General features: G+C 43.8%; 4 protein-coding genes across 5 annotated transcripts; 3 read left to right on the top strand and 1 right to left on the bottom strand.

Annotated features, from left to right (window-relative positions):
* Positions 1-27,382: 27,382 nt before the first annotated feature.
* Positions 27,383-29,090, bottom strand: LOC147984197 (tyrosine N-monooxygenase-like). The gene is made up of 2 exons (XM_087539703.1): positions 28,110-29,090; positions 27,383-28,024 (listed from the first exon to the last, which is right to left on the bottom strand). The coding sequence occupies exons 1-2, from the start codon at positions 29,088-29,090 to the stop codon at positions 27,383-27,385; spliced, it is 1,623 nt and encodes a 540-aa protein (XP_087395829.1).
* Positions 29,091-39,693: 10,603 nt separating this feature from the next.
* Positions 39,694-43,575, top strand: LOC125541210 (uncharacterized). Its single transcript, XM_048704673.2, has 3 exons — positions 39,694-40,114; positions 41,424-41,498; positions 43,158-43,575. The coding sequence occupies exons 1-3, from the start codon at positions 39,748-39,750 to the stop codon at positions 43,220-43,222; spliced, it is 507 nt and encodes a 168-aa protein (XP_048560630.2). The 5' UTR covers positions 39,694-39,747; the 3' UTR covers positions 43,223-43,575.
* Positions 43,576-47,159: 3,584 nt separating this feature from the next.
* LOC125541211 (uncharacterized) lies at positions 47,160-50,943 on the top strand. Of its 2 annotated transcripts, XM_048704675.2 has the most exons (3): positions 47,160-47,630; positions 48,904-48,978; positions 50,625-50,943. In XM_048704675.2, the coding sequence occupies exons 1-3, from the start codon at positions 47,264-47,266 to the stop codon at positions 50,720-50,722; spliced, it is 540 nt and encodes a 179-aa protein (XP_048560632.2). In that variant the 5' UTR covers positions 47,160-47,263; the 3' UTR covers positions 50,723-50,943. The 2 variants fall into 2 exon arrangements, 1 of the variants encoding a protein (XP_048560632.2); XR_015615871.1 differs by lacking the exon at positions 48,904-48,978 and having other exon boundaries at positions 47,492-47,630.
* A 14,661-nt stretch (positions 50,944-65,604) lies between these two features.
* Positions 65,605-67,411, top strand: LOC125536157 (FAD/NAD(P)-binding oxidoreductase family protein). The gene has a single exon (XM_048699306.2). It carries the CDS (start codon positions 65,858-65,860, stop codon positions 67,280-67,282), a length of 1,425 nt encoding a protein of 474 aa, XP_048555263.2. The 5' UTR covers positions 65,605-65,857; the 3' UTR covers positions 67,283-67,411.
* The last annotated feature ends 4,678 nt before the right edge of the window (positions 67,412-72,089 follow it).

Here is a 72,089-nt window from a genome sequence, read left to right on the forward strand (position 1 = left end):
CAAAATGACTTTGTTGATTGTTAATGTGTGCGCCTTCACAAATCGGACTGCAAATTTACCACAGCATGTTGGTGCCATGTCATGGCACCAAGCCAATTTTCATTATTTTCATGTGTGTTTTGGATTTACAGGAATTAAAAAACTAAGTTTCTCAATGTTTCCAACCCAGCTATGACGCCCAGAATTTTGAATTTGATTCCCATTTCTTGCATGGAACCTAGAAATTTACCCGAGGGCACACATGTGATTTTTCAACCAACTTTGGTGCACTAGAACATGTGCTTGTATTTCAAATTTGAATTATGCACACAAAGGTGACACGTTCCCTCCCAGAACCACGAGCCTTCTTGAGAGAAGCTCCGATTTGCAAGAAGCTTATACCAAAAGTTGTTCCTATTCGGCCAATTTTTTTACCACGGCATGGTACTACCATGACATGACACCATGCCAAGTTTCATGATTTTAAAACCAAGTTTCTCAATGTTATCGACCGAGCCACGATGCCCAGATGTTTGAATTTTATTCTCATTTTTTGCATGGGACCTACTCCCTCCTTCCATCTATATAGGGCTTAATGTGTTTTTCAAGACAGCCTTTGACTATTGACAAGATTAATAGCACATGAGATGTATACTATGAAAATTATATTATTGGAAGCTCATTTGACATACAAATTTGAAGGTATGCTTTGTGTAAGTTGCATGTCATATATTATTGCTCTAACGTTTGGTCAAAGTTAGCCACAAAAAATGCATTAGGACCTATATAGATGGAAGGAGGGAGTAGAAATTCACCCGAGGGCACAAATGTGATTTTTCAACCAACTTTGGTGCACGGGGGCATGTGCTTGTAGTTCAAATTTGAATTATGTACATTAAATGACCAAAAACTCAATTAATGTGTAAATAAGGCCAAACGAAGCTGGAATAATTCCAAAATTTAACAGGGCACTCATGTAGTTCTATGTTTCCTTTGTAAATAAACTCAAGGGGGACAATGTATATCGTTTCGCTCTCAAAGGTGGCACGTTCCCTCTCAGAACCACGAGCCTTCTTGAGAGAAGCTTCGGTTTGCAAGAAGCTTATACCAAAATCTGTTCCTATTCGGCCAATTTTTTTACCCCAACATGGTAGTACCATGACATGACATCCATGCCAAGTTTCATGATTTTCAGATGTGTTTTGGATTTACAAGAATTTTAAAACCCAGTTTCTCAATGTTCTCGGCCGAGCCACGATGCCCAGATATTTTAATTTTATTCTCATTTCTTGCATGGGACCTAGAAATTCACCCGAGGACACAAATGTGATTTTTCAACCAACTTTGGTGCACGAGATCATGTGCTTGTAGTTCAAATTTGACTTATGCACATTAAATGACCAGAAACTCAATTAATGTATAAAAAATGACAAACGAACCCAGAATAATTCCAAAATTTAACAGGGCACTAATGTAGTTCTATGTTGCCTTTGTTAAGAAACTCAGGGGGGCAGCATATATCGTTTCACACTCAAAGGTGGCACGCTCCCTCTTAGAACCACAAGCTTCCAAATCGGCCCAATTTTTTACCACAACATGTTAGTGCCATGACATGACACCATGCCAAGTTTCATGATTTCCAGGCGAGTTTTCGATTTACATGAATTTAAAATCAAAGTTTCTCGATGTTCTCGGCCGAGTCATGACGCCCAGATGTTTGAATTTCATTCTCATTTCTTCCATGGGACCTAGAAATTCAACCAAGGACACACATGTGATTTTTCAACCCACTTTGGTGCACCGGAGCATGTGCATGCAATTCATATTTAGATTATGCACATTAAAAGTCCAAAAACTCAATTAATGTATAAAAAGGCCAAATGAACCCAAAATAATTCCAAATTTTAACATGGCACTCGTATAGTTCTATGTTGCCTCTATAAATAAAATCAGGGGGGAGGTAGCGTATATCGTTTCGCACACAAAGGTGACACGTTCCCTCTCGGAACCACGAGGCTTGTTGAGAGAATCTCCGGTTTTGCAAGAGGCTTATACCAAAACTTGTCCCAATTCAGCCAAAAATTATACGTATGAAAATAGGGTTTAGATTATCCCAAACATCTCGCTACCTAGACCAATAATGTACTATGATTTGAATTCAACATAAAATGGATACAAATATTTGAATTGGAGAGCGCATGGTACATGTAGTTCATAGTGAAATATGATTACTGCTATATGTATGTTTTTTGTTATCAAGATAATATTTAAATTATTGTATAACTTGACAACAATCGTATTCAAATAAGGAAAATTGATTCAACTTTAGTCCATATGGTAGACAATAATATATATGTTCACATGGTGGAGTAAAATGTTCATATATGATGGAAGATCAAAATGTACGACTACATCAATTATAAACCGCAAGGTCACCTAACGATATATTTGAATTCAACATAACGTGGATTCAAAAATTGAAATTCAAGATCATGGCATCTGTAATCATATAAAAAGGGACACTACTCTTTCTTTGGTGGGAATTGATTTGTTTTTTGTTGTTGTTGAGGGAAGTGCGAATCGATTTGGTACTGTGCAGGGTAATCTTGTTCTCCCGATTTTTTTTACATTTTTCTTGTAGTTTTTTCAATGGCATCTATAGCAATATAGTAAAAGGGGACATGACTCTCTTGTGTCTTGTATGAATTGTTTTTTTACACGTTAAGTTTGTTCTGCCGAACAAGGAATCCGCACCTTGTTATCCCAAAATTTTCAAGCTCGAGTATCTTTTGACTCACCTGCTTTGAAACTCCCGCTTCTTCAACCTGCGCCGCACCTTGTTATCCCGAAATTTGGACGCGCGCGAGAACTCCCTCCTCATCTGAAATCGCTCCCGCAGCCCAGACACACGAAATCCCCCTTCTACCCCTCAGCCCGAAATGAAGCTCCATGTCACGGTGTCAAAACCGGTGGGGGTACGCTGGTAACTTACCCTACATTTCGGACAAGCGTGTCCCTAAGCTTGGCTCCCCCCTCCCCCTTCGCCCCCCCATTCGTACACCGAGGCCGCCAAAACCCGCGAAACCCCACGCTCCTCCGTCGGCCTCCTGACCGCCGCCCAGCCGGAGACTCTTCCCCGACTACGTCGTCCACCACAACAGCTCGCTGTCCCTCATCCACCGCACCGGATGAGGATCTGTTGTCGATCTCGTCGTCCCGCCGGATCAGCCGCCCCGTCCTCCACCTCCAAGGAGTTGCCCCGACGTTCGCCTCGTCTATCGCGCCACCTCAATCCCCACAGCGTCGTCTTGACCTGCCCCACCGGAACTGCAGCACCCTCACCAATTCCTCCGATGAAGCCGAGGCCAACTCGGCGCCACCAAGGAGGTTCTGCACTCACCGCTGCATTTTATCTTTTATTCAATCTCACGGGGCTGCCGGTGCTCGATACTGAGCAGACATGGCGTGTCTCCATCGATGGTGCCGTCGCCGGCCACATCATCTACGGCGTCTCTCCCCCATGTCGTTGCTTCCTCGGCGGCGACTTCCACAATGGCACTAGCTGTGGCTATGTTCTTGCTGTCGGTCGCGCTGCTGCACTGCTCCTGCTTTCGTTCGTGCTGCTGCTCTGCTCTTGCTCTCGCTTGCGCTGCTGCTGCTGCTGCACGACCTCCGGCAGCTACAGGAGTTGCTACTTTAGCACTCGCTCGTGGTGCTACTGCACGACTTGCTCTCTGCTAGTGCGTTCCCTGCTCGAGCGTTTGCTGATTTAGATCACTGCTTCTCTGCTACTAGTGCTCGAACGCCCTAAACATCTATTGCAATGCTCTGTTACTATTTCAATCAATTTCGACAGTAAAATTCAGTTTCAACTGTGATGTTCATTTTCTTCAGTTAAGTTCAGAGTGAACAGTACTTACAGCATCTGTCGGAGCGGCCGTGGCGCGGCTGATGCGTTTTACATCTAGCACTTTTTGGTGATGTATTTTACATCATCTATTACAGATGATATTAGGGTCCCACTTCAGATTAACGTTGTCTGTCTTGTCATGCTTCAGCCTCGTCGCCGTACACCTTAGCGGAGCTGCTCCAACGATGGAACCGTCCATCACAGCGGAGCAGTACCCTCGGCGCCGTTTCCAGAGGCCTCGGATCTTCTTCCCCGCCTCCGACAGTCACACCAGCATCATCACCATCATGCACGTCCAACCCAATGATGCTGAGGTCCACAAGCCTATGCCAAAGAGGTTGTACACTCGTCACATCACTTTGTTTCTCCATTCCTCTGTTCTTCCAATTCATGTGAGCCAAACACCCAGGTTGACTGAAATCCTATGTTTCCAAATGCTCTGTTTTGCACGTGCATTCCTATCCTATTCCTGTGTTTTTCCTATCCATGTGTTTATAGAATCCTCCAATTCTAAGGAGCCCTTAAAGATTTACTTCATTTTCAGATAGGCGTCAAAGAAAACTCTGTGTGTTATGTCCTGCTCCTGCCGTGCCGTCATCCACCCCACCTGAGGTGCACCATCGACAGAAGCGTTCACTGTAGCAGAGATCCCCCCTGCGGACTTCCTTTCACCGCCTCAGATCATCTTCCCCGTTGCCGGCAGCCACGCCAACTGCATTACCATCATCGACTGAGCAGATGAACCTGAGGACTACACAGTTCTGGAAGAGAGATAGCAGTCTTTCGTGTTTGCTTACGTTATACATCGGTTATTATTACGTGCTACTTTATCGTTCAATCTTGAGTTTTGAATTGCCCATGGGTCTCATATCGAGCCAGCAACGAATAGTATCTGTCTACTATCTGGTTCATCTGGGGTCTTCTATGTGGTTCATGTTGGGTGGGCAACAAATAATAGATGATCCATTGTCTATCTTTTTAAACTGAAGCCATAATCTACCTGCTATCATTAGTTTTGGATCCATCCACTCGTTTGCTACCATCAGTCTTGATTTTTGCATGCACCCCTTAGGCCTTACAAAATCTAACTATTTTTTTATTATGCATGTCAGATATTGTACACAATCGTACTGAACATGTAGAGAAAAATAGAATACCGTTGCGTGCGAATATAATGTCATGCAGACGCCGCTCCATGGTGGGCGAAGTGCCCCCCCCCCTCTTGCATTTCCAGATTGTATTCCAGAGGAAGATAACTGTTCAGATGGAGATTCGGAAGGAGCCGACCACGCATGTTTACCACCTGAGGTGTTTGCTCTAACCTGGCATGCTGATGTTGGTCATATCATGCATATGGCGCCTTGCATTGCTTACATTATACATCTTATATGTCATCAGCTTAGTTTAGATTTGCTTTGTGTGAATGCCACCTGTTTGGTTTCTATATCATACTCCCACCATTCCTAAATATTTGTCTTTTTAGAGATTTCAACAAGTGACTACATACGGAACAAAATGAGTGAATCTACACTCTAAAATATGTCTATATACATCCGTATGTGGTAGTCCATTTGAAATCTCTAAAAAGACAAATATTTAGGAATGGAGGGAGTATATGGGAATTATGCAATGCCATCTTCTTTAGCCAGGCATCATATACGTGAATCATGCAATGCCATCCTGTTTAGCCAGTCATCGTATATGTGAATTGTATCATGCCATATTTTTTCCATAATGTATTCCATTTGTCAACAATGTTTATACATTCATCTACTTTTCCTGTGCATCAGCCATTTGAGTCAGTCATGGGAAAATCTGGAGTGAACACAAGGTCTTCTGAGCAGTCAGTGCTACCTGTCGATGCAGATTTCTTGCTGGTTACAGATAGCTCCTCAGAGGAGGATTCAGAGAGAGATGACCAGTCGTATTCCCCCCCCCCCCCCCGAGGTGCATGCTCTAACTTGGCTAGGTTATATTGCTCATATCATGCATATGGTGTCTTGCATTGCCATGCCATCTGCTTAGATTAGACATGCTTTGTGTGAATGCCTCCTGTTTGCTTTCTATATCAGATATGTGAATTATGCAATGCCATGTTTTTCAGCCAGTTATCATATATGTGAATTATGCACCGCCATGGAGCCAGGCATCATATATGTGAATTGTCTCATGCCATCTTTTTTTCATTACGTATTCCATTTGTCGACAATCTGTGTATATTGAACTACTCTTCATGTGTATCAGCCATTTGAGCCGGTTATGGAAAAATCTGGAGTGAAAACAAGGTCTTCAGAGCAGGCAATGGTACCTGTTGAAGCATATATCTCGCTGGTTATAGGGAGCTCCTCAAAGGAGGATTCAGAGACAGATGACCAGTCCTATATCCCACCTGAGGTGTATGCTCTAAGTTGCAATGTTTATATTTCTCATATGATGCATATGGTGTCTTGCATTGCTTAGTTTAGACAGCATATGCACAATATTGAATTCTATCTGCTTAGTTTAGAGATGATACATGCGAGTGCCAGCTGCTTAGTATATGAATCAATTATGTCAATTATATCATGCCATCCTGTATACTTAGACAACATATATGTGAATTATTTCATCCCAACCTATTTTAGAAAGACATCATATAGTTTTGTCATGTCATCCTGTTTAGGTACTCATCATATGTTGAATTATGCCATTATATCCTGTTAAGTTATCCATCATATATCTGAAACTGTGTCATGCTATCCTGTTTAGTTAGGCATCATATATGTGAAATTGTGTCATGCTGTCCTGTTTGGTTAGACAACATATATGTGAATTACCACATCTGTCTATCATACAATGTCTGTATGTTCAAGTTCTTTTCTTGTTTATCAGCCATTTGAATTGGAGGGGGTGATGGCAGTATCTAAGGGAGCAAAAACCCGTTCTTCACAAAAGACAGTGCTACCCGTCGATGCAGATAGAACCATGGTTGTACTGGCCCACAAACTAGCCCCACCACACATAATCGAGACTCTTCCAGATTGCACACTTACATCGTTGGGCAGAGAACCAGCTACAACCCATCCAACCGCAACCCCAGCGGATAGTAACCCACTTATAGTTGACAAAGCACCATGTCCACCACAGAGTACCCCCACACGAGCAGTTTGTAAAGCTACTGCAGTGCCCAAAGCACGAAGACCACCACAGCTAACCCAAACTCCACGTTTAAAGCAGAAGAGCAACTGTTCTCAGGTCAGATTCCATAGCTATGGTCCATACTCCTTTGCTGTTGCATCACTATATTTACTCATACCAACTACTTTCAAATTTGAAGGATCCAATTGAAACTCCAATGGCGCAACAGGTATGTTTTAAACCTATTTCTTTAACTGGATTGTTGTTCTAACTTCTTGCTCTATGTTGATTTCAGTTTAAGTTGTATAAACAGTTATGTTCTCATGTGATGCACATTACAAGTGCTGCCAATGATGTGTAGTTTCTCACACTTATATTCTGTATATGCTGCTGTGTCTTAAAAATATATGAGTTGAACTGTGTCTCTATCTTGATTAGGGAACATAAACTAGAATGATATGGACAATACAGTGACCATAGTACATACATATATGTTTGTTTCATGCTGTTATCCTGTCCACCTTACTACTGAACCAGTTTACCAAAATGAGTTTCGTATACTACAAGCTAAACTTGTGATGTGTCAGCTTGTTTCTCTTGTAGTATGCAAACAGAATATTGGAGAAGAGCACCCCACTATGCAATGGTAGAGAAAGTAGTGCAGATAAGGTTCAAGATAGTGAGACAACCCTGTTGGTCTCCAAGAAAGGTGATAAAAATGATCTTGTGGACAGTGAGAAAACCCCACAATCCTGCGTTGATGTAGTGTTCGAGTTACTGGCCAGTACCGCTGGCACAAGCTCTTCGAACTCGCTGCCTGAATCACTTCGGCTTCTTCAGTCTCAGCTACAAGCTGAAAGGCATGAGTCAGCTGTGCTGCGGCAAGAAGCCGAAGGACTGAGGAAGTCCCTGCAGAATTCAGATGCGTACTTTCTTGTGCAACAGCAAGCGCTTGAGGATTTAAGCGCCAAACAAGAGAAAGTTAATAAGCTTGCTGAGCATCTTGCCAGCATTATGGGTACCCAGGATTTTGTTTCTTGAACTCTTCTGAAGTGGTTTCAGTTCTGGACTTGTTTTGCTGTGCCGTTTATATGCTGCTTTGTTCCCTATATTTGCACTGGTGGCGAATTTTGATGCCCAGTGGATGTAATATGTGTAATAGCCGTGATAGCCTAGCATAAGTTGCTTGCTTATTTATTTCCTTGTTGTCTTGTTTATTTGTTTGCTTGTAGTCAGTGCAGTTCTTTTTTCGCGGTTTGCTAGTGGCTGCAATAACCTATTTTTTAAACTAGGCCACAATAACCATGGGCTAATATTTACTGTAGTGACACTGGGCCTCCTACGGGCCGTAGAAACAGTCGGCCTTCTACGGGCCATAGAAACAGTAGGCCTTCTACGGGCCGTAGAAACAATGGGCCTTCTACGGGCCGTATCATCAATGGGCCTTATATGGGCCATATGATCGATTGGCCAAACATGGGCCAATAACAGGCCGCATTATGGCCGTAAACGGGCTAGAGTTGGAATCGTCCGTTCATGGGCCGACCATAACGGGCCATCATTAATAGGTCGTATTTGATGATGCTATGAAAACGGCCCAACGTATTAACGGACCACAAACGGGCCGACTGTAACCACGGGCTGAATTTGGCTCACAAGCAGAAAATGACAATAACGGGTCGTAAGTAAACGAATGTTGGAAATGAGCCCAAGAATAAATGGTCTCTAAGAAGGTCGAAAGATAACATGGGCTAGAAACAGCCCAACGGAATAACGGCCCGTTAATGGGTATAAAGTGATACACTGTTCATTACGGACCAGTTTCACCACGGGTCGTTAATGGGTGTAAAGTGATACACTGTTCATTACGGGCCAGTTTCACCACGGGCCATTAATAGGCCAAGAGTAACATAGGGCCTCATATGGGCCGAAAGACGTCATGGGCCATACATGGGCCAGAAGTGAAAACGGGCTGGAATCATATTGGATGGCCCAGATGACGCTACTGGGCCTAATTCGGATAGGGCGTAACGGGCCTTGGGTTAGCGGGCTGTAAATGGGCTATATGCGAACAGGTCGTTAACAGGCTTTCCATGGGCCGGCCCGCCACCTTTTGACCAAGTCAAACGGGTCGGCCTTTTCATAGGAATGGGCCTCTGTTGGGCCGTGCCACGTGTCGACGTATCATAAGCGCCTTCTGTCCAATGAGTGGATGACATCTGTCCCAATGATGAGTCGACACATGTTTCCTCCAGCCAATGATGATTTTACACATGGAAAATCCCCATTGGTTGGGGCTATTAATGGTTTATCCGATCCAAAACCCGACCCGATAGCTTAACGGCGTTCCGTTATGGTGGATGCCACGTGTCGGTCACCCTTGACGAAAGCACTTCTGTGACGCGCGATTTATCGTCATGGAAGTGCGCACTTCCGTGATGATAATTTTGGTAATGTCATGAAACACTTGTACGACGGCACAGGTATGACTATCTTGATTCTGTCATAAAATCATCATGGATGTACATGCATGACAAAAAATGCGACCTATTGTGACAAACACGTATCATCACGGAAGTGTATTTTTTTGTAGTGCCCCATCTTGTTATCCTCGATGGCAACAATACAATACATGCCTTGCTGCCCCTACTGTCACTGGGAAAGGACACCGCAAGATTGAACCCAAAGCTAAGCACTTCTCCCATTGCAAGAATGATCAATCTAGTAGGCCAAACCAAACTGATAATTCGAAGAGACTTGCAAAGATAACCAATCATACATTAAAGAATTCGGAGAAGATTCAAATATTATTCATAGATAGACTTGATCATAAACCCATAATTCATCGGTCTCAACAAACACACCGCAAAAATAAGATTACATCGAATAGTTTTCCACAAGAGAGGGGGAGAACATTGTATTGAGATCCAAAAAGAGATAAGAAGCCATCTAGCTACTAACTATGGACCCGTAGGTCTGAGGTAAACTACTCACACTTCATTGGAGAGGCTATGGTGTTGATGTAGAAGCCCTCCGTGATCGATGCCCCCTTCGGCGGAGCTCCGGAACAGGCCCCAAGATGGGATCTCGTGGATACAGAAAGTTGTGGCGGTGGAATTAGGTTTTTGGCTCCGTATCTGATCGTTTTGGGGTACGTAGGTATATATAGGAGGAAGGAGTGTGTCGGTGGAGCAAAAGGGGGCCCACGAGGGTGGAGGGCATGCCTGGTGGGGGTGGGCGCGCCCCCCTACCTCGTGGCCTCCTCTCTTCTTTCTTGACGTAGGGTCCAAGTCTCCTGGGTCTTGTTCGTTGAGAAAATCACGTTCCCGAAGGTTTCATTCCATTTGGACTCTGTTTGATATTCCCTTTCTTCGAAACCCTAAAACAGGCAAAAAAACAGAAATTCTGGGCTGGGCCTCCGGTTAATAGGTTAGTCCCAAAAATAATATAAAAGTGGATAATAAAGCCCAATAATGTCCAAAACAGTAGATAATATAGCATGGAGCAATCAAAAATTATAGATACGTTGGAGACGTATCAGAGGACATTGAGGATCCCCTCGTCCGTGCAGTTGCGGCAAAAGACCAATACCGCATCATCGTCGCAACAATCTTTAATCTTGTTTTTAACAAGCAGGAATCTAGCCCAAAAGTGATGGATTGTTTCCTGAGGTTGCTGTCGTATATACATTAAGTCATATATATCCAGGGGACTGGAATTTCCAGGAGAGTATTGATTGTGGTGGGCGGGTGGCTTTAAATCTAAACCCTGACCCACTGGGAATCCGGATTTTGCAAAATTTCTGAGGTGACTTGCCCAGGATGCAGAGCGTCCTGGGGGTTTTTAGGCTTGACGCCTGATTCTATGTTCGGGGGACAGATGGTCTCTTCTCGAAGATTGGTGTCCAGCTCGCAGGGCTCGGAAATCTGAACATAGCTTGTTTTCAGCATAGGAAGAACGATATACTCGACTTGCTCTTCCACGACGGTCACCAGGTGGGTGACAGGTGGGGATGTGATTTCCCTTTGATCGGGTTTAAGCCCAGTCAGATCATAATTTGTTGCGACCCCCATGGCGGCGATGCGATCTAGCAGTTCGTTTAAGGAAGAGATATCTGCCGGATTCATCTTATCGACGCTTTCAGGGTTGATGCGGAGATGATTTTTGATGATCTGGGGGACCTCTTTAGGCACGACGGCTGGACATGCGCCCATGGTGAAACTGCCGATCTGTAGGATCTGCCCAGGAACTAGGGCTCTTCCGGAGGTCATCTCGTTGCTGACGACAAGGCGAGCCATCGATCCTTCTATCGATAACACAGAGGAACTCTCAATGAAAGCACCAATGTCGGTGTCAAAACCGGCTGATCTCGGGTAGGGGTCCCAAACTATGTGTCTGAGGATCGAAGGTAACAGGAGGTGGGGGACACGATGTTTACCCAGGTTCGGGCCCTCCTAATGGAGGTAATACCCTACTTCCTGCTTGATTGACTATGATGAGTATAGGGGTTACAAGAGTTGATCTACCTCAAGATCGTAATGACTAAACCCTAGATGTCTAGCCTATATGAATTCTGATGATCTCCACGGACTAAACCCTCCAGTTTATATAGACACCGGAGGGGGCTAGGGTTGTACAAAGTCAATTTACAGAGAAAGGAAGTTTCATATTCGGACGCCAGGCTTGCCATCCACGCAAAGGAGAGTCCCATCCGGACATTGAGGAAGGCCTTCAATCTTGTATCTTCACAGCCCATTAGTCCGGCACATATCACATAGCCCGGATGCTCGGGGACCCCCTAATCCAGGACTCCCTCAGGGGGGGCTGGTTTCTTGCCCTCCAAGTCCATTGGGGCGTTGGCAAAGGTGGGAGGAAAGAAATACTATCATTTCCCTTCCCCACCGATTGTTATCCCCCCTTTTAGGATCTTGATCTTATCCCTTCGGGATATGATCTTATTCCTTCTAAGGGGGGATCTGAAGGAAATATGCCCTAGAGGCAATAATAAAGTTATTATTTATTTCCTTATATCATGATAAATGTTTATTATTCATGCTAGAATTGTATTAACCGGAAACATAATACATGTGTGAATACATAGACAAACAAAGTGTCACTAGTATGCCTCTACTTGACTAGCTCATTAATCAAAGATGGTTATGTTTCCTAACCATGAACAAGGAGTTGTTATTTGATTAATGGGATCACATCATTAGGTGAATGATCTGATTGACATGACCCATTCCATTAGCTTAGCACCCGATCATTTAGTATGTTGCTATTGCTTTCTTCATGACCTATACATGTTCCTATGACTATGAGATTATGCAACTCCCGTTTGCCAGAGGAACACTTTGTGTGCTACCAAACATCACAACGTAAATGGGTGATTATAAAGGTGCTCTACAGGTGTCTCCAAAGGTACATGTTGGGTTGGCGTATTTCGAGATTAGGATTTGTCACTCCGATTGTCGGAGAGGTATCTCTGGGCCCTCTCGGTAATGCACATCACATAAGCCTTGCAAGCATTGCAACTAATGAGTTGGTTGCGAGATGATGTATTACGGAACGAGTAAAGAGACTTGCCGGTAACGAGATTGAACTAGGTATTGAGATACCGACGATCGAATCTCGGGCAAGTAACATACCGATGACAAAGGGAACAACGTGTGTTGTTATGCGGTCTGACCGATAAAGATCTTCGTAGAATATGTAGGAGCCAATATGAGCATCCAGGTTCCGCTATTGGTTATTGACCGGAGACGTGTCTCGGTCATGTCTACATTGTTCTCGAACCCGTAGGGTCCGCACGCTTAAGGTTTCGATGACAGTTATATTATGAGTTTATGAGTTTTGATGTACCGAAGTTAGTTCGGAGTCCCGGATGTGATCACGGACATGACGAGGAGTCTAGAAATGGTCGAGACATAAAGATTGATATATTGGACGCCTATATTCGGACACCGGAAGTGTTCCGGGTGATTTCGGAGAAAACCGGAGAGCCGGAGGGTTACCGGAACCCCCCCGGAGAAGTAATGGGCCATATGGGCCTTAGTGGAGAGAGAGAGGGGCAGCCAAAGGTGGGCTGCATGCCTCCTCCCCCCTGGTCCGAATTGGACTAGGAGAGGGGGGCGGCGCCCCCCCTTTTCCCTCTCCCTCCCCACTTCTTTCCCCCTCCTAGTAGGAGTCCTACTCCTACTAGGAGGAGGACTCCTCCTTGGCGCGCCATAGTGGCCGGCCTGCCTCCTCCCCTTGATCCTTTATATACGGGGGCAGGGGGCACCCCTTGACACACAAGTTGATCCACGTGATCATATTCTTAGCCGTGTGCGGTGCCCCCTTCCACCATAGTCCTCGATAATATTGTAGCGGTGCTTAGGCGAAGCCCTGCGACGGTAGTGCATCAAGATCGTCACCACGCCGTCGTGCTGACGGAACTCTTCCCCGACACTTTGCTGGATCGGAGTCCGGGGATCGTCATCGAGCTGAACGTGTGCTAGAACTCGGAGGTGCCGTAGTTTCGGTGCTTGATCGGTCGGGCCGTGGAGACGTACGACTACATCAACCAAACGCTTCCGTTGTCGATCTACAAGGGTACGTAGATCACACTATCCCCTCTCGTTGCTATGCATCACCATGATCTTGCGTGTGCGTAGGAAATTTTTTGAAATTACTACGTTCCCCAACAGTGGCATCCGAGCCTAGGTTTTATATGTTGATGTTATATGCACGAGTAGAACACAAGTGAGTTGTGGGCGATATAAGTCATACTGCTTACCAGCATGTCATACTTTGGTTCGGCGGTATTGTTGGACGAAGCGGCCCGGACCGACATTATGCGTACGCTTACGCGAGACCGGTTCTCCCGACGTGCTTTGCACATAGGTGGCTTGCGGGTGACAGTTTCTCCAACTTTAGTTGAACCGAGTGTGGCTACGCCCGGTCCTTGCGAAGGTTAAAACAGCACCAACTTGACAAACTATCGTTGTGGTTTTGATGCGTAGGTAAGATTGGTTCTTGCTTAAGCTCGTAGCAGCCACATAAAACTTGCAACAACAAAGTAGAGGGCGTCTAACTTGTTTTTGTAGGGCATGTTGTGATGTGATATGGTCAAGACATGATGCTAAATTTTATTGTATGAGATGATCATGTTTTGTAACTGAGTTATCGGCAACTGGCAGGAGCCATATGGTTGTCGCTTTATTGTATGCAATGCAATCGCGCTGTAATGCTTTACTTTATCACTAAGCGGTAGCGATAGTCGTGGAAGCATAAGATTGGCGAGACGACAACGATGCTACGATGGAGATCAAGGTGTCGCGCCAGTGACGATGGTGATCACGACGGTGCTTCGAAGATGGAGATCACAAGCACAAGATGATGATGGCCATATCATATCACTTATATTGATTGCATGTGATGTTTATCTTTTATGCATCTTATCTTGCTTTGATTGACGGTAGCATTATAAGATGATCTCTCACTAATTATCAGAAGTGTTCTCCCTGAGTATGCACCGTTGCAAAAGTTCTTCGTGCTGAGACACCACGTGATGATCGGGTGTGATAGGCTCTACGTTCAAATACAACGGGTGCAAAACAGTTGCACACGCGGAATACTCAGGTTATACTTGACGAGCCAAGCATATACAGATATGGCCTCGGAACACGGAGACCGAAAGGTCGAGCGTGAATCATATAGTAGATATGATCAACATAGTGATGTTCACCAATGAAACTACTCCATCTCACGTGATGATCGGACATGGTTTAGTTGATTTGGATCACGTAATCACTTAGAGGATTAGAGGGATGACTATCTAAGTGGGATTTCTTTAAGTAAATTAATTGAACCTAAATTTATCATGAAACTTAGTACCTGATAGTATCTTGCTTGTTTATGCTTGATTGTAGATAGATGGCTCGTGCTGTTGTTCCATTGAATTTTAATGTGTTCCTTGAGAAAGCAAAGTTGAAAGATGATGGTAGCAATTACATGGACTGGGTCCGTAACTTGAGGATTATCCTCATTGCTGCACAGAAGAATTACGTCCTGGAAGCACCGCTGGGTGCCAGGCCTGCTGCTGGAGCAAAACCAGATGTTATGAACGTCTGGCAGAGCAAAGTTGATGACTACTCGATAGTTCAGTGTGCCATGCTTTACGGCTTAGAATCGGGACTTCAACGACGTTTTGAACGTCATGGAGCATATGAGATGTTCCAGGAGTTGAAGTTAATATTTCAAGCAAATGCCCGGATTGAGAGATATGAAGTCTCCAATAAGTTCTATAGCTGCAAGATGGAGGAGAACAGTTCTGTCAGTGAGCATATACTCAAAATGTCTGGGTATAATAATCACTTGATTCAATTGGGAGTTAATCTTCCAGATGATTGCGTCATTGACAGAATTCTCCAATCACTGCCACCAAGCTACAAGAGCTTCGTGATGAACTATAATATGCAAGGGATGAATAAGACTATTCCCGAGCTCTTCGCAATGCTGAAAGCTGTGGAGGTAGAAATCAAGAAGGAGCATCAAGTGTTGATGGTCAACAAGACCACTAGTTTCAAGAAAAAGGGCAAAGGGAAGAAGAAGGGGAACTTCAAAAAGAATGGCAAGCAAGTTGCTACTCAAGAGAAGAAACCCAAACCTGGACCTAAGCCTGAAACTGAGTGCTTCTACTGCAAGCAGACTGGTCACTGGAAGCGGAACTGCCCCAAGTATTTGGCGGATAAGAAGGATGGCAAGGTGAACAAAGGTATATGTGATATACATGTTATTGATGTGTACCTTACTAATGCTCGCAGTAGCACCTGGGTATTTGATACTAGTTCTGTTGCTAATATTTGCAACTCGAAACAGGGACTACGGATTAAGCGAAGATTGGCTAAGGACGAGGTGACGATGCGCGTGGGAAACGGTCCCAAAGTCGATGTGATCGCAGTCGGCACGCTACCTCTACATCTACCTTCGGGATTAATATTAGACCTAAATAATTGTTATTTGGTGCTAGCGTTAAGCATGAACATTATATCTGGATCTTGTTTGATGCGAGACGGTTATTCATTTAAATTTGAGAATAATGGTTGTTCTATTTATATGAGTAATATCTTTTATGGTCATGCACCCTTAAAGAGTGGTCTATTTTTGTTGAATCTCGATAGTAGTGACACACATATTCATAGTGTTGAAGCCAAAAGATGCAGAGTTGATAATGATAGTGCAACTTATTTGTGGCACTGCCGTTTAGGTCATATCGGTGTAAAGCGCATGAAGAAACTCCATACTTATGGACTTTTGGAACCACTTGATTATGAATCACTTGGTACTTGCGAACCGTGCCTCATGGGCAAGATGACTAAAACACCGTTCTCCGGTACTATGGAGAGAGCAACAGATTTGTTGGAAATCATACATACAGATGTATGTGGTCCAATGAATATTGAGGCTCGTGGCGGATATCGTTATTTTCTCACCTTCACAGATGACTTAAGCAGATATGGGTATATCTACTTAATGAAACATAAGTCTGAAACGTTTGAAAAGTTCAAAGAATTTCAGAGTGAAGTTGAAAATCATCGTAACAAGAAAATAAAGTTTCTGCGATCTGATCGTGGAGGAGAATATTTGAGTTACGAGTTTGGTGTACATTTGAAAAATTGTGGAATAGTTTCGCAACTCACGCCACCCGGAACACCACAGCGTAATGGTGTGTCCGAACGTCGTAATCGTACTTTACTAGATATGGTGCGATCTATGATGTCTCTTACTGATTTACTGCTATCGTTTTGGGGTTATGCTTTGGAGACGGCCGCATTCACGTTAAATAGGGCACCATCAAAATCCGTTGAGATGACGCCTTATGAACTATGGTTTAGCAAGAAACCAAAGTTGTCGTTTCTGAAAGTTTGGGGCTACGATGCTTATGTGAAAAAAGCTTCAACCTGATAAGCTCGAACCCAAATCGAAGAAATGTGTCTTCATAGGATATCCAAAGGAGACTATTGGATACACCTTCTATCACAGATCCGAAGGCAAGACTTTTGTTGCTAAGTTCGGAAACTTTCTGGAGAAGGAGTTTCTCTCGAAAGAAGTGAGTGGGAGGAAAGTAGAACTTGACGAGGTAACTGTACCTACTCCCTTATTGGAAAGTAGTACATCACAAAAACCTGTTTCTGTGACACCTACACCAGTTAGTGAGGAAGCTAATGATGATGATCATGAAACTTCAGAACAAGATACTACTGAACCTCATAGATCAACCAGAGTGAGATCCGCGCCAGAGTGGTACGGTAATCCTGTTCTGGAAGTCATGCTACTAGATCATGATGAACCTACGAACTATGAAGAAGCGATGGTGAGCCCAGATTTTGCAAAATGGCTTGAAGCCATGAAATCTGAGATGGGATCCATGTATGAGAACAAAGTATGGACTTTGGTTGACTTGCCCGATGATCGGCAAGCAATTGAGAATAAATGGATCTTCAAGAAGAAGACTGAAGTTGACGGTAATATTACTGTCTACAAAGCTCGACTTGTCGCAAAAGGTTTTCGGCAAGTTCAAGGGATTGACTACGATGAGACCTTCTCACCCGTAGCGATGCTTAAGTCTGTCCGAATCATGTTAGCAATTGCCGCATTTTATGATTATGAAATTTGGCAGATGGATGTCAAAACTGCATTCCTGAATGGATTTCTGGAAGAAGAGTTGTATATGATGCAACCAGAAGGTTTTGTCGATCCAAAGGGAGCTAAGAAAGTGTGCAAGCTCCAGCGATCCATTTATGGACTGGTGCAAGCCTCTCGGAGTTGGAATAAACTCTTTGATAGTGTGATCAAAGCATTTGGTTTTATACAGACTTTTGGAGAAGCCTGTATTTACAAGAAAGTGAGTGGGAGCTCTGTAGCATTTCTGATATTATATGTGGATGACATATTACTAATTGGAAATGATATAGAATTTCTGGATAGCATAAAGGGATACTTGAATAAGAGTTTTTCAATGAAAGACCTCGGTGAAGCTGCTTACATATTAGGCATTAAGATCTATAGAGATAGATCAAGACGCTTAATTGGACTTTCACAAAGCACATACCTTGACAAAGTTTTGAAGAAGTTCAAAATGGATCAAGCAAAGAAAGGGTTCTTTCCTGTGTTACAAGGTGTGAAATTGAGTAAGACTCAATGCCCGACCACTGCAGAAGATAGAGAGAAAATGGAAGATGTTCCCTATGCTTCAGCCATAGGCTCTATCATGTATGCAATGCTGTGTACCAGACCTGATGTGTGCCTTGCCATAAGTCTAGCAGGGAGGTACCAAAGTGATCCAGGAGTGGATCACTGGACAGCGGTCAAGAACATCCTGAAATACCTGAAAAGGACTAAGGATATGTTTCTCATATATGGAGGTGACAAAGAGCTCATCATAAAAGGTTACGTTGATGCAAGCTTTGACACTGATCCGGATGATTCTAAATCGCAAACCGGATACGTGTTTACATTAAATGGTGGAGCTGTCAGTTGGTGCAGTTCTAAACAAAGCGTTGTAGCGGGATCTACATGTGAAGCGGAGTACATAGCTGCTTCGGAAGCAGCAAATGAAGGAGTCTGGATGAAGGAGTTCATATCCGATCTAGGTGTCATACCTAGTGCATCGGGTCCAATGAAAATCTTCTATGACAATACTGGTGCAATTGCCTTGGCAAAGGAATCCAGATTTCACAAGAGAATCAAGCACATCAAGAGACGCTTCAATTCCATCTGGGATCTAGTCCAGGTGGGAGACATAGAGATTTGCAAGATACATACGGATCTGAATGTTGCAGACCCGTTGACTAAGCCTCTTCCACGAGCAAAACATGATCAGCACCAAGGCTCCATGGGTGTTAGAATCATTGCTGTGTAATCTAGATTATTGACTCTAGTGCAAGTGGGAGACTGAAGGAAATATGCCCTAGAGGCAATAATAAAGTTATTATTTATTTCCTTATATCATGATAAATGTTTATTATTCATGCTAGAATTGTATTAACCGGAAACATAATACATGTGTGAATACATAGACAAACAAAGTGTCACTAGTATGCCTCTACTTGACTAGCTCGTTAATCAAAGATGGTTATGTTTCCTAACCATGAACAAGGAGTTGTTATTTGATTAATGGGATCACATCATTAGGTGAATGATCTGATTGACATGACCCATTCCATTAGCTTAGCACCCGATCGTTTAGTATGTTGCTATTGCTTTCTTCATGACCTATACATGTTCCTATGACTATGAGATTATGCAACTCCCGTTTGCCGAAGGAACACTTTGTGTGCTACCAAACGTCACAACGTAAATGGGTGATTATAAAGGTGCTCTACAGGTGTCTCCAAAGGTACATGTTGGGTTGGCGTATTTCGAGATTAGGATCTGTCACTCCGATTGTCGGAGAGGTATCTCTGGGGCCTCTCGGTAATGCACATCACATAAGCCTTGCAAGCATTGCAACTAATGAGTTAGTTGCAAGATGATGTATTACGGAACGAGTAAAGAGACTTGCCGGTAACGAGATTGAACTAGGTATTGAGATACCGACGATCGAATCTCGGGCAAGTAACATACCGATGACAAAGGGAACAACGTATGTTGTTATGCGGTCTGACCGATAAATATCTTCGTAGAATATGTAGGAGCCAATATGAGCATCCAGGTTCCGCTATTGGTTATTGACCGGAGACGTGTCTCGGTCATGTCTACATTGTTCTCGAACCCGTAGGGTCCGCACGCTTAAGGTTTCGATGACAGTTATATTATGAGTTTATGAGTTTTGATGTACCGAAGTTAGTTCGGAGTCCCGGATGTGATCACGGACATGACGAGGAGTCTCGAAATGGTCGAGACATAAATATTGATATATTGGACGGCTATATTCGGACACCGAAAGTGTTCCGGGTGATTTCGGAGAAAACCGGAGAGCCGGAGGGTTACCGGAACCCCCCCGGAGAAGTAATGGGCCATATGGGCCTTAGTGGAGAGAGAGAGAGGGGCAGCCAAAGGTGGGCCGCGCGCCTCCTCCCCCCGGTCCGAATTGGACTAGGAGAGGGGGGCGGCGCCCCCCCTTTTCCCTCTCCCTCCCCACTTCTTTCCCCATCCTAGTAGGAGTCCTACTCCTACTAGGAGGAGGACTCCTCCTTGGCGCGCCATAGTGGCCGACCGGCCTCCTCCCCTTGATCCTTTATATACGGGGGCAGGGGGCACCCCTTGACACACAAGTTGATCCACGTGATCATATTCTTAGCCGTGTGCGGTGCCCCCTTCCACCATAGTCCTCGATAATATTGTAGCGGTGCTTAGGCAAAGCCCTGCAACGGTAGTGCATCAAGATCGTCACCACGCCGTCGTGCTGATGGAACTCTTCCCCGACACTTTGCTGGATCGGAGTCCAGGGATCGTCATCGAGCTGAACGTGTGCTAGAACTCGGAGGTGCCGTAGTTTCGGTGCTTGATCGGTCGGGCCGTGGAGACGTACGACTACATCAACCAAACGCTTCCGTTATCGATCTACAAGGGTACGTAGATCACACTCTCCCCTCTCGTTGGTATGCATTACCATGATCTTGCGTGTGTGTAGGAAATTTTTTGAAATTACTACGTTCCCCAACAGGATCTTGGTGCGCCTTTACCAAGGGTGTGGGGCCTTGCCCCCACTACCCATGTTCATGTGGGTCCCCCCATGCAGGTGGGCCCCACTCCGGAACCTTCTAAAACCTTCCCAATACAATACTGGAAAACCCCGAACATTTTCCGGTGGCCAAAATAGGACTTCCCATATATAAATCTTTACCTTCGGACCATTCTGGAACTCCTCGTAACGTCTGGGATCTCATTCGAGACTCCGAACAACTTTCGGTAACCACATACAATTTCCATTAGAATTCTAGCATCATCGAACCTTAAGTGTGTAGACCCATAGGGTTCGGGAACCACGCAGACATGACCGAGATGCCTCTCCGGCCAATAACCAATAGCGGGATCTGGATACCCATATTGGCTCTCACATGTTCCACGGTGATCTCTTCGGATGAACCACGATGTCGGGGATTCAATCAATCCCATATATAATTCCCTTTGTCCATCGGTATGTTACTTTCCCGAGATTCGATCGTCGGTATCCCCATACCTTGTTCAATCTCGTTACCGGCAAGTCTCTTTACTTGTTCCGTAACACATGATCCCGTGACTAACTCCTTAGTCACATTGAGCTTATTATGATGATGCATTACCGAGTGGGCCCAGAGATACCTCTCCGTCATACGGAGTGACAAATCCCAGTCTCGATTCGTGCCAACCCAACAGATACTTTCAGAGATACTTGTAGTGCACCTTTATAGTCACCCAGTTACGTTGTGACGTTTGATACACCCAAAGCATTCCTACGGTATCCGGGAGTTGCACAATCTCATGGTCTAAGGATATGATACTTGACATTAGAAAAGCTCTAGCAAACGAACTACACGATATTGTGCTATGCTTAGGATTGGGTCTTGTCCATCACATCATTCTCCTAATGACATCCAATGTCCATGGTCAGGAAACCATAACCATCTATTGATCAATGAGCTAGTCAAATAGAGGCTCACTAGGGACATGTTGTGGTATATGTATTCACACATGTATTACGGTTTCCGGTTAATACAATTATAGCAATGATAATAGACAATTATCATGAACAAGGAAATATAATAATAACCATTTTATTATTGCCTCTAGGGCATATTTCCAACAGTGGAGGCTCTAAACAGGGCGAAAATGGAAGCATCATAAGGTAGTTGGGGTCCGACCCATGGCCGCTCTGGGTCGTTTATTTGTAGCCATATCCAACGAAGTCTAAGGGCCCTCCCAAAGCATTCCAGGTTTGCGATAACGAGCCCACCAAGCACTTGGCGAGTCGGTCAAACGTTAGGATCCTATTGTGGAGGACCAAACATGAGAAAAGCTTTCACTTTGGCGCCGCATGCGCCTTCCAGACTTTGTTGCTTGAGAACCTCTAGTAAGAGCCGAGGAATTGCGCCCGATAGGCCGAGCTAGCCGAATATTCTCCCTTGGGGTTCCAGTTCCAAGAGATGGCGTCCGGAGTGAGAGGGTCGAGGGAGGTTGAGGTAATGGTAGAAGCCAACTCAATGAATTCTCGGAGCTGGTCCAGTGTATTCATCTTGGCCACAACACGGATCCAGGCCACATTTCGGAGCTCATCGTGCATAGATCTGCCTATGCAAGACCTATCTGTTCACTTTAGCAGTCTGCAACCTGGTTCTGACTTGGGTGGGAGAGCCGTTGGTGTTTGCTTAGACGGTCGTTTCCCCCTCAATCGACGCCTGGTGGGATGCCATGAACTCATCTCAATTTCATAATTATCTTTTCTTTAGCGCCACGGAGGGTGGCTAGGCCATGGTGGTTGCCCGTGAACAGGTAGGTGACACCGAGGGGAGGAGGCACGGCAATCGGCGGAGGCGAGGAGTGGGCAACGTCGTGGTAATATCTTCTCCAACCTCCCTTCTTGTATGCTACACCTAAATCTACCTGAATTCAGTTTTGTGGTCTCGTGAAAAATAGAGAACCGGTTCATCTATATATTTGTTTTTCCCAAAAAAAATTGTTTAATTGTTCTCTTTGGTAAATGCCAAACTATAATTAACCATGTTAGGATTATAATCAAGGTTTGTGGATGAAACACCAACAATCATTCAATATATCATGCGTGTGCTGTTTATTTAGGCCCAGCTTTCTGATGCATTATGCTTACCATACAACATACAGTGAAAAATAGACAAATAAAGAAAAATAAGTTGTTATTAAAAAGGTAAAATATGCAAAAGGAATCGTTAGCTCAACAAAATTATCATAATCCTCCTTGATGTGAAGCGAGCTCTAGTCAATATCGAGCACCAATGACTTATTTAATAAAATCTTTTATCTAATACATTGTTTTGTTTTCTAGAGAAAAGGCGATAATGCCTGACTTTAATAAATTAATAAAGCCACAAACATCCGAAAGATAAAAGATGCTGAACGAAACAGCTTAGAACAGGACGCACACTTCCTTTGATGATTTGAATTCAACTGGATCACATATCAACCGCTTATATTTAATGATATAATTTTCAAGTAATACAGAAAACTGCACGTGAACTTTATAGATAGGAGAAGAAAAGAACAGAAGCTATTACAAAGTTCAGAACGATTGCAACCGACCAACTCGGGACATGAAACAAATAAATCTGACTACAAAACAGAGGGCGAGGTTGGGGACGGCCATAAGGCGAACCCAGCGAACCCCGCCCATTATCATTTGTTCGCAGTAGCGTACTCAGATTCCCACCGTAAGCTATCTGACGGTCTCCAAGTTCTTGAGTTCAGGGGTCTGTTCAACATTCAATTAGCAAAACAAACATCGGACGGTTTACAAACATACTGGGAAACCATCAACGATGGCAGATATGCTTCTTGTTGTAAAGGTTCTTCTCCATGACAGCAGTGTGCCTACAAAAGTCAAATGTAGTGACCACTACCTACAGTCATAATCATCTCAGGCAACACTTTCAGTACCGAGAAGAGTAAGTACACCAGAGAAGCAATAATCATTGCATCATAGGAACCTCAAGCATACACAACCTCCAGCTAAAACAGGGCCATCACATTCTGTCATCTCATTTGTTTTAAAACTTTATTTTTGAAAAATCTGTTACCTCGATCTTGCAAGTATTATACTTCAAAAGACTCCTAGTATGCAGCACTAATGGGTCAACTTTGTACCTCTCTGGCTTAATATACCGCCTGGAATTTATCATATGATAATGAATTAATCCTGTCAAAAGTCATAATAGCTGCAGATAGGGAAAGTTGTGGCTGTGTGGTCAGGTTGCTACACCTCTTATGTGTAGACCATCTATTCTTGTATCAAAGTCCGTGCATACAAAATTCTCTTTCTTGTTTCTCCCAAATAAGAAAACATTTGAACCTGAAACTTTGAAGGTCTACATCGCACAAGTACTACCATGTGCATATTTTTTCCGATTTTTTTATGCACGACATAAACATATAAAATGATAAAATTCATTCAAAAATTTAGTTTGACAAAATTGTGTTGCATAAGAAAAAACGGAAACAATTTATTCACAGAGTGGTACATGTGTGGTGTTGGGTCAAATGGTCTCTTATTTGAAGAAACAAAAAAATTATATGTAAAGATAGCACGGATCTTGATGTAAAGTGGATAGCCTAGCAAGAAGGTATAGCTATCTCATAGGATAGAAATTCCACACTCAGATATCAAATGGTGATATTGATATCATATTATCAATATTTATAATATGTGGCCACCACATATTTTAGACATGCCTTTTCTTCCATTGATTTTCAAGCAATGTACTAAAAAAACTCTGTAAGAGAAAAGCCACAAAATTTTGTAAGAGTCATTTTATAAAGAGTTAAATACATCATGAGTGTCTAAACTTGTCCGTCGCGGTCGTTTAGTGCCTAAACTTGTAAAATACACAAAAATGGTGTTATAACTTGTCGCAAGGTGCATATACGGTGCCTCCATCCGTGTGCCACTGTATTTGCTCTCCGGGTGGCGTGACAACTGGCGGCTGGCCCACAGATCAGTGGATGAGCATTACCTGCACTGGGTGAAATGCATCCGATTTTTTTTTGCAGAAAATCTTGTGAGATTTAATTAAAGTCACAAATAAGCCATTGCTCTGTATGCTAACAACAGGAAGAAAATATACTGTGTCATTTAATTGGTTTCGACCCTGGGACCTCCAGGTTAAATAGCACGCACGCTAGACGCCAAGACTCTGCAATTTCCATTATAGTTTTTCAAGTTATTGTTTGGTTTTCACAATATATGTACAATTTCCAATATACAAATACAATAATTACAAATATGTGACTATTGTCTATTAAAATCTTTATTCTATTTTTATTATTTGTAGTTCGAAGAGGTAAACATAAACTGTTTGTAAAATTTATGTGGATTTCAAAAGTTCAACGTATATTATAAAATATTGCGTAATTTTTTTGTATCTTCATTCAGGACCACAAGTACGGAGAATTATTTCGTATCTTCATTGTATTTTTAGAATACATAATTATTAAAAAATCAACAAAGTTGTATTTTAAAAATTGTTCAATACGTTTTAAAAATGATTCTGTAAAAACAATAAATTCTATAAATGGGTTAAAACATATTAAACGTGTTTGTAGAAATGCAAGAATAATTTTACACAATAATTATTTTAATACATATTGAACATTTTATGAAATAGATGTTGTAATTTTTCTGAATGTGTGACGGGCATTTTTCAAATACACGTTTACAATTTCTTAATACAAGTGAGAAATGTTCCAAAAATATGTTGCTTTCGAGAAAAATGCACTAACACTTTTTAAGTTGATGGCAAGTAATATGTTGAGTTGTTCTCTTTTCTTCAAACGTGAGAATTTCTTAATAATTTTTTAAATTTTCTTTGAGTCAACCTTTTTCTTTTTTTCCTCTTTATTATTTCGTCCGATATCCCTAATAAATAGTAGTGTATCTGGGTATTGCACAGATAACTGTTCTTGGTGATATCAATGCAGTTTGGCATATTTAAATAAAATATCAGAAGTTTTTGTGAAAGATATTTAAAGTACAAGGAATATTCTGTAAAACAACCAGCATACTCCTCTCACACGAATTGACATGTGGGTCGACGCCATCTTGGCACAACATTTTTTTTAACATGTGGGCTGTGCATATGCCCAGATACGGACTGAGGCACCGTATTTGAATGTTCGAACAAGTTACTGCACCAATTTGTTGTATTCTACTCCCTCTGTAAACTAATATAAAAACATTTAGATTACTAAAATAGTGATCTAAACGTTATTATATTAGTTTACGGAGGGAGTACAAATTTAGGCATCAAAGTGATCACATCGAACAAGTTGAGTCACTCGTGATGTATTTAACTCTCTTATAAAATTCTTCGCAAAAGAAAACTCTTTTATAAAATTTAAGTTTGAAGTCAGTGTCTCATGCATCATGCCAATCAGTCGTAGCACAGAGTAAAGCCAAACTCGCTTGTCATCATGGCATCATCATCCAAAGTCATCGTGGCATCATTATCCACCATAAACTGACGGAACCGGCTCCTCTACCGCGCAGTGAGCCAGTGAGCACGGTAGGGATGCTACAGTACCCCTGCCTTTGGGCACCTGTCAGCTGTTAGATGCAGTATAAATGTTCAGATCTCTTTGCTACAGTGCGTAAACAGTTCACATGTTACAAGAACGGAAACAGTGCATCTTGCTACAGTGCACGAACAGTGGTTTTGGCTGCAGTGCGCCTGCCGTGCCTTCTGCGTTTACACTGCATCCCTGACGTGTCCACTGCACGGCAAAGGAGCCGGTTAGCTAACGTCTCCGATTCAAGCACAACTTGTGCTGCCGTATTTTTTACAGACTATTACTACACATTGCATAATTGGTAGATACGGACAGCTCTCTACCACCAAACGTAGACAGATGACTTTTGCGAATTTACGCATAACTCAAATAGATAGATTTCCTGTGAGAGAACCAGTTCATAAGTGACTCGCATTTTTCTAAATTTATTTTAATAATTCAAATGGTTCCTTCAGTAAGAGTTCTGTTGACCGCAAGATGCCCGCGGTGACTTCATCAATCTTAAAATGTTGTGACAGCTCAGTGTCCTCGGGGTGCTTATAGGATAGGGTGTGCGTGCATGCGTTCATATGAGTGAGTGTATATAAGCATCTGTAATTGTACTATGTCCAAAAAAATAGATATATGACTTGTAATTAGCCCCCTAATGTTATCGAACATCAATATATTTTGGCCTATGCAAAATAAAGTGGATGCTTGTTTAAATTTATATACTACCTCTGTCTCAAAATGTCTGATGTTTTTGACACTATCACAGTGTTAAGTGTAAAAAATAATACCTTGCATTTTAAGACAAAAGGTAGTAGATTAAAACTTGTTTCTTCTGAGAATAACATAATAGATCGAAACTTGTTACATGCAACTCTGGCCGACAAAAGATCAATTAGATAGCGGTGGCAATGCATCGTGACTTGATTACTTGTAGTTTTATAAACATAGTAATGCAATTTTGTTTTTGTAGGATATAATATAATGGATTGAAACTGTTACAAACAACTCTGGCCCACCAAAGATCAATTAGATGTTGATGGCAGTGCATTGTGCCTTATTTACCTCTTGTTTAATAACATTGTAAACCAAAATTTATTTTTTGCGAGGATTAATATAATACATTGAAACTTGTGACATGTAACCTAGACCGGCCGAAGGTCAGTTAGATTAGATGTCAGTGGCAGAGTAGAGATGCACCGGTAGGCGCGGCTCTGCGTGGAGCACCAACGGCTTGGTTAGGAATAAATCATGCTCCGACTCGCTGAGATCAATGGCTGCTACCCCCTGCGGCTTGCTCCAAGTAAACCCTTGGATTAGCCGCCCGAAGAGCATCATGCACATGTCCGTCCCTAGCGATGATGCGATGCACCCACGGCGGCCGGTGCTAAAGGAGATGAACCGCAATTCATTCTCAGTGAGCACCACATCGCCGCCTTCAGCCATATTAATGTGGCGCTCTGGTTTGAAGAAAAGTGGCTCCTCCCAGATGACCGGGTTCCGACCAAGCCCGATGCGGCTGAGGATGACGTGGCTGCCCTTGGGCACATGGTAGCCGGCAACAGTGGTGTCATTGAGCGCAATGTGCGGCAGATTGAAGGGGGCGACAGGGTGCAGCCGAAACGCCTCGCGGATGCACGCTTTGGCATAGTTGAGTTGCGGGATGTCCGATTCCTGCACCAGCCGTTCTCGACCCACCACCCGGTCCATCTCCTCCACCGCCTTTGCCATCACCTCCGGTGCATTCGCCATCTCCGCCAGCGCCCACTCCACCGCGTTCGACGGATTGTCGGTGGCCGCTAATATTATGTCCTACACCATCGTCCCAACACATCAATTTGGAAGCCTTTTTGTTTTGCATGTATGCCCTTGTATATATAAAGTGTGGATAACCAACCATCGAGTGCGCTTTGACCTCTTCGATGGTGAGCGCCGGCTTCCCCTGAGCGTCTTTGAGCGTGATGAGCACGTCGAGAAAGTCGTCGAGCTCCCTCCTCTCGCCGGACTTCCACTGCCTCCATCGCTCGTCGATGACTGTGTCATGGAGCCGGTTCACCGTCGCGTTCGCCTCCTTGACCACCTTCTCGTGGCCATCCAGGTCGAGGCCGCGCAGCCACGGGAGGTAGTCTGAGACGCAGAACGCGAAGAGGAGCCCGAGGGACGTAAACACGGCGTCCATGTGCTCCTCCTCCATCAGGCCCGGCCCACCGTCCGGCCGAGGCTCACCGAAATACCGCCGGCCGAAGGCTAGCCGGCGGATGACGTTGCCGCAGTAGTGCCTCGCCACGTGCCTCACGTCCACGCCAGACGCAGACCCGGTGGCGAGGGTGTGGACGTAGCGGCTGAGGTTGTCGGCCTCATCGGCGCGCCGGTCGTGGAGCCACCGGTGGCGGGACGGGCAGACGATCTCCGAGGTGAGCACGCGGCGCATCTTCTTCCACTGGTCGCCGAAGGGCGAGAGCACGGCGTCCTTGTACCCGCCGCTGATGGTGCCGGAGGCGAAGGTGAGCGGGCGGGAGGCGAAGTTGGCATCCTGCGTCCTGAGTACCTCGCGGGCGATGCTGGGGCAGGTGATGGCGATGACGTGCACGCTGCCGAGGCGGACGCAGGTGATGTCGGTGCCCATGTCCTCCATCATCCGATGGATCCACCGGAATGCCGGCTTGCTGAGTAACATCTCGGGAAGGTTCCCCACTACCGGCCACGGCACCGGCCCTGGCGGGAGAGCCGGCGCCGACGCACCAACAATTCCGCTACGAGAACATGCGATCTTGCTCTTGGGACGCAGCACCAGCCTCCGTGGATCATGAGGGAGATGAATGCTAACACGAGCAGTGGCGCTAGCGCCTTGGCAGCTGCTGAGGAGATGAATGCCCATCTTCCCCGAAAGCTTTGCTTTTGCCTGCTTCCTAATGTAGCACCTCTTGTTGCCAAACGAGTTGAGCTTGGTGTGCTGCTATAGTTATGCATGAGTCCCTATATACTCCCTCTGTCCGAACAAGTTTGTCTCAAACTTGTCTCTCAAGTGGATGTATCTAGCACCAAATTAGTGCTAGATACATTTATTTGAGAAACAAACTTTTTCGGATGAAGTCATCCGACTATAGATGGAAAGCATCCATCAGCCCACCTGTGCACCGTAGCATGAGAGGAAGCAGGACGTACAATTTGCCTCCTAGGACCTGCGTGAGAGGACATAACGAGCGCTAATTCTGGATGGTTCGCTTCCCGTTAATTACAGTTTTTTTTTGCATTAATCACGTCCAATTACTTTCCTTTTTTTAAACCTACGTCTAATTAGTTTCCTAACAACTTCTGATTTGCCCCCAGCAAACAAATATATTTCTATTTTTGCAGATGCATTTTTTTGCAAGGAAACAATTACGGTTTTTTTTTGCATTAATCACGTCTAATTAGTTTCCTTTTTCTTGAAGCTACGTCTAATTAGTTTCCTAACTTATGATTTGCTTCCAACAAATATATCTCTATTTTTGCATATGCATTTTTGTGCAAGGAAACATCTTCTCTTTTTAGATTGAGATGTGCTTTCAATAAACAAATACACAAAATAATTATTTCCGTGGGAAGTCTGGATAGAAGCATTACTTTTTGTCAATGAAAGCACACTTTCGCGTTGCAAACATATTATTCGATCATAGAAGCATTACTTTTACAGTCTTGCTAAGTCTCAGTCGATGCTATATCCATAAGATCTTACATTGAGATCCGTGCAAAAAAATCTAGTTTTTTTCTTTTTCTCTCTTGCATGTTATGTCACTTGATTGAGACTTGGTTAAATCTCAGTCGACTGAGACCTAGCGACACCCTTACTTTTATTGATGGAAGCACCATTTCACGTTGCGATGCAATTGTGCTTCTGTTGAGAAGACTATTTGCTTCCATCATATTACAATTGTGCTTCTGTTCAGAAGAATATTTGCTTCGAATATGTGTCTATCGAAAAGAATATTTGCTTCTATCGAAAATGAGATTCAATTCTCTCTAGTCAAAAATCGCATCCAATGTTCAGCTACATTTTTTTACAATCATGCAAATTTTTATTTCCATCCACTAGAATTCAATAGAACATAAAGTTGCATCGGGCAAACATAAAAATTCTGCTTCTATATTTGATTACTTATATTTCCAAGGAAATGAAAAATTACAATCACAATTTAGAGTGAGCCTGAACCAGTTCAAGCAACATCTTTCCGAGCTTCTTCTGGTTGAATTCACCCTCTCCCCTATTGTAGCTCCGATGATGTTCAGCAGGTGCCGCCGTGAACTGCACTTCAGCTGCCGCATACCACCAAACATAGCCTCCACTGGAAATACAGAAAGGGTACGATGTCTTCTCAAGATAGTTGTATGGAAGCAAGATAATAGAAATAAGAAAGTTTATTCGTTGAACAAGCTATTTGTTGAACACGGCACGAGAAATTGCAGGAAGCATTAAATTATGGGAACCCAACATAACATATCTTTGTATGAAGCAGAGATCATTGATAATATATAATAAACTGTTTGGCACAAACAAGAGGATGCGTCTCTTATGTCGCCAACATACAAATTGAACCTATTATCGGTTGATGAATGGAAGCATTTTTCTTGTGAGACGGAACCAAATGATTACAATGTAGAAGAACCCTGGTGAGAAGCATGCAAAAGTGCACTGGTTACATAGGTAGTGTTATTTGGAAGCATGAAATTTTAAAAATGGAGGCATATTTATGAAAGTAACACATGGTTTATTAAATAACAAGAAGCATGAAAACATGGGAACTCAACACAACTGGTCATGTTATGAAGCATAAAAATTTGATAATGAATAATCAAATAAATCTTGCTAGCAACATGAGAATGCATCTGTGTCGGCAACATTCTAAAAGAAAGGATTTTTCAGTTGATAAATGCAAGCATTTTTAATAATCAACAACTGCATTTGTCTGTGCTTCTTACCTTGGTGCTTCTACATTTTAAGCATTTTCTAAGCGATCAAAACAAAGTGCTTACAATGTAGAAGCACCAAGGTAAGCAGTACGAAAAAATGATGTTGGTTCATTATTATTGATAGGTTGAAGCATGAAAGTTTGAAAATGAAACAAAGAAAATTGGCACCAATTGTGGAGGCGTTTTTGTGGACGCTCCATATACAAGAAGCAATGGAAGGTTGTTTACTCAACAATTCTCATCTACGTTGGAAGCATTGAAAATTGAAACCGGGATTGACTACAACTGTCTGCCTACATTGGTATGGATGATTGGCGACCTAAATAATCCAACAACCAAATTGTTCGATGAAAAAATAACTAATACATGAACAAAACAATTTAGCAAACAAGGAACATACTCATCAAACAGTACATTACATATAAAATTGCAATTTGCCAATTACAAATCATAAAATTGAGGCCGGCCGATGAAGTGTGATACCTTCTATTCCGAGATTGGGCCCTTCGACAAGGGAGAAAATGCCGCTTGGGAGGGGGGCGCACCACAGCTGCAGCCGGTTCAAACCTACCAAAGCACCAACCACCGAAGAGATGGGGGGCTTGACTCCCTAATGTTAGGAAGGTGCACCTGCGATGTGACCTGAGGGCAGTCCGGTGGCCGCACCGGTGGAGAGCCACCCTGGGGTCGCACCGAGGAGCATGCAACGGATTTGGCGGTGGGGTAGCTGTGTGCTCGACGACGAGGTGACGAGGAATCAAGCGATGTGCGGCGATCGGAGAGTTCGAGGCGATGTGCTTCACGGCGAGCTCAGGGGTGACGAGGAAGCATGCGATGAGCGGCACAATTTGAGAGGTTGGGTCGATGCGCTTCACAGCGAGCTCAGGGGCGGCGCGTGCGAGACAAGATGGCGAGGGTATTTGGGCGAGTAATTAGGGGGGAGGGGGGGTACGGGCCATTAAGTTGTTTCTACACCGTGAGATCTGACGAGAATCCATGGTATCAGTCTGTCTGAAGATTTGCTTGGAGTCAGACTACTGATTGGAAGTGTTTCCCTATGTAGTATTTCTACGTGTGCTGCTTGCTTAGGCCATATACAATGCAAGATGCTTAAAAATGATAGTGCTAAAAAGATGATGTCAGATTTTTTTAAGGATGGCAAACGTTTTTGTGGCACATCCAGGTAGCGTGAGATGGCAAATTTAGTTTACGAGCATGGCAATTCCTGGCAAAAAAATGAAATGAGGAGGATTGGCCATGCTTGCCAACTGAACCTAATTACCATCCGCGACAAACACAAACTGTCATAAAAAATGTTTGATTTGTCATGGTAAAAAAATCTGACGTCAGATTTGAAGTGGCTTACTGAGGTACCTCTATTGTAGAAATAAGCATTGGTCACTCCGGGAAAAACATTGTAAAGGCCCATATATACTCGACACACCGTATGTCGAGTGTAACACTCGGTATCAAGCATTAGGCATACCCCTGACCAGCTCCCCCCGCATCATGACTCCGTCAACTGCATCCGCAAGGAACACGTGGTGAAACTTTTTCGAGTACCATTTGTTTGCCAAGTGTTTTTTCGGGTTTGTGCCAAGTACCACGGTTTTTCCGAGTGCATTACCCAAGGTGCAGGTTGTTGTATGCCGAGTATTTTCTAGATGCCGAGCGTTTTAGGGTGGTGCTTGGCATACTGGCCGCTCGTATGCCAAGTATCCCGTGAAAGAACACTAGACATTCAAGAGGTACGGAAAATATCTGGTGCACCGGTGCACCGAACTCAAGTCGCACATTTTAAATATTTGAAAAATTCTGGAAAAAAGGAAGCACATTGACACAACATTTATGTAGATTGTCACAAAATTTCAAGTCAAAATTCGAAACACAGCTCCTAAAACAAAAATGACAAATTCAACACTGATAGTACATAACATAAGTTGGGCTTTAGATTTGGCCCATTATCACACTGGTGTCAATTTTGTATTTCAAAAAATATTTTAAATTTTGATACAAAATTTTGTGGCGACATACATTAATGTTGTGTCAATGTGCTTAAATTTTTTCAGATTTTTTAAAATGTTGGTAGCGCCACAAGTGTTGGTGCACCGGATACGTTCCCCCAAGAGGTACTCGTCATAGACCGTTTTTCCTGTAGTGGGTGCTTAAGTAAAAAAGTCAGTTTATTTTTGCAAGCACTTCTATTATAGCTGGATAGTTCCGTGCATGCATGGACGACCAACATGCACCATGCAGGAGGTGGTGACGCTAGAAAACTGAAATTTATTTTGTCCATGTTTGAACAGGCGTCTGGTTTACAACCCGATTTTCACACAATCAAATTGTTTTGTTTTAGTAAAGCAAAAATACATGAGTAGTGATTGTACTTCTATTCACATGCGTACAAGGTAGCTTCCCTTTTAAGTATCTTGGGCAGTTGGTATCTTGGGATACCTCTGAATGTTGTTCTATTGCATAATAAGGATGGGAGAAGTACTAAAGAGAAGGCAGAGAACAAGAACGCGCATGCTTGGTAATGGAAACAGTACTCCTGTGGGGTAGATTTGTTTTACTAAAGGGCCAATTTCAGTTCTGCCCCTAACTCGAACCCACTACTCAGTTTTGCCCCTAATTTTCAGGTATGCTCAGTTTTGCCCCTCCGCCGTTAGTGTCACTTGTAGAAATGCCCTTTTGCGCCGTTACCGTCCGATCAAAGTACTTTGACCATCCAGAAAAAAATAGCAAAAAAAATCAAAAAAATATGAAATTTGGTGGGATCGAAGATAGTCATGTCCGCAAGGCGCGTGCACATTTTTGTGTTGGTTGGACACTCCGGGAGCTCGTGGCAAAGGAAAACAAAAATAATTTATGCCTATGAACAGTAAATTCGAAAAAAATAGCAAAAAAGTTCAAAAAACTTTGAATTTATTTGGCGTCAAAGAGGCTTGAGTGCACAAAGTGCTTGCAAGTTTTGATGATCAAATGACGTACGGGGCGCTCTAGAGAAAAAAAACAAAATAGTGCATTTTTTCAAAGTTTTTTTGAGCTAAAATTTGTTTTTTTTCTCCACGAGCTCCTACAATGTCCAAACACAACAAAAACGTGCACACATCTTGCGCACCTGAATATCTTGAGTCCCACGAAATTTCATATTTTTTTCATTTTTTTTCTAATTTTTTTTTGAATTTACTGCTCGCATGCGTACAAAATTTATGTTTTCCTTTGACACGAGCTCCCGGAGTGTCCGAACGGCATGAAAATGTGCAAGCGCCTTGCGGACATGACTATCTTCGATCCCGCCAAATTTCATATTTTTTTGATTTTTTTTGCTATTTTTTCAGGACGGTCAAAGACCTTTGACCGGACGGTAACGGCAGAGAAGGGCATTTCTATAAGTGAAACTAACGGCGGAGGGGCAAAACTGAGCATACCTAAAAATTAGGGGCAAAACTGAGTAGTGGGTTCGAGTTAAGGGCATAGATGTAAATGTCCCTTTACTAAAATCATGTTTGACAAATGTGCCTTTCAGTATGTTCCCTAGCTATGTTTAAGTGTCTATTTCAAGGAGAAGTTACTTTGGCAGGAAGATGATGTGGGTGAGAACACACCACTTGGTCAATTGGAAGATGGTATGTCAGCCTATAAAGACCAGTGTAGTTTCGGCGTGACTGATTTAGAAGAAATGCTATACAAAGAACAATACAGGGAAGTCTCCAACGACTCACATTGAAGTAATTAAGCAACGGTCATCGTTTATACTAGTAGATTAAACCGGCAAGCTTGATTGCAACAGCTTTTTTTATCTGCTTTGGCTAGCTAAGTCCATACCAAACTGTAAAAAAAAAAAATCTGCAATTAGACTCACCAGCAGAATGTCAGCGCGTTGCCACGTAATAACGAAGAAATTTACACCAAGTGCACTTACATTTGCTGCCTGAATTCCCGCGGGTTGCAACAACCTTTTATATTCGTCTTGACTAGCTAAGTTCACACTGGATTGTAAAAACAATTTCGCAATTAGATTTACTAGCAGAATGCCCATGTGTTTCCATAAAATCATGTACAACTAAGTAGGTGATCTGCACTAACATATTTATCTCATATGCAACTATGACAGCTCAACATGCAACCATGCAAGGAAAAATGTCCACCTCAACATTTAACAATGCATGTCAAAACAGGCTCAAATATTTTAATTATATTATGATGCATATATTCAATAAACATTTTATAATTTTACAATAATCATACTTATTTTTGGTTTTATGTCTACTTTTAGTTATAGTTCTTATTTTTTTAATCCAAATATTCATGTTCATATAACCAAATTTTATTGAAATATAGGCTGAATGGCCAGAATGTGCCCGAAACTGGAAGCTCTTCCTACCACTAAATGGCCGGCCCAGGTACTTACTCGGTGCGCATTAACGACAATTCACCGCAGCGAGCAGCAAATAGAAAACGCGAGAAAATTCCGACAAGAAAGCCAACCCTATAACAAAAAAATGCGGACACAAAGACCAACCCAAATACGAGGGAAATTAAAAACAAAAGGCAAGCCCAAGCACCAAGGAGAAGCCTTCGAGACAAGGATAACGTCCACAAATCCTATGCATCGCTCACTGCGAGAGTTAAGGTTCTGATCGCCCACTATGCTAGGACGATGGGCCGGCCCATTAGAACTGAACCGAAGCGGGTGTCACCACTGGTTTTAAGAACCTTCTGGAAGATTATTGACGGGTTTTGAGAAACTTCTAGAAGGTTTGTGAAACATTTTTATTTCCTGGTTTTTTTTGCAGTTTTCCTATTTTTTGTATTAAGTGTTTTTTTCTGTTTGTTTATTTTTCTTTATTTTTTTCAAAACTTACAAATTTAAAAAGATGTTCATTTTTTTAAATTTGTTGTCATATTCAAAAACTGTTCTTGTGTTCAAAATGTCCAGGGCACTGTAAGAAATGTTCACATTTTTCAAAAAACATTCAAAATTAAAAATGTTCCCTGTTTAAAAATTTGTTCACCTATTCCAAAAATATTCACGTTAAAAATATTCGGATTTCAATTTTATGGTTTTTCCTGTTATTTATTTTTGCTCAAATTCACAAATTTTAGAATTTCTTTCCATTTAAAAAAATTCACTTATTCAACAATATTTTATGTTTTTAAAAATTTGCTAGGAGTTTGAGAAAAATGTTCCCATTTTAAAAAACACATATTCAAAAATTATTCGCATTCTCAATAGTTGTCCCGAGGTTCAAAAATTGTTTTTGCTTTCAAAATTTGTTCACACATTCAAAAAATTCTCAGGGAATTTCAAATAATGTTCAAGTTTTTGGAAACTTGTTTAGAATTTCCAAAAATGTTCCCATTTTCAATTTTACTTGTAAATATGTCCGTGCGTTGCAACGGGAGAAATATCCCACAACACATATGTCAGTGAACCATGCTAGTCATGCTTAAAACTTAAACAACTAATCTCATCTAGAAGAAATTTCCTCTTTTATAATTATATCTACAAGCTACTCCGTACTGAGCAAACATATGATGGAATGGGTGAAGAATTTTTCTCCTTTTATAATTATATCTGCAAGCTACCCAGGCATTCACGTGAATAATTGCATTTGAAATAGGGACTAAAGCAGCTAAATATGAATGTTTTCATGAAATCATTTGAACCTAACTTTTACTTAAGTTCCTTTTCAAATTCCTTTCAAACCTTTTCTAAAATCCCACAACTTTTCTACTTCAATATAGACCTTCAAACCTTTCCCTTAATTATTTCTGCATTTATCAAAGCTCCACCAAAAAATATCAACATTTTTGGAAATTCAAATGAGTCTGAATTCAACTCTTCCAAAGTGGGTGTAACTTTTTTATTTGGGCTAAGTATAAATCTAGACTCCATGTAAAAAGGTTCAACATTTTCTAAAATCTCTCACTATTTGTTTTCTTCTCTTTTCCCTCTCTCTAATTTCCTTTTTTAAGTAAAATGGGAAATGGAAATAAAAGAGAAGAGAGAGAGGCCCAGGTCTGCCTCCTCCTATAGCGCCCCGATCCCCCCTTCTCTCAACCTCTCTCGCTCGCTCCCACGTTCGCCGACACCCAGAGATGCTCACACACGCAGCGCCCACCCCCACGTGATCCCCTCTCCCTCACCGTCTCCTTCGTTTTCCCTGGTGCTCGATCCCCTGCCGCCGTCAGCCATTTAATCCGATCGCACGGCTTGGCCGCCTCCTGCCCGAGCACCTCTCGCTCCTCTACCGTCGTGGCTCCGCTCTGGCACCGCTCCTCGCCCCCAACTCTTGTCCTCACCGCTAGATCGCCTGGATCCGACCGCCTGATGTCCGCCATAGTGTGCGGTGGCTCAGTTGCTCGCTAGATCTGGCAGCGATGATTGGAGATGTTGCTTCGCGTTTGTCGGTCGGTCGCGTGTGGGGCTCCTGGCGGCCAGCATGTGCATGCTGGGGTAGCCTATGAGGCGGGCCTATGGCGGAGTCGATCTGGCGCAATGGTGGCGTGCTCAAGTGCTCAGGGTCATCCTCGGCGGCTGCCTGGTGGGATATGGGGGCGGCACGAGCTTCCATCTCTGTACTTTGCATGCTACCAACGTTGTTGGTGTCAACAAGCAGTGTCTCAAGCTTTCTATTAGGCTGGGCACTCCATACTGCTTTTTTGTTGAATTCATGCACCTCTCCTCTTTGATTGTTTGTTGGCTTGTTGGTTCTTGCAATTTGGAATGTATATAAGTTGATAGGATTTGATGTACAGTGTCGGGGTGGGACTATTAATTCGAATCTGAAATTTGTGCACAATAAGTTGGTAAATTAGAAATTTGTGGAGACGGTCCAGGTGGGCCTAGCCAGGCCCATCTGGGCGACGGACGAACGAGAAAATTGAAGGTAGCGTACGAGCAGAAGCAAATCTAGAGTGCAGGTTGAATAACAAAATCCATATGGGCTTTTATGCAAAATTACGTGACAGTGAACTGCCGGAAGCACTGCGTGCTTTATTAATAGGTTTATTAATAATTTAATTTTATTCACTTATTCAGAAAATGACCTAGGTTCAAACCATGTTCGAAATTTTCAAAAACGGTATTTTAAAAAATGTTCTGCTTTCGAATTTTGTTCACAAATTATAAATTTGTTCATGATTTTTCAAAATTTATTCAGGTTCTTGGAAGCTTTTCGAATTTTTGAATATTTACAATTTATGATCATTTTAAAATTTCATGAACAATTTTTAATCCATGAACTTTTTTGAATTTATGACCTTTTTAAAATTCATGAGTTCTTTTTGAATTTATCAACTTTTTAAAATTAATAAGTAATTTTCAAATTAGTGAAAACGTAGAAGGAAAATCAAAACATTTTTTTGAGGAAAAAACAAGACGTGAATGACCAGGTGAGCAACAGCTAGCGAGCGAGGCGGCTCAATGGGCCGGCCCACCATGTTAGCGGTCAAGTGGGGGGTGTACGCGACACGAGCCATATTGCTTGCAGTGAGCAATACCCAGCAGCACCCGGATCGATCACATGCGGGCGAGCTCGTTGGGGCCTCACCGATGCGCCGACTCCATTCTCTAGGGAGGGGCAAAACTGAAGCGTCATTGTGGCTGTTCGGTGAAGCGGCTGAGTGAAGCTAATCCACCAGGGGGAAAAGTCAATCATCGGTTCATGGAAGCATTCATGGTTGCTAATGTGCGCCACTTTCCAGCGGCAATTAATGGAGGTATGTGTTTCAATTTCTAAAAACTGAGTTGCTTTTGTATATATACTCCGTCGTCACGAGCAGGCTAGCAGCACAGAAGGAGACAGAAAGAGAGATGCAACAATGAGCGTCGGGCCTCACCTCTATGGCGACAGAGTCAAACTAGGTGCACCTTCGCCGCTATTATCTTCAATCGTACCCCATCTGATCTCGTTCTCTGCCTCCAGCTCGCCTGGCAACGGAGAATTCGTTGACGTGTCTGTGTCTCGATTTGCCTCTGGAGATGCTTTTCCTCCCATCTGTAACACCCCCAGTGTCAAGCTACAATATTCCCCTACTAATGATGCCAAGTCATCACTGTTATTGTTGCTAATCTCACGTTGATTTAAAACCAATTCAAATTCAATTTTAAAATAAAGTCAAAAATTCAAATTTGCCAAACATGAAAACTAAAATGTTCAAAGTGTGGAAAATAATCACTGAGTAATTCTCATGTTGGAACCAACCTCTTCTGAATTCCCAAAATGCCCATGGGAATTAACTCAGTGCTCCAGCAGCATTTAATTTGGCCTTTTCAATTTCTAAAATTAGTTAGGCAACTCCTTTTGGCCGAAAACTTTTTGTGCCATCTAATATTGTTGTGCTTGATTTATGTGCAAAGTTTTACAAGTAACAAAGCTCATTTGGTAGCTAGAATAAATAGAAAACAGTAGCAGGAATATAAAACAATAAAAAAACAGAAAATGAATAAAGCCTATTATGCCACTGGGCCATAAGTGGCCTCAGCACACAAGGCCCAGCCCACCAAGAGCCATCCTCCTCCATGTTCACAGCAGGAGGTCGTGGCACACATCCGACCACCATGGCCGCGGCTGTGGATGCGTGTTGGACATCCTGCGGCTTACCCCGGCGCCTACTTGACGCCCCGAGCTCTCCTCTCTCTCCCTGGTAACCCTAGTCCCCCAAATCCCCTCTCGTCACTCATATCCGACGACCTGGAAGAGGCCAAACTCGCGGTCGTCGTCATCGTCGTCGATCCCGCGGCCACCGGCCTCCATTCGTCGCGCCAAGACGTCGAGGAGCTCCGCCATCGTCGTCTCCGTCGCCCTCGCCTTTCGGTTGGAGCTCGGACGGACTGCTGCCTCGCCATCGCACGGTCTTCTCCGCACGGCTGCCGCATCTCGTCGACGAGCGCGGCGCGTCCAGCCACCCCTGCACCTTCCAACCATGTCCATGAGCTCCACCGTGAGTTCCTCTCCCGACTCCCCCCCCCCCCCCCCCCCCCCCCTCTTTTCCCCTGCTCGATTCGCGCCGTAGCCGTCGTCCCCGAGCTCATCTTGGCCGTGGCCGTGGACCTGCTCCTGCGCGTGCCTGCCCGCGCCTAGCCCCGCGTCCCGCGGCGCCCCTGGCTGCGCGCTTGTGCGCCTCACCCACGCCCCGCGTCTATCCCGTACACGCGCGCCCGTGCGTTGTTGCTCGTGTTGCTTGCCCGCTGTTTGCCGCTCCACTGATGCTAGTTGCCGCTGCTGCTTTAGCTTCTTGCTGCTCTTGCCGTCGCCGCTGTTCTTGCACTGCTACTGCTCTTGCTTGCTGCACCGCTGCTACTTTGCTAGCGTTGCTTGCTAGCGCCGCTTGCTGCTGCTCTGTATTGCTACTACTCGCTGCTTCTCCATGGCCGTGTGTGTGCGTGCTCTGTGTGTGATGTGTGCTATGCTGCGTCCTGTGTGTGTGCCTATGGCCGGTTGGGTCTCTGGATGAGACGTGGCACTGTTTAGATTAGTAGCTAGCTTTTTTAATTTCACATCGAGTAACCCCCTGGACTGCCCTAAACAGTGGCTAAACAACTTCTAACAAGAGCAAAAATATTATTGGGAGGTAGTACACTTGACAAGGCTCAAATGTTTCAACTGGACCAAATCCTTTCGATACGTGGATTAATTCCTATGAAAATCACAAAGTTCTATGTTTTGTTAAAAAAAACCAAAAACTGCTTTATTTTCATACCTACTTTAGAGCTATTGATGATCAGGCAAATGACCTCTAATATGGATGGAAGTGATACTAACATGTAGATCGCAGAGAAGTGCTCACAATTGATATAAGGCACAAAATCATAGGATATATAGAACAATAGCTATAGTCTCGAGAAAACAGTTAAGTGATGTTTTAAACTTTTGAATTCTTAGACTTAGTAGAATTTCAGAGATTTTGAGGATATTGTTAAATTTTTGAAAAATCATAGAAAATTAACCGTAGCTCGGATCGAAAAACTTTATATATGAAAGTTGCTCAGAACGACGAGACGAACCCGGATACGCAGCCCGTTTGTCTTCCACGCATCCCTAGCATAGCAAACACGCAACTTTCCCCTTCCATTTTATCTGTCCGAAAGCGCGAAACACCGGGGATATTTTCCCGGATGTTCCCCCCTTCACCGGTACCACCTCTTAGCGCGTTAGGGCACCCACCTAGCACCTATACTTGTCATGTTATGCATCGCTATGCATCTGTTTGCTTAATATTTATTGTTTCTTCCCCCTCTTCTCTTTGATAGACTACGAGACCGACGCCGCTGCTACCCAGTACGACTACGGTGTTGACGGCCCCTCTCTCTTGCCAGAGCAACCAGGCAAGCAAACCCCCCTTGAGCATTTCGATATCGCCCATTTCTTTCCCTCTCATTCTTGCATTAGAACTGCTACTGCTTTATGTATGATCCTACTCTGATGCATAGCATGTTGTTGTTACCTGCTTTCATACCTTACCTTCTTATCCTAAACTGCTTAGTATAGACTGGTTAGTGATCCATCAGTGACCCCCACCTTGTCCCAGTTGCCCCGCTTTATGTTCGATGAATCGATCATCGTGATCGACGTCCAAGCCCCGACACCGCACATCACCCCCCCCCCCCTAGTTGGACAACTCTGCAGAGTTACCGTCGAGTGCCGAGGGTGGAACCTCTTACATCACTTCTGATGAGATCTCTGTAGTGTAGCTATATGGTAGAGGTCATCGAGGGTGATTTCCTCCTTAAACACTTCCGTTACCGCTCTGTCGTGCAACCCCTCAAGTGTGAACCTCGAGGGTGGTTCCTCTTACGTTCACCTTGATGATAACATCGAGTTGGATTCACTAGGGGTGATTCCTCGGGTTTTCCCCTTGGTGTTAGACACACAGTTACTATGGTTACTATGACTTTGCACTGAGCCATGTTACTAAAGACGGGTCGACCCTGAGGGGTACACGCGCGAGCTTAATTGCGAGTGATGTGGAGACGGGTTGACCTGGAGGGTGCCCGCGAGATAATTACGAGGCGTGGCCGGGCATTCCTAGCCCTTGCCGCAAGTCCTCGAGACGGGGCAATGGGGTCACATCTTTCGTGAGTCTCTGCTTGTTACCGCGCGTTCCTAATCCACTATGATTTGGATATTTGATCTGAGGGGCCTCTGGCCCGATAGCACTAACCATCACGTGGGCATAGTATGTGCGTTCTACGTCGTATGCATCAGCCGAAGCTTAATAGACATCAGCGACTGAGCGGCGCGCGCCGGGTTGGACTAGTAAGCACCTTCCTTTTTGAAGGAGGTAGCTAGGTCTGCTCACCGGCCGCCCTCGCAACGTGCAGGAGTTCCCGGTGAGATGGCCCATGACCCCTGGGGGCATAGGTTTAGTTCAGCGTGCTGGCCTCTCTATTAAGCCTAGATCGGGTTGCGGCGTATTGTTTGGCCGAGGCCGGGCATGACCCAGAAAAGTGTGTCCGGCCGTAGTTAATCGGGCGTGGTGGGTAAGTTGGTGCACCCCTGCAGGGAAGAAAACATCTATCGATAGTCTGTCCTACGGTAACGGACACTTGGAGTTGTATCCCGATCGATACAACTAGAACTGGATACTTGTGATGAGAAATGGATTGTGATGAGAAACAGATGGTGATGAGAATTGGATTATGATTGGAACTGGATAGTATGGCTCTGGGATTGCTTTCTCGGAGGGAGTCGAGAAAGGATCTCTGGCCGAGGTTGATAACACTTCTACTACTTTACTTTATGCTACTCTACTCCCTCCTGTTGCTTCAAGATGGTGGATTCCAGAAGATGCTAGTCTTCGATAGGCTAGGCCTTCCCCTTCTCTTCTGGCATTCTGCAGTTCAGTCCACATATACTACCCCTTTTCATTGACACCGATGCATATGTAGTGTAGATCCTTGCTTGCGAGTACTTTGGATGAGTACTCACGGTTGCTTTGCTCCCCCTTTTCCCCCTTTTCCATTCTTCTCGGATGTCGCAACCAGATGGTGGAGCCCAGGATCCAGACGCGACCTTCGACGACAACTGCTACTACACTGAGGGTGCCTAATACTACATGGAGGCCGCCGACGACCAGGAGTAGTTAGGAGGCTCCCAGGCAGGAGGCCTTGCCTTTTCGATCGATGTTGCTTTTGTGTTAGCCTTCTTAAGGCAAAAACTTGTCTAACTTATGTCTGTACTCAGATATTGTTGCTTCCGCTGACTATTGTGTATTCGAGCTTATGTATTCGAGCCCTCGAGGCCTCTGGCTTGTAATATAAAGCTTATATTATTTTAATTTGTGTCTAGAGTTGTGTTGTGATATCTTCCCATGAGTCCTTGATCTTGATCGTATATATTTGCGTGTATGATTAGTGTACGATTGAATCGAGGGCGTCACAAGTTGGTATCAGAGCCGACTGCCTTTAGGTAGCCCCCTTTCCAACTCCTTGGCCGAAGTCGAGTCTAGTTACTGAAAAACTTTTACTAACATGGATGTGTGCCTTACGGGCCCACGTTGCCATTTGGGTGGTATTAGGATCTTTTATTCCTCGTCTATACTCTGGGACTCTGATCTCTCTTCTATCGGGTTAAATGGTTTTACTAACTTGAGCATTAGGATCTCGTGATCACATCCGCCCGGAGAGCCCCTTATTTCATATGATCGCCTGCTGCATCAGAAGATTCCGAAGATACTCTACGATATTCTCTCGAGACTTTGTGCCTGTTGCCTTTGCAATTCCCTACCACCGAAATATCCTTATGGATAGCTACACACACTTGCCAATTTTACATCCTAACCCATTGATCTTGTTATTACAAGATGCCCTGAACTGCTCTCCGTTGTTCCGAGAATCCCCTGAGCTTACTGCCTTGCAGTTCCTTGTCACCTGAATACCCCTTCGGATAACTTTGTGCACCTATCAAGTACCCGCTAATCCTCAGTTGATTTATGTACTTCACAAAAGCCTTCGTAATACCATTCGTTCTTGTGAAAATCCTCAACAGCCTTTTGTTCTTGAATTTCTTGCTTGCTTGCATTATGGTTAATACCATAAGTCTAGTAATCTTATTGTCATCCTTTGTCTCTATCATTTTGAGTCCGTTGATACAATATGTTGCGAATGATCGCAATCCTCAGTCAGATCCTAAAATTCATCCTTCCGGCTCAGACGTCATTTTAACATGTGTTGAATCTCGATCAATCAAATCGCCATCGATTGTACCTCTAAGGCTATTCTACCTATCCATCTCTAATCAGAGCATTGCTTCTGATCCCTTGTCTTGGAATTCATAATTCCTTTGCAACTGAGCTCTCAGTTAGTCAGTTGTTTCTATAATCTGATCTCCTTGCATTCTTTCTTCCTCTGGTTGAATATTGATGCTCACATCAGATCCACATTGTGGACCACCAGACCCCTTTTTCGGATTTTATCCAACAACATTCTTCATATTCAATAAGCTTGTGAGCCTTTCCTCGGATACATAATGCTTTTGGTAAATTGTATCCTCCACTTTCTCAAGCATGCTCTACTACCGAGCTTGTGTTACTTATTCTCAAAATTTATGATATATGTTCCTAAGATGCCCCGATGGGTTGAACCTATGCCTTCCCTAATCTGTGTGAACTCGAGAGTTACGCGGGTTATACTCTACTGGCTTTTCGTCAGATAAAAGTTCAATACTATAGCTTCATCAAGAGCGAGAAGTAAAATGAAAGGTTATGCATTGTAGAAGTGGGAGTCGACCTTGAACCTTTGTGTTCATGCCCACGGACACGGTGTGGAACTTATCATGAAAGCTTCTTGCAAGGATATTTAATCATTTGAATAATTCTTCTGGTATCGTAAATTGGATCCCTTGCAGTTATGGTCTCGGCCATATTTCCTCCTTGATCCCATTGGGTAAGTTAAAATTACTTATCCTCTACAAATTGTTTCCCCTGTCCAACCTCTACTCCGATTTACCTTCTGGCATTACACCTAGTACTTGGTACTGGGAAGCTTTATACCCCATCACATCATTCCTAGCCTGGTCGGCTATATTTTTATCGTGTCAACTTTTAACTGTGTCACCTGGTCCTCCTTCCCGGAGCACAATTTTCGACGATGAGCTAAGCTTACGTCCATTTTCCTCATCATATCATTTCACCTTGAACAACAAGCTTGATTTCGAGTTTGTGACGTACCCATGGTTCCAATAACCTTTTGCTTCATCATTCCTTTGACTTGGTGTCGTCGCTAAATGATTACATCTTCAGGAAATCTCTCGACAAATGTGTCGTGATCATCATCAGCCTTATGAGCTCTTCTAGGATATCAATCGAATGAGAAATACAATCCTTCCCCTCGATGATTTATGTTATCATCGACAACATTCTTGCCTTCCCCAACACAAACTTGTTCATATAATTTTGGAAATACATCCTTTTTGGCATGTCGATGGATTGTGGCTGAGCCCGTCGGCCACACCCTCATCTTTTTCGTGCTAAAATTGTATGACTTATTTTCTAAGTTGTTTCCGATGGATCCTTGGTGTATCTAAAGTTTGACCTTTGCTTGAAACTATGTCAATGCTATCTCGAAGCATGTCTGTGGTAATCCGATCTCCAATAAGAACATTTGAAGAATGGTACTAAATTTTCTTATCAATTTTCCAAACACCGTTGTATGGGTAATGTCATGAAATTTCTTTCCCTTTACCTAATTGGTTATCTACTTACTATCCTGTCATGGATATCTTGCTCTGTCTGTCCTTGGGAAGGATATACCCCTGAAATATGTGTTTAAACACATTTTCCTTTCCATTGTTCTATTTAATTGGACAATTATATTTTCCTTTCCATTGGTTTGCTTAACCTTTCTTGTGATCTATATATGTTATAAGCAGAAATAAATCCCTGCTTATGGAAACACCTCGGTATACAATTCTGTCAGTGTGACCCTGTTACTATTGCTGACGACATCCTGGTAACCCCCGATGGACGAGAACTTTGCCTATTGGTCCACCTCATTCAACAAGCAGGAAAATGGTTCTCTTCGTCCCTCGCCCTTGGTACCGACGTTGTTACCGACATAATTGACAGGCTGCCCTCTAACATGCCTTGCTATCATGACCGTGCAAAATGCTAGCGCCCTTTCTACTTTTAACCCACATGGTGGGCCCAATAACCCACAGTTCCACAGGATCGAAACCTAACTCTCCTGTACCCCCTGTTTCTAAGGTTATTCCTCCCGCTTGGCTTCGTATCATGTCACGAGCCACCTTCTAAGAGATGATCTATTCCGGATGCTCTGAACTCCTTTCTCACACTCGGTTCAGGTATCAATCGTTTGTCCATCCGCTTGAAACTTCCTATTGTACCTTCATATTTTGCCCTCGATGTTTTCTTAAGTTTCAACTCGAGAGACACTTCTGCCACATTCCCTGAATTGTTCACCAGATAATTAACCCTATAAGGGTCAGTTCTTTCGAAGTTACTCTTTACTTCCGCACTTAAATCTCGGGATGAGATTTCTTGTAGTGGAGGAGATTTGTAACACCCCTAGTGTCAAGCTACAGTAATCCCCTACTAATGATGCCAAGTCATCACTGTTATTGTTGCTAATCTCACGTTGATCCAAAACCAATTCAAATTCAATTTGAAAATAAAGTCAAAAATTCAAATTTGCCAAACATGAAAACTAGAATGTTCAAAGTGTGGAAAATAATCACTGAGTAATTTTCATGTTGGAACCAACCTCTTCTGAATTCCCAAAATGCCCATGAGAATTAACTCAGTGCTCCAGCAGCATTTAATTTGGCCTTTTCAATTTCTAAAATTAATTAGGCAACTCCTTTTGGCCCCAAACTTTTTGTGCCATCTAATATTGTTGTGCTTGATTTATGTGCAAATTTTTACAAGTAACAAAGCTCATTTGGTAGCTAGAATAAATAGAAAACAGTAGCAGGAATGTAAAACAAAAAAGAATAGAAAATGAATAAAGCCTATTGTGCCACTGGGCCATAAGTGGCCTCAGCACACAAGGCCCAGCCCACCAAGAGCCATCCACCTCCCTGTTCACAGCAGGAGGTCGTGGCACACATCCGACCACCATGGCCGCGGCTGTGGATGCGTGTTGGACATCCTGCGGCTTACCCCGGCGCCTACTTGACGCCCCGAGCTCCCCTCTCTCTCCCTGGTAACCCTAGTCCCCCAAATCCCCTCTCCTCACTCATATCCGACGACCTGGAAGAGGCCAAACTCGCGGTCGTCGTCATCGTCGTCGATCCCGCGGCCACCGGCCTCCACTCGTCGCGCCAATACGTCGAGGAGCTCCGCCATCGTCGTCTCCGTCGCCCTCGCCTTTCGGTTGGAGCTCGGACGGACTGCTGCCTCGCCATCGCGCGGTCTTCTCCGCACGGCTGCCGCATCTCGTCGACGAGCGCGGCGCGTCCAGCCACCCCTGCACCTTCCAACCATGTCCATGAGCTCCACCGTGAGTTCCTCTCCCGGCCCCCCTTTTCCCCTGCTCGATCCGCGCCGTAGCCGTCGTCCCCGAGCTCATCTTGGCCGTGGCCGTGGACCTGCTCCTACGCGCGCCTGCCCTGCGTCCCGCGGCGCCCCTGGCTGCGCGCTTGTGCGCCTCACCCACGCCCCGCGTCTATCCCGTACACGCGCGCCCGTGCGCTGTTGCTCGTGTTGCTTGCCCGCTGTTTGCCGCTCCACTGATGCTAGTTGCCGCTTCTGCTTTAGCTTCTTGCTGCTCTTGCTGTTCTTGCACTGCTGCTTCTCTTGCTTGCTGCACCGCCGCTACTTTGCTAGCGTTGCTTGCTAGCGCCGCTTGCTGCTGCTCTGTATTGCTACTACTCGCTGCTTCTCCATGGCCGTGTGTGTGCGTGCTCTGTGTGTGATGTGTGCTATGCTGCGTCCTGTGTGTGTGCCTATGGCCGGCTGGGTCTCTGGATGAGACCTGGCACTTTTTAGATTAGTAGCTAGCTTTTTTAATTTCACATCGAGTAACCCCTGGACTGCCCCTAAACAGTGGCTAAACAACTTCTAACAGGAGCAAAAATATTATTGGGAGATAGTACACTTGACAAGACTCAAATGTTTCCACTGAACCAAATCCTTTCGATGCGTGGATTAATTCCTATGAAAATCATAAAGTTCTATGTTTTGTTAACAAAAAAAAAATCGAAAACAGCTTTATTTTCATACCTACTTTAGAGCTGTTGATAATCAGGCAAATGACCTCTAATATGGATGGAAGTGATACTAACATGTAGATCGCAGAGAAGTGCTCACAATTGATATAAGGCACAAAATCATAGGATGTACAGAACAATAGCTATAGTCTCGAGAAAACAGCTAAGTGATGTTTTAAACTTTCGAATTCTCAGACTTAGTAGAATTTCAGGGATTTTGAGGATATTGTTAAATTTTTAAAAAATCATAGAAAATTAACCATAGCCCGGATCGAAAAACTTTATATATGTAAGTTGCTCAGAACGACGAGACGAACCCGGATACGCAGCCCGTTCGTCTGCCACGCATTCTTAGCATAGCAAACACGCAACTTTCCCCCTCCGTTTTATCTGTCCGAAAGCACAAAACACCGGGGATATTTTCCTGAATGTTTCCCCCCTTCACCGGTACCACCTCTTAGCGCGTTAGGGCACCCACCTAGCACCTATACTTGTCATGTTATGCATCGCTATGCATCTGTTTGCTTAATATTTATTGTTTCTTCACCCTCTTCTCTCCGATAGACTACGAGACCGACGCCGCTGCTACCCAGGACGACTACGGTGTTGACGACCCCTCTCTCTTGCCAGAGCAACTAGGCAAGCAAACCCCCCTTGAGCCTTTCGATATCGCCCATTTATTTCCCTCTCATGCTTGCATTAGAACTGCTACTGCTTTATGTATGATCCTACTCTGATGCATAGCCTGTTGTTGTTACCTGCTTTCATACCTTACCTGCTTATCCTAAACTGCTTAGTATAGGTTGGTTAGTGATCCATCAGTGACCCCCACCTTGTCCCAGTTGCCCCGCTTTATGTTCGATGACTCGATCATCGTGATCGACGTCCAGGCCTCGACACCGCACATCACCCCCCCTAGTTGGACAACTTTGCAGAGTTACCGTCGAGTGCCGAGGGTGGAACCTCTTACATCACTTCTGATGAGATCTCTGTAGTGTAGCTATATGGTAGAGGTCATCGAGGGTGATTTCCTCCTTAACCACTTATGTTACCGCTCTGTCGTGCAACCCCTCAAGTGTGAACCTCGAGGGTGGTTCCTCTTACGTTCACCTTGATGATAAGATCGAGTGGGATTCACCGGGGGTGATTCCTCGGATTTTCCCCTTGGTGTTAGACACACAGTTACTATGGTTACTATGACTTTGCACTGAGCCATGTTACTAAAGACGGGTCGACCCTGAGGGGTACCTGCGCGAGCTTAATTGCGACTGATGTGGAGACGGGTTGACCTGGAGGGTGCCCGCGAGATAATTACGAGGTGTGGTCGGGCATTCCTAGCCCTTGCCGCAAGTCCTCGAGACAGGGCAACGGGGTCACATCTTTCGTGAGTCTCTGCTTGTTACCGCGCGTTCCTAATCCACTACGATTTGGATATTTGATCCGAGGGGCCTCTGGCCTGATAGCACTAACCATCACGTGGGCATAGTATGGGCGTTCTACGTCGTATGCATCAGCCGAAGCTTAATAGACGTCAGTGACTGAGCGGCGCGTGCCGGGTTGGACTGGTAAGCACCTTCCTTTTTGAAGGAGGTAGCTAGGTCTGCTCACCGGCCGCCCTCGCAACGTGCAGGAGTTTCCAGGGAGATGGCCCATGACCCCTGGGGGCATAGGTTTAGTCCGGTGTGCTGGCCTTTCTATTAAGCCTAGGTCGGGTTGCGGTGTATTGTTTGGCCGAGGCCGGGCATGATCCAGGAAAGTGTGTCCGGCCGGAGTTAATCGAGCGTGGTGGGTAAGTTGGTGCACCCCTGCAGGGAAGAAAACATCTATCGATAGCCTGTCCTACGGTAACGGACACTTGGAGTTGTATCCCGATCGATACAACTAGAACTGGATAGTTGTGATGAGAAATGGATTGTGATGAGAAAACGAATGGTGATGAGAATTGGATTATGATTGGAACTGGATAGTATGGCTCTGGGATTGCTTTCTTGCAGGGAGTCGAGAAAGGATCTCTGGCCGAGGTTGATAACACTTCTACTACTTTACGTTATGCTACTCTACTCCCTCCTGTTGCTTCAAGATGGTGGATTCTAGAAGATGCTAGTCTTCGATATGCTAGGCCTTCCCCTTCTCTTCTGGCATTCTGCAGTTCAGTCCACATATACTACCCCTTTTCATTGACACCGATGCATATGTAGTGTAGATCCTTGCTTGCGAGTACTTTGGATGAGTACTCACGGTTGCTTTGCTCCCCCTTTTCCATTCTTCTCGGATGTCGCAACCAGATGGTGGAGCCCAGGATCCAGACGCCACCTTTGACGACAACTGCTACTACACTGAGGGTGCCTACGACTACGTGGAGGCCGCCGACGACCAGGAGTAGTTAGGAGGCTCCCAGGCAGGAGGCCTTGCCTTTTCGATTGATGTTGCTTTTGTGCTAGCCTTCTTAAGGAAAAAACTTGTCTAACTTATGTCTGTACTCAGATATTGTTGCTTCCGCTGACTCTTGTGTATTCGAGCTTATGTATTCGAGCCCTCGAGGCCCCTGGCTTGTAATATAGAGCTTGTATTATTTAAATTTGTGTCTAGAGTTGTGTTGTGATATCTTCCCGTGAGTCCTTGATCTTGATCGTATACATTTGCGTGTATGATTAGTGTACGATTGAATCGAGGGCGTCACACTATCCCAGCGCACCTGCAAGGCAGTGTTGCATGTCTTCACATGGCTGTGGAAGACAAGGTGTTCTAATTAGGATTGGGGTGAGGTGGGTCCAACCATGCCTCCACTCCCTATGTAAATATGTGTTTCACGATTGGCCATGGGTTTTCCCTTCTCAATTTTTTAGCCCTGGACACCTTCCTTCTTGCTAGGTGGACTCCCTTCTGTGCCTCCTCCTATTGTTGTATTTTGCATTCGTACTTGTGGGCATCATACCGAAAATATTAAGAGGTACAAATATTGTTCCACTTGTACGACAATAACAACTCATATGTGTGTGAGAATACATTTATATTTATTTCCATCCTCCTCCTTCCCTGTTATGTTTATAGATCAATGTTCTTGCTTGTATCCCCTTTCAAACATCTTGGAAGATCATGTCAGAACTATTGGGGAACGCGGTAGTTTAAAAAAAATCTATGCACACGCAAGATCTATCTAGGTGATGCATAGCAACGAGAGGGAGGAGTGTTGTCCACGTACCCTCGTAGACCGTAAGCGGAAGCGTTATAACAACGCGGTTGATGTAGTTGTACGTCTTCACGATCCGACCGATCCTAGCACTGAAGGTACGGAACCTCCGCGAGCTGCACACGTTCATCTCGGTGACGTCCCACGAAATCTAGATCCAGCTGAGTGTCGAGAGAGAGTTTCATCAGCATGACGGCATGATGATGGTGATGATGAAGCTACCGGCGCAGGGCTTCGCCTAAGCACTGCAACGATATGACCGAGGTGGAAATCTATGGAGGGGGCACCACACACGGCTAAACAATCAACTTGTGTGTCTATGGGGTGCCCCCTGGCCACGTATATAAAGAAGGGGAGGGAAGAGGTGGCCGGCCCTAAGGAGGCGCTCCAGGTGTGGGGAATCCTACTAGGACTCCCCAGTCCAAGTAGGATTCCCCTCCTCTTTCCTATTCGGAGTAGGAGAGAAGGAAAGAGAGGAAGAGGGAGAAGGAAAGGGGGGCCGCGCCCCCACCCCTTGTCCAATTCGGTTTGGGCAGCGGGGAGGCGCGCCCCACCTCTTGGCCCTTCTCCCCTCTCTCTCCACTAAAGCCCAATAAGGCCCATTACTTCTCCCGGTGAATTCCCGTAACTCCCCGGTACTCCGAAAAATACCCGAATCATTCGGAACCTTCCCGATGTCTGAATATAGCCTTCCAATATATCGATCTTTATGTCTCGACCATTTCGAGACTCCTCTCATGTCCGTCATCTCATCCGGGACTCCGAACAACCTTCGGTACATCAAATCACATAACTCATAATACCAATCGTCATCGAACATTAAGCGTGCGGACCCTACGCGTTCGATAAGTATGTAGACATGACCGAGACACATCTCCGGTCAATAACCAATAGCGGAACCTGGATACTCATATTGGCTCCTACATATTCTATGAAGATCTTTATCGGTCAAACCGCATAACAACATACGTTGTTCCCTTTGTCATCGGTATGTTACTTGCCCGAGATTCGATCGTCGGTATCACCATACCTAGTTCAATATCGTTATCGGCAAGTCTCTTTGCTCGTTCTGTAATGCATTATCCCGCAACTAACTCATTAGTCACACCGCTTGCAAGGCGTATAGTGATGTGCATTACCGAGAGGGCCCAGAGATACCTCTCTGACAATCGGAGTGACAAATCCTAATCTCGATCTATGCCAACTCAACAAACACCATCGGAGACACCTGTAGAGCATCTTTATAATCACCCAGTTACGTTATGACGTTTGATAGCACACTAAGTGTTCCTCCGGTATTCGGGAGTTGCATAATCTCATAGTCATAGGAAGATGTATAAGTCATGAAGAAAGCAATAGCAATAAACTAAACGATCATTATGCTAAGCTAATGGATGGGTCTTGTCCATCACATCATTCTCTAATGATGTGATCCCATCTATCAAATGACAACACATGTCCATGGCTAGGATCTTTGATTAACGAGCTAGTAAAGTAGAGGCATACTAGGGACACTCTGTTTGTCTATGTATTCACATATGTACTAAGTTTCCGGTTAATACTATTCTAGCATGAATAATAAACATTTATCATGATATAAAGAAATATAAATAACAACTTTATTATTGCCTCTAGGGCATATTTCCTTCAAGAACACATAATATTCAAGTAGGAGACTTGATCTAATATGCAAAGAGATTAATTGATGATAGCAACAGACGTGTACTTAATGTATATTTTTCACAAGGAGATAGCTTTTTAATCATCTCCTTGTCAGATAGCAAACTCTTTATAGGTGCAACATATTGATTTTGTAAGTCTGAAGTCATGTTGTAAGTCAAATACGTACCTTCTAAATTTCCATCTTAGCAATTCATTTCATGTTGTAAGTCAAATAACTACCTTCTATACCATCTCTTAAATTTTAGAGGGGTGCTAAGGTACCAATAGGGCATCAACTTAATTAATGTTGTAGGTCTGAAGTCATGCTACCCTACTTAGCTCTCATCCTTTTCTGCAATTTTCTTTTCCTCTTCTGGAATTTAAGCAATTGACAGAAAACAAATGTCTATAAATGACGGAGCCAGCAAATTATATACTCCCTCTGTCCCATAATGAAAGACGTTTTTTTTATCTTACACTATTGTTAAAAAAACGTCTTACATTATGGGACAGAGGGAGTAGCACAATATACAATAGTCCAACACCATCTTCAATTTATGTTGCTATTATCACCATTTGAAATTTAATCTTGCTCATCATTGTGAGTATTTTGCCCCAAACCATGTGGTCCATTTTCAAGTATATATAAGTACACATGAAATGCACCACATAGGTGTGTAATGCAAAGACAATGCATGCTGACTTTTAGGTTAGATTGTGTATCTCATCTCCAAGTCAATAGTATGGGGTTTTCTATTTTGATATCCCATATTTTTTATTTTGAAAAGGAGGAATACCTCCGGCCTCTGCATCAGTCGATGCATGCAGCCATATTATTAGAAATCATAACAGAGTCTTAACATCCAAGGAAGCACAAAATTCGAGCAAAAAAAGAAGAAAATAAATATGTAAAGCGCCACAACCGGCAATAAGGCGCCACATCTAGCGATAAAGAACAGGCTACGATGCCTACACACCTAGCCTATTATTAACTCGCCATCCAAATCGGCTGAAGATAACCCGTGCTACTGTCTCCCAGCGGTTGCACCCAATAACCATAGGACCCCTGTAGTCTGCATGAGTGAGTAACGACCACAAATGGATCCAGGCAGTAGCTCTGTAGATAAGCTGCAAAAGATTGGTGAATGTTGTACCATTAAAAATCATATCATTTCTAGTGTTCCATATAGCCCATAATAAAGCACATATCCCTATCCGAATATGTTTAGCTATGTGTATGTCTACTCCATTAAGCCACGTCCCAAATAACGTGTTTATGCTCATTGGAGGTTGGATGTTAAAAGCTATATGAATAGATCGTCATAACAATTTTGCAAGTGGACACTCGAGAAAGAGGTGTTTAATCATTTCGTTTTGATCACAAAAACAACACTTGGGGTTACCAACCCAATTCCTTTTCATCAGATTATCTTTGGTCAAGATGACTCCTTTGTGGACGAACCACCTAAAGATCTTGATGTAGAGTGGAACTTTAATCTTCCATGTGCAAAGACCTCAACAATGGCCCAGAGTCAATTAAGTCCAGATACATGGATTTCACAGAGAATAATCCATTTATGGTTAACTTCCAACTAATTTTATTTGCCTGGTCTGAAAGATGAACATCCATCAACCTACAGACCAGGTGTAACCAAGCATTCCAACGTTCTCCTACAATTGGTTTAGGTTTCTGATGGATATGAGTGGATTCAACCGACGTTAGTGGTCTTCAAAGTTTCTACAAATCCTTGTCGATGTTTTCTTCTTCGGGGCAGCGATAGCTTTGCAGATGGTTGATGACCCACAAGTATAGGGGATCTATCGTAGTCCTTTCGATAAGTAAGAGTGTCAAACCCAACAAGGAGCGGAAGGAAATGACAAGCGGTTTTCAGTAAGGTATTCTCTGCAAGCACTGAAATTATCGATAACAAATAGTTTTGTGATAAGGTAATTTGTAACGGGTAACAAGTAACAAAAGTAAACAAGGTGCAGCAAGGTGGCCCAATCCTTTTTGTAGCAAAGGACAAGCCTGGACAAACTCTTATATAAAGGAAAGTGCTCCCGAGGACACATGGGGATTATCGTCAAGCTAGTTTTCATCACGCTCATATGATTCGCGTCCGTTACTTTGATAACTTGATATGTGGGTGGACCGGTGCTTGGGTACTGCCCTTCCTTGGACAAGCATCCCACTTATGATTAACCCCTCTTGCAAGCATCCACAACTACAAAAGAAGTATTAAGGTAAACCTAACCATAACATGAAACATATGGATCCAAATCAGCCCCTTACGAAGCAACGCATAAACTAGGGTTTAAGCTTCTGTCACTCTAGCAACCCATCATATACTTGTTACTTCCCAGTGCCTTCCCGTAGGCCCAAACAATGGTGAAGTGTCATGTAGTCGATGTTCACATGACACCACTAGAGGAAAGACAACATACATCTCATCAAAATATCGAACGAATACCAAATTCACATGGTTACTTATAGCAAGACTTCCCCCATGTCCTCATGAACAAATGTAACTACTCACAAATCATATTCATGTTCATAATCAGAGGGGAATTAATATGCATAAAGGATCTGAACATATGATCTTCCACCAAATAAACCAACAAGCATCAACTACAAGGAGTAATCAACACTACTAGCAACCCACAGGTACCAATCTGAGGTTTTGAGACAAAGATTGGATACAAGAGATGAACTAGGGTTTCAGATGAGATGGTGCTGGTGAAGATGTTGATGGAGATTGACCTCCTCTCGATGAGAGGATCGATGGTGATGACGATGGTGACGATTTCCCCCTCCCGGAGGGATGTTTCCCCGGCAGAACAGCTCCGCCGGAGCCCTAGATTGGTTCTGCCTCGAGACGGCGGCGCTTCGTCCCGAAAGCTTCCTTCTGATTTTTTTTCTAGGGCAAAAGACTTCATATAGCAAAATACGGGCACCGAAGGCTACCAGGGGACCCACGAGGCGGGTGGTGCGCCCAGGGGGGTAGGGAGCGCCCCCACCCTCATGGACGGTGGGTGGCCCCCCTCTGGTGCTTTCTTCGCCCAATATTTTTTATTTATTCCAAAACTGACTTTCGTGGTGTTTCAAGACTTTTGGAGTTGTGCAGAATAGGTCTCTAATATTTGCTCCTTTTCCAGCTCAGAATTCCAGCTGCCGGCATTTTCCCTCTTCGTGTAAACCTTGTAAAATAAGAGAGAATAGGCATAATTTTTGTGACATAATGTGTAATAACAGCCCATAATGCAATAAATATAGATATAAAAGCTTGATGCAAAATGGACGTATCAACTCCCCAAGCTTAGACCTCGCTTGTCCTCAAGCGAAAGCCGATAACGAAAAATATGTCCACATGTTTAGAGATAGAGGTGTCGATAAAATAAAATACGGACATGAGGGCATCATGATCATTCTTAGAACAACATATATATATATATATATTGTCATATGATTTCTTATGCTAAAGTAATAATCTATTCACAATGTAAAGCATGAATCAGAAACTTCATTGAAAGCTAGCAAACTATAATCTCAGTCATTGAAGCAATTGCAATTTATCATAACATCGGAAAGATCCAATATAAGAGCTTTTCAGCAAGTCCACATACTCAACTATCATTTAGTCTTTCACAATTGCTAACACTCACGCAATACTTATGGGTATGGAGCTTTAATCGGGCACAGAGAAAGATAGGGACTCATAATTTCGCCTCCCAACCTTTTACCTCAAGGGTAATGTCAACAATAATAGTTTATGAAAACCCACATCCAATTAGTTATATATATCAGGATCTTTCCAACACACAGTGCTTGCCAAAGGATAAAATGTAGAAAGGGAAAGGTGAAGATCACCATGACTCTTGTATAAGGTATAGGACAAAAATAAAAGATAGACCCTTCGCAGAGGGAAGCAGAGGTTGTCATGTGTTTTTATGGTTGGATGCACGAAATCTTAATGCAAAAGAACGTCACTTTATATTTCCACTTGTGATATGGACCTTTATTATGCAGTTCGTGCTTTTATTTCTTCCACATCACAAGATCGTATAAAACTTATTTTCTCCACACTAATAGATCATACATATTTAGAGAGCAATTTTTATTGCTTGCAATAATGACAACTTACTTGAAGGATCTTACTCAATCCATAGGTAGATATGGTGGACTCTCATGGTAAAACTGAGTTTAAGGATATTTGGAAGCACAAGTAGTATCTCTACTTGGTGCAAAGAATTTGGCTAGCATGAGGGGGAAAGGCAAGCTCAACATGTTGGATGATCCATGACAATATAATTTATTTCGGATGTAAGAAAGCATAACCCATTACGTTGTCTTCCTTGTCCAACATCAACTTTTTAGCATGTCATATTTTAATGAGTGCTCACAATCATAAAAGATGTCCAAGATAGTATATTTATATGTGAAAACCTCTCTTTCTTCATTACTTCCTATTAATTGCAATGATGACCAAAACTATGTTTGTCAACTCTCAACAACTTTTATTCATCATACTCTTTATATGTGAAGTCATTACTCTCCATAAGATCAATATGATCTTTTTATTTGTTTTTATTATTTCTTTTATTCCCTCAAGGTCATTGCAAGATAGCAAAGCCCTCGACTCAAAACTAATCTTTATTATATATAGCTCACGGACTCGATTACATAGAAGGATCATAAAGCAAAACTTTAAACTAGATCATACTAAAACTTTATTCTACTAGATCAAGATATTACCAAAAGGATCGAACTAAGAAAAACGGTAAAGATAAAAGTGTGATGGTGATACGATACCGGGGCACCTTCCCCAAGCTTGGCAGTTGCCAAGGGGAGTGCCCATACCCATGTATTTATGTCTCTTTCTTTGGTGGTGAAGAAGATGGTGGTGATGATGACAATTGTGCCTTCAGCTTTTTCATATTATAGTGGAGGAGAGCAATTTCCTCCTTTAAATCATCGACCTCCAACTCCAGCTTCAAGATCTTATCACATAAATCTCCTTTGCTCTTCTGCCAAAAACGAGAAGGAATGGATCGGTTATTAGACAGGTTAGCCCTCTTAGGGAGACTAGACTTCTTGAACTTCACGCGCATATCCCTGGGTTAAGGTAGAGGAACATCCTCCTCCTCCGAACTTGAATCATCGATCCTCATCAAGTGAGCATCCTCCTCATCATCCGTAGTTCGGCCATAAGGAGATAGGTCCCCATAGGTCTTTGGGTCAGCAATGAGGTGTGAGACATAGCTCTCTCCGTTGGAGTCTTGAGATGACATCTTGCTCTAAATCTGCAGCAGAGACAGCTCGAAACACAAACAGAGGATATTTGCGTGGTACGGTGGTCAAAACCTTCGGGATATTATATAATGATTTTTTACCGAACAAAAGAAGTATCGTGCAAGAAATCGGAGTCCGGAGGGCACACGAGGTGCCCACGAGGCAGGGGGCGCGCCCTCCACCCTCGTGGATGCCTCGTGTCCTTTCCAGACTGCTTCTTATTTTCCTATTTTCTTAAATATTCCAAAGCAGAGAAAAATTGCTATTAGAACTATTTTGGAGTTGGTTTACTTACTGTACCACATACCTATTCCTTTTCGGAGTTTAAACGTTCTGGAAAGTGTCCCTTATGTACTCCTCCGGGGTTATGGTATCAATAACATTGGTTTCAACATTTATGGGATTACATGAGATATAATGTTTGATTCTTTGATCGTTCACCACCCTCGGATTCGTGCCTTCGAAGTTGTTGATTTTTATGGCACCGGAATGATAGACCTCCTCGGTAACATAAGGACCTTCCCATTTAGAGAGAAGTTTTCCTGCAAAAAATCTTAAATGAGAATTGTATAACAATACATAATCACCAACATTAAACTCACATTTTTGTATCCTTTTGTCATGCCATCTTTTCACTTTTTCTTTAAACAGTTTGGCATTTTCATATGCCTGGGTTCTCCACTCATCAAGTGAGCTAATGTCAAATAGTCTCTTCTCACCGGCAAGTTTGAAGTCATAGTTGAGCTCTTTAATGGCTCAATATGCCTTATGTTCTAGTTCGAGAGGTAAGTGACATGCTTTTCCATAAACCATATTATACGGAGACATACCCATATGATTTTTATATGCAGTTCTATAGGCCCATAATGCATCATCAAGTTTCTTGGACCAATTCTTTCTAGATCTATTAACAATCTTTTTACAAAATTAATTTAATCTCCCTATTACTTAGTTCTACTTGACCACTAGATTGTGGATGGTATGGAGATGCAATTCTATGATTAACATCATACTTAGCAAGTATTTTACGAAAAGCACCATGAATAAAATGTGAACCACCATCAGTCATTAAGTATCTAGGGACTCCAAACCTTGGAAAAATAACTTCTTTAAGCATCTTAATAGAGGTGTTATGATCAACACTACTAGTTGTAATAGCTTCTACCCACTTAGTAACGTAATCAACAGCAACTAAAATATGTGTATACCCATTAGAGGAAGGAAATGGTCCCGTATAATCAAAGCCCCAAATATCAAATGGTTTGATAACAAGTGAATAGTTCATAGGCATTTCTTGACGTCTACTAATATTACCAATTCTTTGGCATTCATCACAAGACAAGACAAACTTACGGGCATCCTTGAAGAGAGTAGGCCAATAAAAACTGGATTGCAATACCTTATGTGCAGTTCTATCTCCAGCATGGTGTCCTCCATAAGCCTCGGAGTGACACTTGCGTAGGATCTGTTCATGTTCATGCTCAGGTACACAACATCTAATAACACCATCCACTCCTTCTTTATAAAGGTGTGGGTCATCCCAGAAGTAATGTCTTAAATCATAGAAAAACTTTTTCTTTTTCTGATATGTGAAACTAGGTGGTATAAATTTAACAACAATGTAATTAGCATAATCAGCATACCATGGAGCAGTATGAGAAGGATTTATGAGAGCTAATTATTCATCAGGAAAGCTATCATCAATAGGTAGTGGGTCATCAAGCCATTTTCTAACCTAGACAAGTTGTCTGCAACGGGGTTCTCGGCTCCCTTTCTATCCATAATATGCAAATCAAATTCTTGTAGCAAGAGAACCCATCTAATAAGTCTAGGTTTAGCATCTTTATTTTTCATAAGATATTTAATAGTAGCATGATTAGTGTGAATAGTAACTTTAGAATCAACAATATAAGGTGATCTGAACTTATCACAAGCAAATACAATTGCTAAAAATTCCTTTTCAGTAGTAGCATTATTTCTTTGGGCATTGTCTAGAGTTTTACTAGCATATTGGATAACATTCAATTTCTTATCAACTCTTTGTCCTAGGGCAGCACCTACAGCATAATCGCTAGCATCACCCATAATTTCAAAGGGTAAATTCCAATCAAGAGGCTGAACAATAGGTGCAGAGATCAAGGCTTTCTTAAGTATTTCAAATGCTTCTACACAATCATCATCAAAGACAAAAGGAACATCTTTTGTAAGAGATTAGTCAGAGGCCTAGAAATTTTTGAGAAATCTTTAATGAACCTCCTATAAAAACCGGCATGACCAAGGAAACTTCTTATACCTTTAATGTCCTTAGGACACGTCATCTTTTCAATAGCATCAACTTTAGCTTTATCAACTTCAATACCTCTTTCAGAAACTTTATGCCCCAAGACAATACCTTCATTAACCATAAAGTGACACTTATCCCAATTCAAGACAAGATTAGTTTCTTCACATCTCCGCAAAACTCGATCAAGGTTGCTTAAGCAATCATCAAAAGAATTTCCATATACAGAGAAATCATCCATGAAAATCTCAACAATCTTTTCACAAAAGTCAGAGAATATAGCAGTCATACATCTTTGAAATGTAGCAGGTGCATTGCATAAACCAAAAGGCATACGTCTATAAGCAAAGGTACCGAAAGGGCAAGTAAAGGTGGTCTTTTCTTGATCCTCTTTTGACACAGGTATTTGAGAGAAACCAGAATAACCGCCTAGAAAGCAGAAATGTGTATGTTTAGATAATCTTTCTGGCATTTGATCAATAAAAGGTAAAGGGCAGTGATCCTTTTTAGTAGCTTTATTTAATTTGCAGAAGTCAATTACCATTCTATAACTTGTAACAATTCTTTGTGGGATCAATTCATCTTAACCATTAGGAACAACAGTAATGCCTCCCTTCTTAGGGACACAATGGACATGACTTACCCAGTGACTATCAGCAACGGGATAAATTATACCTGCCTCCAGAAGTTGGTGATCAACAACCGGTTTAGTGTCTTTCTCCAATTTTATTTTGTGCTGGCATAGAGTGGGACTAATGCCCTTGAGATCATCAAGAATATATCCAATAGCAGCACGGTGCTTCTTCAGAGTTTTCAATAATTTCTCTTCTTCCTGCTCTGAAAGGTTAGCACTAATAATAACATGATATATCTTCTTTTCATCAATATAACCATATTTAAGTGTATCAGGTAATGGTTTAAGCTCAAAACACAGGATCACCCTTGGGTGGAGGAGGATCCCCTAGAATTTAAACAGGCAAGTTGTGTTTCAAAATAGGTCCCTGTTTAAAGAATACTTCATCTATTTCCCTTCTTTCATTCATAAACATATCATTTTCATGGTCTAACAAATATTGTTCTAAAGGATCATTAGGAGGCACGACAATAGAAGCAAGGCCAATAATTTCATCTTTACTAGGCAATTCTTTATCATGGGGTTGTCTACGAAATGTAGAAAAATTAAAATCATGAGACATATCCCTAAACCAACAGAAACAATATCCTTTTTACAGTATATCTTAGCATTAACAGTATTCAAGAAGGGTCTACCAAATATAATGGGACAAAAGTTATCTTATGGGGAAGAAAGAACAAGAAAATCAGTAGGATATTTGATTTTCCCACACAAGACTTCAACGTCTCTAACAATCCCAACCGGTGAGATAGTATCTCTATTAGCAAGCTTAATAGTAACATTAATATCTTCTATCTCAGCAGGTGCAATATCATGCATAATTTCTTCATATAAGGTATAAGGTATTGCACTAACACTAGCACCCATATCACATAAGCCATGATAACATTAATCTCCTATTTTAACAGAAACAACAGGCATGCCAACAACAGTCCATGTTTATCTTTAGTATCGGGTTTAGCAATTCTAGCAACTTCATCACAGAAGTAAATAACATGCCCATCAATATTATCAACCAAGAGATCTTTAACCATAGCAATACTAGGTTCAACTTTAATTTGCTCAGAGGGTTTGGGTGTTCTAATATTACTTTTGTTGACCACAGTTGAAGCTTTAGCATGATCCCTTATTCTAACAGGGAAAGGTGGTTTCTCAATATAAGCGGTAGGAACAATAGGATCGTCATTATAAGTGATAGTCTTTTCTTCAACTTTAATAAGTTCAACTACTTTTACTTCAATGGGAGGATGATATTTAAACCACTTCTCCTTAGGGAGATCAACATGAGTAGCAAAGGATATACAGAAAGAAGCTACTATCTCAGAGTCAAGTCCATATTTAGTGCTAAATTCATGAAAAGCATCGGTATCCATAAAAGAATTAACACAATCAAACTTAGGTGTTATACCTGACTCCTTACCTTCGTCGAGTTCCCAATCTTCACAGTTGCGTTTAATTCTTTCCAATAAATCCCATCTGAATTCAATAGTCTTCATTATAAAAGAATCAGTACAAGAAGTATCAAGCATGGAGCGATTTTTGAGAGAAAGCCGAGCATAAAAAATTTGAATAATAATTTCTCTTGAGAGCTCATGATTGGGGCATGAATATAACATTGACTTAAGCCTCCCCCAAGCTTGAGCGATACTTTCTCCTTCGCGAGGCCAAAAATTATATATATGTATATATATATATAATTACGATCATGATGAACCAGATGCATAGGATAAAACTTATGATGAAATTCCAATTTCAATCGGTTGTAATTCCATGATCCAATATCATCGCATGGCATAAACCATGTCAATGCCTTTCCCTTCAAAGATAAAGGGAACACCTTCTTCTTGATAACATTCTCAGGCATACCTGCAAGATTAAATAATCCACAAACTTTATCCACATAGATTAGGTGCAAATCGGGATGCAACATTCCATCTCCTGTAAAAGGATTAGCTAGCAGTTTCTCTATCATACCCGAAGGAATTTCAAAGTAAACATTTTCAGTAGGTTCAGTAGGTTGAGGAGCAACTCTTTGCTCTACTGGTCGGGGTGAAGATACTCCGAACAAGCCCCTCAAAGAATTATTTTCCATAGTAACAAGTGACAGTAAATTTTAGCACACTATATAAAATTTTTCTTACTAAATTCCACCTACCAAAGGCACTTCACTCCCCGGCAACGGCGCGAGAAAAGAGTCTTAATGACCCACAAGTATAGGGGATGTATCGTAGTCCTTTCGATAAGTAAGAGTGTCGAACCCAACAAGGAGGAGAAGGAAATGACAAGCGATTTTCAGTAAGGTATTCTCTGCAAGCACTAAAATTATCGGTAACAGATAGTTTTGTGATAAGGTAATTTGTAACGGGTAACAAGTAACAAAAGTAAACAAGGTGCAGCAAGGTGGCCCAATCCTTTTTGTAGCAAAGGACAAGCCTGGACAAACTCTTATATAAAGGAAAGCGCTCCCGAGGACACATGGGAATTATCGTCAAGCTAGTTTTCATCACGCTCATATGATTCGCGTTCGTTACTTTGATAATCTGATATGTGGGTGGACCGGTGCTTGGGTACTGCCCTTCCTTGGACAAGCATCTCACTTATGATTAACCCCTCTTGCAAGCATCCGCAACTACAAAAGAAGTATTCCTAACCATAGCATGAAACATATGGATCCAAATCAGCCCCTTACGAAGCAACGCATAAACTAGGGTTTAAGCTTCTGTCACTCTAGCAACCCATCATCTACTTATTACTTCCCAATGCCTTTCCCTAGGCCCAAACAATGGTGAAGTGTCATGTAATCGACGTTCACATGTCACCACTAGAGGAAAGACAACATACATCTTATCAAAATATCGAACGAATATCAAATTCACGTGACTACTTATAGCAAGACTTCCCCCATGTCCTCAGGAACAAACGTAACTACCAACAAATCATATTCATGTTCATAGTCAGAGGGGTATTAATATGCATAAAGGATCTGAACATATGATCTTCCACCAAATAAACCAACAAGCATCAACTATAACGAGTAAACAACACTACTAGCAACCCACCGGTACGAATCTGAGGTTTTGAGACAAAGATTGGATACAAGAGATGAACTAGGGTTCGAGATGAGATGATGCTGGTGAAGATGTTGATGGAGATTGACCCCCTCCCGATAAGAGGATCAATGGTGATGACGATGGTGACGATTTCCTCCTCCCGGAGGGTTGTTTCCCCAGCAGAACAGCTCCGCCGGAGTCTTAGATTGGTTCCGCAAGGTTCTGCCTCGAGACGGCGGCGCTTCGTCTCAAAAGCTTCCTTCTGATTTTTTCTAGGGCAAAAGACTTCATATCGCAAAAGATGGGCACCGGAGGCCTGCAGGGGGCCCACGAGGTAGGGGGTGCGCCCAGGAGGGTAGGGCGCCCCCCTCCCTCGTGGACGGTGGGTGGCCCTCTCTGGTGCTATCTTCGCCAATATTTTTTATATATTTCAAAACTGACTTTCATGGAGTTTCAGGGCTTTTGGAGTTGTGCAGAATAGGTCTCTAATATTTGCTCCTTTTCCAGCCCAGAATTCCAGCTGCCGGCATTCTCCCTCTTCGTGTAAACCTTGTAAAATAAAAGAGAATAGGCATAAGTATTGTGACATAATGTGTAATAACAGCACATAATGCAATAAATATCGATATAAAAGTATGATGCAAAATGAACGTATCAATGGCTGTCGTGCGTATCTCCTAGTCTGCATCAATGACTTCTCGACCTGCTTCTACAGGTTTGTGAGTTTAAAAAAGTTTGCTCCGCCGGTGCGGAAGCCCAGAGGCAGCATTGAGTTATGCTCACAACGCCGTCGATGGATGCGGAAGAAAGAAGACTTCGGCAACCCCAAATTTTTTAATGTGATTTTATCTTTTTGTACGAGTGTGTTTACAAGGATCTACGATACTTAAACTGTGTTCGAAAATCTACCGCTCCGTCATCAAGGAGCAGAGCGCGCGGAGTGCAATGTTTGCCGCTCTTCGTATTTCTACGGTATGCCACTCCGCTCCGCGGCGGAGTGACGGAGCGGAGTGACTCCGAACGGAGTCTTAATATATGAATGAGTTTGGGCATTTTCGAAAGAAAATAACACTCCAAGAAAAACAGTGGCACGTCATCCTGTCTCGCTAAACTCTGTTTGTCGTTGGCACTCGGGATCGCGGCGGAGCAATTCCCTTCCTTCTCCCCGGGACCGAGAGGATAACACCCACATGGCCACGAGCCTGCCCTGCACCCAGTCGACAAACACCCACCCACATTTCCGCTAGCGGCCCCACTATGGCCACCGCTCCATCCAAACGCCAGGTCCACGCGACGGATCACCATATCCACAACTCCATGGACAACCGCCTACACCTCCCGAACCGTACCCCGCCACGATTCCCCGTTTCTGCCCAGTCTCTTCCCGCCACTCGCCGCAACCGCAACCCCCATGCGCGTCCACGCCGCCCACCTCCTCGTACCCGCGCCTCCCACGCCCCGCCGCCATGCCACCCTCCGGTTCGCCGTCTCCGCCGCGGCGACATCGGTGAACGTGAACCAGGCCGACGCTGCTGGCAAGCAGGCCGTCATCGTCGGCGGCGGGCTCGCGGGCCTCGCGGCGGCCACGCACCTGGCCTCCCTCTCCGTGCCGTTCACGCTCCTGGAGGCCTCGGACCGCGTCGGCGGCCGCGTCGCCACCGACGAGGTCGACGGGTACCTGCTCGACCGGGGCTTCCAGATCTTCCTCACCGCGTACCCCGAGTGCCAGCGCCTCCTCGACTTCCAGGCGCTGCGCCTCCAGCCGTTCTTCCCCGGCGCGCTCGTCTACATCGGCGCCGGCGAGGGCGGGTCGCCGTTCCACATGCTCTCCGACCCGTTCCGCTTCCCCATCCGCTCCCTCTCTTCGGTCTTCTCCCCCGTCGGCACCCTCCCCGACAAGCTCCTCGTCGGCATCACCCGGCTCCGCGCGGCCGCCACCCCGGACGACGTCATCCTCTCCTCGCCGGAGACGACCACCGCGAGGCACCTGGAGAAGCTCGGGTTCTCGCCGTCCATCGTGGAGCGGTTCCTGCGGCCGTTCCTCGCGGGGATATTCTTCGACCCGGCGCTCGACACGTCGTCCCGCCTCTTCGAGCTCGTGTTCAAGCGCCTCGCCCTTGGTGACAACGCCCTGCCGGAGGCCGGGATCGGCGCCATCGCAGCGCAGCTCGCGGACCGCCTCCCCGCGGGCTCCGTTCGCCTCAACGCCCGCGTCGCCGCCATCGACCCGTCGTCCGGCGTGACGCTCGACACCGGCGAGACCGTGTCCGGCAAGCTCGGCGTCATCGTCGCAGTCGAGCAGCCGAAAGCAGAGAAGCTCCTGCCGCAGCTACCTGCGAGACCCAAGAACAAGAAGGCGGCCGAGAGGAGCACCGTGTGCCTCTACTTCTCCGCGGACCGCGCCGCGGTGCAAGAACCCGTGCTGCTCCTCAACGGGTCGGGCAAGGGGATCGTGAACAACATGTTCTTCGCGACCAACGTGGCGCCGTCGTACGCGCCGGCGGGGAAGGTGCTGGTGTCCGTGTCACTCGTGGGCTCCTTCGCCGACCGGGAGGACGCGGAGCTGGCCGGCGAGGTTGTCCGGGAGCTCGGCGGGTGGTTCGGGGCGGGGGAGGTGGCGTCGTGGGCGCACCTGAGGACGTACCGCATCGGCTTCGCGCAGCCGGACCAGACGCCGCCCACGGAGCCAGCGGGGCGGGACCCCAGGGCCGGCGACGGCGTGTACGTGTGCGGCGACCACTGGTGCTCCGCCACGTTCGACGGCGCGATGGTGTCTGGGAGGAGGGCGGCCGAGGCCCTGGCCAAGGATGGGGGGCTGTCCCAATCCTTAAGCTGAGGAAAAGGGCTTCTGTGCGCGAGGATTCCGTTGTTCTTACTGTTCGAGTGGCAAGGCAAAATGCACGTCCGAGCACATCTCTGGTTTGTGTAAATTTTAGTTCGAACGGAAATATTTTTTGTCACAAAACACGTCTCAATATGGTTGGGTTGGGTACTTATTTCTATGACAAAAAAAAATAAGCTTTTCATCCTAGACGGGATGACAGCGCATCTGCACGAGGTTACTTGGGCGTTTCATGGCGTAAAAAATCGTGATAGAAGTAAAAGCGAGAAATTTTTGAGGATTTCTCCGCATCACATGATATGCGGTGGGGTGGTCGAGAAAGGTGGTTTGCGTGTTTTCTCGTACTAGTCCATGTGCATGTGCAATGCATGTTAATTTGAAAGTATATTAAATGCACGCTGATATTAAGTAGAATATTATTTGTATATATGATTATCATTATATTTGGCATAAAATTAACTATACACTAAACGTGTTGAGCGTTCGACATTGAAGCAGTCTAGGTTGTCGGATTGACATGATTTGATGGCCGAGATTAATTGGATTTGCCCTTTTGGGTTTTTCATTGCCCTGGACAAGTATATGGAGTTTAAGGGATCATTTGCAGTCTGGTCAGTATATGGATATTTTATTAAATAGAGAAGTTTGGCACTCTGAGTAAGCACTCGATTCCTTGTTAGGTCCTGCTAGATTGATCTTTAAGGGATCATTTTAGTCCGTTCTTCGACCAAACACATTACAAACGGGTAGAAAATGATTTTTTTTTCTGATCCACCTTGATCTCCTTCCGGATCCATTCCTGATTCTTTACTCCTAATGTATGACTTGGTAGCCTCGTCTCCATGTTTTTTTTCGTCAGGTTTTTTTGTCTCGCCTCTCATTGGTTTTTATCTCTTTATTTACAAAAAATCTGGAGCCTATACATAGTTTATTCGCTCGACCCTCTCGGATGACCTCTCGCTCACACCGATTTCTTCCCGACTTTCAAAAAAAAGTATGTCAAGCATCAACCACACCGATTTGTATCCAAAGAAAGCACACCTTTCGGATCTGGTTTTTATTACTGATTTTTCTTGCCATACGATAGGAGGCTATATCCTACCTAATCAATATCTTCCTACAAAAATTTCTTGCGCCCATACATCGATTCCAGAAATCTCGGATATCACTTGTTTTATTGATCTGATTCTGAAGCCCTCCTCTTTCTTGCGGCGGAGAGGTGCCATACTTAACGCAGGTGATGGCAAAGTATCTCAAGTTTGCATGCCAATGATATTTATCGGACTCGAAAGACGATGCATCCATTCAAATTGGGTATCGCTTCTACATGGCATTCGGTGTGACCCGCCAAATATCTCTCAGGCATAACTGATTATCTATATCTATACCTAATATTAAAAGACGCAAGCTTCCATAGTTCTCCATTCGTCATCACTTTATATCCGTTAATTTTATGTTAACTACAAAGATTGACGGCTGAGATTTAAAAGGAGGAAAAGGCTTTTTTAGTCAAAAGAAATGAGATATTCCTTTATGTTCGCTCAGTGCCCCGATTCGTTTGTACGTCTCCTCTTCCAAGTGCACGCTGAATTGGGCTGGGCCTCCGGTGGGCCTGCAAAAAAGTGTAGGCTCCTTTTTTTTCCTATATCACCCAGAAACAAAAACCAAATACAACTCGATCAAGATCGATGCTCGCACGTTCGCCATCAGAAACCTCCCCCATCATATAATTGCTCTCCTCATCTTCCCCAAACAAAGTTAGTCCATCGGTTTGCTACCAATCTCGAGTTCTTGACATTCCTATCGATCAAAAACCAGGTCCCCCACACCCGATCAATTCTGGAACGCCCTGAAGGAGTCAAGGTCTGGGAATCACCCTCGAGGACGGGCTCGCATATGTCTGCGCCTGGCCTTCCCGTGCCTGACACCATCGGCAAGCTGTTTCACGCGTCATACCTCTGGAACAAGATCACCTCGATCCGACCACACGCGTCTGTCTCGAGTAGCCGGACACTATGTAGATGATACTGTTGAAGAACGTAGTAATTTCAAAAAAAATCCTACGCACACGCAAGATCATGGTGATGCATAGCAATGAGAGGGAAGAGTATCGTCCACGTATCCTCGTAGACCGTAAGCGTTATGAGAATGCGGTTGATATAGTTGTACGTCTTCACGATCCGACCGATCCAAGTACCGAACGTACGACACTTCCGAATTCAGCACACGTTCAGTTCGATGACGTCCCACGAATTCGATCCAGCAGAGCTTCACGGGAGAGTTCCGTCAGCACGACGGCGTGATGACGGTGATGATGTTGCTACCGACGCAGGGCTACCTAAGAACTGCTACGATATGATCGAGGTGGATTATGGTGGAGGTGGGGCACCGCACACGGTTTGGAACAATCAACTTGTGTGTTCTAGGGTACCCCCTGCCCCCGTATATAAAGGAGCAAGGGGGGAGGCCGGCCGGCCCTTGCAGGGCGTGCCAGGTGGAGGAGTCCTCCTCCTATTAGGAGTAGAACTCCCCTTTCCTACTCCTACTAGAAGGGGGAAAGGAAGGAGGAGAGGGAGAAGGAAGGAGAGGGAGGAAAGGAGGAAAGGGGGGCTGGCCCCCTAGTCCAATTTGGTTTGGGCTAGGGGGCCGTGCGCCCTGCCTCCTCTCTTCCACCACTTGGCCCATGAGGCCCAATACTTCTTCCCTGTATTCCCGTAACTCCCCGGTACTCCGAAAAATACCCGAATCACTCGGAACCTTTACGATGTCCGAATATAGTCGTCCAATATATCGATATTTACGTCTCGACCATTTCGAGACTCCTTGTCATGTCCTCGGTCTCATCCGGGACTCCGAACTACCTTCGGTACATCAAATCACATAAACTCATAATACCGACCGTCACCGAACGTTAAGCGTGCGGACCCTACGGGTTCGAGAACTATGTAGACATGACCGAGACACGTCTCCGGTCAATAACCAATAGCGGAACCTGGATGTTCATATTGGCTCCTACATATTCTATGAAGATCTTTATCGGTCAAACCGCATAACAGCATACGTTGTTCCCTTTGTCATCAGTATGTTACTTGCCCGAGATTCGATCGTCGGTATCTCAAAACCTAGCTCAATCTCGTTACCGGCAAGTCCCTTTACTCGTTCCGTAATGCATCATCCCGCAACTAACTCATTAGTTGCTTTGCTTGCAAAGCTTATAGTGATGTGCATTATCGAGAGGGCCCAAAGATACCTCTCCAACGATCAGAGTGACAAATCCTAATATCGATTTATGCCGACACAACAAGTACCATCGGAGACACCTGTAGAGCACCTTTATAATCACCCAGTTATGTTGTGACATTTGGTAGCACACAAAGTGTTCCTCCGGTAATCAGGAGTTGCATAATCTCATAGTCATAGGAACATGTATAAGTCATGAAGAAAGTAATAGCAGTAAACTAAAACCGTCAAGTGCTAAGCTAACGGAATGGGTCAAGTCAATCACATCATTCTCCTAATGATGTAATCCCGTTTATCAAATGACAACTCATGTCTATGGTTAGGAAACATAACCATCTTTGACCAATGAGCTAGCCAAGTAGAGGTATACTAGTGACACTCTGTTTGTCTATGTATTCACACATGTATTATGTTTCCGGTTAATACAATTCTAGCATGAATAATAAGCATTTATCACGAAATAAGGAAATAAATAATTACTTTATTATTGCCTCTAGGGCATATATCCTTCAGTCTCTCACTTGCACTAAAGTCAATAATCTAGATTACACAGTAATGATTCTAACACCCATGGAGCCTTGGTGTTGATCATGTTTTGCTCGTGAGAGACGCTTAGTCAACGAGTCTGCAACATTCAGATCCATATGTATCTTGCAAATTTCTATGTCTCCCACCTGGACTTGATTGCGGATGGAATTGAAGCGTCTCTTGATGTGTTTGGTTCTCATGTGAAATCTGGATTCCTTTGCCAAGGCAATTGCACCAGTATTGTCACAAAAGATTTTCATTGGATCGGATGCACTAGGTATGACACCTAGATCGGATATGAACTCCTTCATCCAGACTCCTTCATTGCTGCTTCCGAAGCAGCTATGTACTCCGTTTCACACGTAGATCCCGCCACGACGCTTTGTTTAGAACTGCTCCAACTGGCAGCTCACCGTTCAATATAAACACGTATCCGGTTTGCGATTTAGAATCGTCCGGATCAGTGTCAAAGTTTGCATCGACGTAACCATTTACGACGAGCTCTTTGTCACCTCCATAAACGAAAAACATATCCTTAGTCCTTTTCAGGTATTTCAGGATGTTCTTGACCGCTGTCCAGTGATCCACTCCTGGATTACTTTGGTACCTCCCTGCTAAACTAATAGCAAGGCACACATTAGGTCTAGTACACAACATTGCATACATGACAGAGCCTATGGCTGAAGCATAGGGAACACTTTTCATTTTCTCTCTATTTTCTGCAGTGGTCGGGCATTGAGTCTTACTCAACTTCACACCTTGTAACACAGGCAAGAACCCTTTCTTAGCTTGATCCATTTTGAACTTTTTCAAAACTTTATCAAGGTATGTGCTTTGTGAAAGTCCAATTAAGCGTCTTGATCTATCTCTATAGATCTTGATGCCCAATATATAAGCAGCTTCACCGAGGTCTTTCATTGAAAAACTCTTATTCAAGTATCCTTTTATGCTATCCAGAAATTCTATATCATTTCCAGTCAACAATATGTCATCCACATATAATATTAGAAATACTACAGAGCTCCCACTCACT

The sequence above is a fragment of the Triticum urartu genome, chromosome 2A (genome assembly GCF_056163025.1).
Source record: "Triticum urartu cultivar PI428250 chromosome 2A, HENAU_Tu73, whole genome shotgun sequence".
NCBI lineage: Eukaryota > Viridiplantae > Streptophyta > Magnoliopsida > Poales > Poaceae > Triticum > Triticum urartu.

Bases quoted from the DNA above. Each gene is read 5' to 3' on its own strand.
- LOC125536157 (XM_048699306.2), top strand. From the start codon at position 65,858: ATGCGCGTCCACGCCGCCCACCTCCTCGTACCCGCGCCTCCCACGCCC.
- LOC125541210 (XM_048704673.2), top strand. From the start codon at position 39,748: ATGCGTGTTGGACATCCTGCGGCTTACCCCGGCGCCTACTTGACGCCC. The intron at 40,115-41,423 runs GTGAGTTCCTCT...TCTCTTTGATAG, and splicing joins CCATGTCCATGAGCTCCACC to ACTACGAGACCGACGCCGCT. The intron at 41,499-43,157 runs GCAAGCAAACCC...TGTCGCAACCAG, and splicing joins TCTCTTGCCAGAGCAACCAG to ATGGTGGAGCCCAGGATCCA.
- LOC147984197 (XM_087539703.1), bottom strand. From the start codon at position 29,090: ATGGGCATTCATCTCCTCAGCAGCTGCCAAGGCGCTAGCGCCACTGCT. The intron at 28,025-28,109 runs GTTGGTTATCCA...ACGATGGTGTAG, and splicing joins AGGTCAAAGCGCACTCGATG to GACATAATATTAGCGGCCAC.
- LOC125541211 (XM_048704675.2), top strand. From the start codon at position 47,264: ATGCGTGTTGGACATCCTGCGGCTTACCCCGGCGCCTACTTGACGCCC. The intron at 47,631-48,903 runs GTGAGTTCCTCT...TCTCTCCGATAG, and splicing joins CCATGTCCATGAGCTCCACC to ACTACGAGACCGACGCCGCT. The intron at 48,979-50,624 runs GCAAGCAAACCC...TGTCGCAACCAG, and splicing joins TCTCTTGCCAGAGCAACTAG to ATGGTGGAGCCCAGGATCCA.